Raw genomic sequence first — 72,089 nt, 5'->3', positions numbered from 1 at the left:
GATTCTTTTTTTTGTTTTATCCTTAAAAGGGAGTTTTGTTTTCCGGTTTTTTTTTTTTTTTACCTTAAATAAAACAATTCCAGAAATATATTTCATTTCGGAATGTTTCATATCCCATTTCGATGTATGTAATGCATTATTATCCTTTTTTTTTTTTTTGGTTTTTGTTTCAATGCTCGATGTAACTGAATTATTTCAGAGCAATCATATCATCAATCGCGGGTCACTTTTTATGAAGACGGAATATTATACAGGACGATTCCGTTATTCCCCCTTGCCGCATTTTTTACTGACGAACCGTTGATTTCTAGATGCATGCTTCCAATTAGAAAAGGTATCCGAATAATGTGTAAAACTCACATACGTCATTGATGTTGCAAAAGGGGGGTTGTGTAGGTATTAAAATATAAAAATTAACTTTTTGTACTGCAACCTCGTCCTTAAAAACCCGATTAGAAAATAGTTGCTGTCTGAGGCAGTGTTAAACGTTTCTAAGTAGAATATTTGTTTAGATATTTGGATTCAAATACAGGGTGGCAAAAAGTCCGTAGAAACTTTAAAAAATTCATAAAAACCGGAAAAGTAACCGGAATAACAAACGGTTTGCAGGGTTAGCATCGCTAGGTCACGGGAATTTTTTTTTAAGACGGGGGGGGGGGGAAGAGACCCTCAAAAACCGCCGATAGGTGGCGCTGACGTGCACAAGTTGAAGAAAAGACACGGAAATAACGGAACAGAATGACTCCAAATCGTTTATTACAGCAGTATGTGTTCCACATACACCACCACAGGGGATAACACATTGCAGGCGAGTCACAAATCCAACAATGGCAGCAGGTCCACATGCTCGGTTTACAACGGTGAAGTGGTTGTGGATTAGGACCGCAAGTTCTTATAACCCGTCTCATTTGTATAATTCCACCGAAGTCGCTCGTACCAGCGCCACCTATCGACTGTTTTTCAACTTTTTTCCTGTCTTAAAAAAATTTCCGTGACCTAGTGATGCTAACCCTGCAAACAGTTTCTTATTTCGGTTATTTTTCCGGTTTTTATTCATTTTTTTGCCCACCCTGTATTAGGGGCCGTTCAAGTATTACGTCATCATCGATGGGGGGGGGGATTTCCGATTTGCTGACTTTTGATGACAAGGGGGGAGGTTTTTATAATGCTTATGTCATCAACCACCCTTTATGAAAATATGAGTTAGGATTCAGAGGGGTAGAGCTGATGACGAAATTTTGCTGACAAGGGGGGGGGGGTCAAAAATGGCTAAAATTTTGCATACGTAATACTTGAACGGTCCCTCACAGAAAAGTTGGGAAACAGTATAAATGAGGTAAAGAAGTGTTTTTCGTTAGTTCATGCTGTTCTCCTCCAATTTTTCTACGATTTCAAATATCTCAGCGAATATAACAATCAAAAAGGCTAATTTTTTTCCCTTGGTCTCAGGGGAAACTGGGCAACGGCTTTCTAACTAGGTTTTTGAGGACAGCGTGTCCGTACAAGCAGCTGACACATTTTCATTTTATTTTAATAACTATACGACCCCTTTCAATATGAATGACTTACGTGAGGTTTTACACGTTATTACAGTAGAACTGGGTTAGTTCGAATCTTAGATAATTGGAGCTTTTACGAACTCCCCTTGAGTTTTCTACTTAATTTAATGTTAAAATTTTATGTGTGGTTCGAAGTTGGAGGAAAAATTTTCCGATTTTCGTATTAGCAAATTTAGTTTGGAATAGTTCTACAAGAAGTCTCTGACTTTGCTTTTCTCTCAAGAGAGAGAGAGAGAGAGAGAGAAGTTATTAAACTACAAACTACAAATTTTCAAAAATTAACAAATGCTTGACATTTCTGTTTTTCCGCTACTTTTTTTTTTGATAATTTAAGGCCCATTTTTACATAAAACTATGTGTTAAATTAAGTAGCTGGATTGCATCGAGTATGAGTGCAACTCGATACCGATTATGCTTTTGAACTCGACACCGATTACGCTTTTCAACCTATGGATCAAGGTCCATCATTCAGCATCTGAATATTTTTTGTCGTCATTATACAAATACAACGCGATAACAGGCAAATTGCCCAATGAGGTGGCTGACTTAAGAACATCATGGATCCCCGAGCCATTTTTTGGAGGCCCTACCTACTACTGCTACACCACACATGCACCCCGCCCACACCCCCCCCCCGCGGAACCCCCAACGAATCGGTACATGCGGGAATGTGCGTGTACGTGTAGTGAAACCTGACGTGAAGTTTATTGTTTCTCTGTAATGCTTGTTATGTGTAGTGCTGCCATCTGCCACCAGTTTTTCAAACTATGAGTGAAGTGTTATGATTGAATGATTTATCGTTGTAGGACTGTTGCTCTCCGTGGCGAGACTTTTTAACGGGGATATCGGCTAGCATTTGCGCCTTGAAGTTGGGAACCACAGAAAACCAACTTCAGCCGACCACCACTGTGGGGTTCGAACCCGGATCCTCGCATCGCGAGTCCGTCACTCTAACCACTCGACCACCACAGCGGCAAAAGTATAACTATCTGGAGGTGGGTGGGTTTGAACCCATGTACACTGAACTCTGCCCATCTCTAACTCCGCATCTTACCAACCCACCACTACAGTAATGAGTACGGAAAGTGACGGAAAGTTCAGATTTTAATACGTTAATAAAAGTACATTTACTTGATAGCATGAGATTGATAAGCAAAAAAAAAAATGGGAAAACACCTTTATAAAGGATGATTACGAACCGTTTCCGTAAACCAGGCTTTGAACATGGTCAAGAAATTCTGCAGTGATGCCGATTCCAAGAGCAGTGGAATAATGTAGCAGCTTGGATCAATTATTATACTTAATAAATTATTAAAATTTGGGAAACAGTTTCGCTATTCATGATAAAATTTTAATAATTGTTATCCAATGTCAACTTTTATGATTAAGTTGCAATTTGCAGTCTTTTGACAGATCCAAGATACATAGTTGGATAATTCGGTATTTTTTTTTCAGTGACTTTGGATTTTGAATTAACCAAGTTTGACTGTAAATACTTATTTGGATACTTTTCCTAATTGGAAGTGACTCCACGATCAACAGTTTGCCTGTAAAATGCTACAAGGGGAATTACCTTGTATAGTATACTCAATTTCTTTAGTGTTTTCCCCCATTTCATTTTTCTCCTTATAGTGAGTTTTTCGCAATTGATTTTGTTCTCGAAGAATTAAATGTTACCTTTACGGGTAATATTGATATATCTTTGTGTATGTTTAAATTCATTTTGCTTAATTTAATAAGCCCCCGCTTAAGCTTCCTGGATTGGTTTTCAGTGTGTTGTTTTTTTCCCCAAAAACGAGGTTCTCAACAATCCGACTCCGAGACTCCACAATAACGCTTATAAAAATAATTTCATTCTGATCATTTTGATTGTATAAGCGGTTAGTTTTTAATACCGGCAAAATCAAAACTAAAATTTTAAAAACAAATATTTCCGAAAGAAAAATGTTCCATTAAGTAAAAATATGATTTATTGATAGAATTGTTATTAAATATAACTACAATTATCACCCCCCGGGGGCGATATTGCCTAATTTGGTAAAACATTGATCAAAACTGATAAAGTTATACTGGTGTTGATAGGTACAGTCGGCCCCGCTTAAACGAATATCAACGGTTTAGCACATAATAATCGATTACGCGGGGAACAATTCATTTGTCGTTTCACACCGTTAGTATGGTTAGCCAGTCAAACATTTTTCTATGTCCTAAATAGTGCAACCATCGTTTTGAATCAGATAACTTTTCACAGTTTTCAAAATCTTTGGCAATTTTCTTTTTTTAAAATCTTTTCGCGCGTCGATTAATGTATTTTTTGGCTTTTTTTTAGCATGAAACTATTGTGATACAGCTTCGTCGACACCACTGTTATCCGCTAAAAAGAGTTTTAATGATTAATATCTTTTCTCATCAAACTGTTGAGTTGTTTTGTGAAAAGAGAGAGTGATTTATTTTTCATAGTGAAGAAAAATTCTAAAAATTTAGCCGGATTAATTGAAGAACATTTTCAATTGTCAACGAAGTTTGAAGAAGTAAAATTGAAATTCGATGTGCATTGGCGCGAACGCTGGTCGACACGTGTGGAACTTAAGATTTTCTATTCCGTCTCCTTTCTCTCACCAATCTTCTGCAACTTCATCAAAAATTTCGCTAATGCTCGAGATTTAGAAATTCCACACTCTTCAGCTATTGAAGTTTGAGTTTTTTTTTGCTTTTTATTGCATCCAAAACTTGCAATTTTTTGAGCAAACAGAAATCCATTCTTTTGGAAGTCAATTTTCTAATTTGAAGACATTGCGTGAAGTCATGGCATCTGTGTAGATTTTTCTCGAGTTTACTTTTATTTGAATATTTAGCGCCCTCTATAAATTCAACAGAGATCAAGTTCGAATTTTTATAACTTTTATTTCAAAACATGTTTTCTATAATTTTGAAATGTTTTCTGTGATAAAATTATCATGTACATAATGGTTAACATATATTTAAAGTTGTCGCGTGATTTGAAATACAGTGAAACCTCACACCAGGAAAAATATCGTTATAGAGGGGTTACCGTTATATTGAGAAGAAGCATTATCATCAGGCGCTGATAAAAAATCATGCTGTTGTTGAGATCTCTCCTGAATTTACATTTTTATTGTCACCCCCCCCCCCGATAAAATTCATTTTAAGTATTTATTCGTTGCAAAGAATTTCAATTGATTAGGTGATTAATAAAATTCAATTAGTTGTTTCACCCTGTTAAAGAGTTTTCGCAACACACTTTTATGTAATACTCAGTAAGTAGCTTTACAGTAACTTCGTCATTTTCGGAGAGCAGATAGTGCGAAATAACAATATTATTAATTAAACACCTTCGAAAGACAAAGAACTGGTGAGGAATTTGAAAAAATGCGTGTGTGCGTGCATTGTTTTATAAAATTTGTTGAAAAATGCATTGTTTTATAAAACTTGAAAAATGCAACCAATAATCGTATCATAACCAATACGTTTATTGGTTACACATTCGATGTAACAGATACGCTTATTGGTTGAATTTTTCAAGTTTTATAAAAAACATTTATAAAACTTTCATAGCGTAATATAAGGCCTAAGAACAAGTAAAGCTTTCCGGCAAAAGCTGTCTATAGCAGTGGTTCTTAAAGCCCCGTTGCCCGGCTAACTAATTTTTGTAAATGGGAGGCCCGGTCATGCCCTCGACTAACGGAAAGTAAATGGGGAAAAAATAAAACAGCAAATCGCTCACGGCTCAGTTTGACTCGTGTCATGTACCGGGCCGTGGGCCAGTGCTTGGGAAACACTGGTCCCTCCCCTTCGCTCCAGACATCATTTTTAACGGTTTTAAATAGATTTTAATGATTCTTTTTTAAGGGTTAGACCTGAGGTGCACATATGTGTCCCTAACTCAAATGGTCCTAGTAAAGATATCTTAACTCCAATTAATTAATTGATTCTTCTGTCTTTCGCATTTTGACTTACAATAAACACAAATCAATCAAAAAAAAAAATCCTTTTAATAGTCATTTTTGGTTCAGGTGTGAAGATGCTATATAACAAGAAATACGATAAATAAAATTCGAAATTATTAATTTTTACACATATTAAATTTATTTATGGGAATTTTTTTCTAATTTCAATTCGAAAATAAAAAATTGGAAACGAAGTCCAGACAAACAAGACCAAATACAGTAATCAACACGGTTAAATTTCCTTTGAAGTTTCAAATTGTTTTTTTTAGAAAAAATTAATTAAAGGCCGGTATTACACTATAAAAGTTTTGTAAAAGCTCTTTGATAAAACTCGAAAAATTCAACCAATAAGATCACCAGCTAGGAAAGCAGAACAACTAAACTAGGAAAGCAGAACAACTAAACTAGGAAAGCAGAACAACTAAACTAGGAAAGCCAAACAACTAAACTAGGAAAGCAGAACAACTAAACTAGGAAAGCAAAACAACTAAACTAGGAAAGCAGAGCAACTAAACTAGGAAAGCAAAACAACTAAACTAGGAAAGCAGAACAACTAAACTAGGAAAGCAAAACAACTAAACTAGGAAAGCAGAACAACTAAACTAGGAAAGCCAAACAACTAAACTAGGAAAGCAGAGCAACTAAACTAGGAAAGCCAAACAACTAAACTAGGAAAGCAGAGCAACTAAACTAGGAAAGCAGAACAACTAAACTAGGAAAGCAGAACAACTAAACTAGGAAAGCAGAGCAACTAAACTAGGAAAGCAAAACAACTAAATTAGGGAAGCAAATTACCCTATTACATAGTCCTATTTGCATTTACCCTGTAGATAGGAAATGCGCATGGTAAAGTGAAAAAAGCATTCTGTGACTTGCGTAACTATAAATTTTATATAATTTTTTTTCAAAGTAAAAAAATATATATATTTGATAAAAAATCATGAAAAATTCTGTTCAGTGAGCATTCAAACTCAAATTTTCAGTGCTGTATACTCCTATCAGAAAAAATATTTTTTCAGTTCAATTTCTCTGAAAAATAAACGCTTATAATTTTTAGCCTTTGACATATATAAATTGATTCTTCTTCCTCTATCAAAATGCATTTCATAAATAAAACAAATACTGCCATACGCGTGTATAAATATTCCAATGGAATATCCTTCTTTAAAAAGGCGTTTCAAATTTCTTGGAAGCAAACAGAAAGAAATTTTGCAAAGAAAATAAGAAAGCTGAAATATCTTGTTTGAATTGAAAGCTATAAACATCCATCTCAATTTCGAAACTAAAGCTAATGTTTTCAGATCTGCTTCTCGAGATATTTCAAATTGTGGATTGAATTCGAGATGGCATCTGAAGCATCTTTCTGTCTGTGTGTCTGGTGTATTACCTTCGAAAATATCTTGTGTAGGATTACCGTAATAAAGCTTGCCCAATACAGTGTGTCCTGTAAGTGCTAATGCGGCCTTTATCTCATCAACCGTCAGTCGTAGAGGTGTGATTACAGGTAAAAAAATTCTCAAACGTTGTTCAAAAAATTGCCTTGTACTTATTTTGAGAGTGAAAATACAGTGTGTCATAAAATTAAAAAAATCTAAATTTTTATACGGTCTACTAGTCTTCTAACTTCCGATTCAAAAAGTAGTTGTCCTATATCTCCTGAGGCCACCAGAAAATATTCCATGTTTCTAAGTGCAATATTCGGTAATATACTAGAAGTCAAAAATCGGAGAAAAGTCATGAAAGTTTGATCATTTTTGTCGCACCACGGTCATTTTCTGCACAGGAGGGCTAATTAGACCGGGACCTACAATTTATTGCCGATTCCGAACGGCATGCTTGTTTTTTATACTCATCGAGAGGTTAGCTCGCCAACCCCTCGATGGGGGACTCCCTGCGGTAGCAATTTTTTGCTGCGGTCAAGTCGCCGTTTTTTTGTTGTACCCCTGTGTCAGGAAGAAAAGTTATGAAAGAACAGCAAAAACCCAACGTTTAACGCTCCATTCCCTCATTTCATGCTATTCTTCCCCAACTTTTATACAATTTCTTTTATTCAAATATGTTAGTGGATATTGCACTTGGAAACTTGAAATACTTTTGTTGGCCTCAGGAGAGACAGGAACAACAACTTTAGGAAGTTAGAGGGCAGGAGGATCGCATAAAAATTTACGATTTCTATACAGTTACACACTGAATTTTCATTCTCAAAACCGGCACAGGGTAATTTTCGAGCGCCTTTTGAGCTTTTTTTAAAATTGGAATCATACCTCTACGACGGACGGTTGATGAGATAAAGGACGCATCAGCACCTAACAGGACACCCTGTATATTAAGCGTCTATTTATATAAAACAGGAAACACATAATTTGGTGCCAGAGTTTTTACAACTGATTTTATGTGAATTTCAGGTGATGAAAGCAAATATGGTATTGGTTTTTGCCCATCATCTCTTGTTTGTAAGATATTACAGTGTCGTTATCTCTTTTAATAAAATCAGGAATGGCTTTTCTGTTCTATTTTTAGGGTGCAACAATATGCAACAAAACAAATCAGGATGATTAACACAACTTCTCTCTTCGACTGGACGTAATTCTTTCTTTTCATCCATTCAAATATTGTGTCATCGGGCTCAAGTTGGAACCTTGATTAATTCCTGCGGTTATGCGACTTTTCTCTGATATTGAGTCCTCCCGGCTTTTCCGTGGAGTTGTATCGGACATGTTTCTCTTCCATTACTCAGAATCGTGAATTCTCTGAATGCGACTGCATAATAGTTGGTGATTTAAATCTTCCGTCTATAAATTGGATCAGTGGCGTACCTCAACACAGCTCCTCGAAAGACATTGAACTTGAATTTTTATCGTTTTTTTTAATTACCATGATTTTCAGCAACTTATATCTCCGCCGAATTATGAAGAGCGTTACTTGGATCTATGCCTTGCGAAGCTTCTCTTCTACGGTGCCCAAGTGAGGATCCATTAATTCGAGAAGAATTCCACTATTCCAGTTTCGAGATCAACATTTTTTGTGTAAAAAGTGATGTCACTAAAAAGTACGTCATTCTCATTTTTTGTTAGTTCTGGTTTTCGTTTATTAGAGGTTGACAAGAGTTTAGCCCTTCCGGTGTACCCAATAATTAAGTTCCCAGCTATTATATTAGCCGCATGGTCCCCCATGGGGGGGGGGGGCTGACAGGGCTCTAGCCCTGGGGCTCGGGACGATTATCATCATTTTTTTGCTTTTTCACGCTATAAATTAGCTACAGAAGGGACCCGTTAAAAGTCTGACCGAGGGCCCCGCAAAAGATCCCAGCCTAGGGGTCCTGCTACAGGATGTGGGGGGCCATGATTAGCCGCAAGCCGAATAGAAAGAGCGGCAGTACCCACTATCGCAGATCAAGCTCCAAATAAAAAAGATATAGTTCCAATATCCTTATGATTAGTGGGTGTTTCAAGTTTTTTTCTTCTCGGGGGGGGGGGGTACGTTTTTTCCTTGAGGTGGGACTCCCCCCCCCCCTCTTCCACCTTTTGCGTACGCTCTGCATTCGGGCTCACAATGACGTAGACGATGTTCTTACTTGTTTCTTACGTTCGATCTTCAATGCATTTGACTCTGCTGTCAATCGGAAAAGTGATTCCAAAAAAATCTTTTCCTCATTGGTTCGACACTAATGCAATCAAAGCAATACCAAGAAAAACTCAATCAGAAATAAACTTCTATCTAGTAATTGACAATTTCATCTTAAAACACTTTTCATGACCAACGTAGACTCATTAAATCCCTGATCCGATGTGCCCGGGAATCGTACTATCTCCGCATTGAAGATGGTATTCATACGGACCCTTCTACATTTTGGAACCATAACTTTCCTTAATATTCGTAAATGACCTTCCTCTGTGCATAATCTAATGCATAAGTTTCTAATGTATGCTGATGCCGTGAAAATTTATCGCGAGGTTGGGAGTTTAGAATATTGCATAGCTCTACAAAGATACCTAGAGTCTCTCCATGATTGGTGTGGGGACAAATTTCTTCCAGCTCAATGTTCGTAAAATGCCACGTCGTCAACTATACAAGAAAATTGCCATCGACCGAATTTGACTACACCATTGATGCAGTCTCAATCAGTCATGTTTCCGTAACCAAAGACCTTGGTGTTCTCTTCGAATCCAAGCTTGCATTCACCAATCATGATATCACCAATAAATGCTTAAAACTGCTAGGATTTGTTGTGAGGAGCAGCGACAATTTTTCAAATCAATTGCAACAATTGCGACACTTTTCAAAACTTATGTGCTCTCGATACTGGAGTCCACATAACAATCTAGACTCACTGATGCTAGAAAGAGTCCAGATCAGATTTCTACGTAACATGTTTTTACAGGCAATTCCACGTCTACTTTAATGACGTAAGTATAACTGAGCTGCGACGTTTTTTCCATTTCCAATCATTTGAATGCCGGAGAAGAAGTTACCTTCGCTTTTTTGTATAAAATTGTAAATAATATTATTGATGACTGCGATCTTCTTCAACTTTTCTGTGCCAATTGGAAATAGGCCTGTTCGGCGGACTTTTCACCTCCCTAAACCCCGAACAAATATTTTGCGACGGTCCCCTATTTTTGAGATGTGCAATATATATATACAATCAGTGCGATGTGAAACCCGATATGTTCAATTCAACTGTAAGATAATTTTTTAAAAGTTATATGTGAGTTTTGAATGTTCATGTTATTATGCTTTTCCGTGTGTATTTCGCAGTATCGTGTTTTTAATCATTGTTTCACTCATTTTTGTATTCCCCTTCTGTATTTCTCTTCTTTTGTCCATCTCTATAATTAGGCACTGCTTGCCTGTTGAGATGTGAATAAATAAATAAATTTATCTTGACCTGAAAGGTCTAAAAAGATAAATATGAACTCAAGAATTTGATTATGATTGAGGGGGGTATTCCCCAATTAATCATTTTGAAAAACATTGAATACTGCCGACGCAACTCTTATTAAAACAACTTTAATTCATATATAAATATAGTGTGTTTTAATTTAATTGTTCAAATACGGTGTTCGTAAGCAGTGTAATAGTTTGTAAATATTGAATAAATAGTGTGTGTGTGTGTGAATGTAGTTTGCAAAAAGGAAATTATTTTCATAAAGAAAGTTTTTTTTTTGGTACTGGAAAAAAAAGTTCAAGCTCTTGTTGATAGAGGGCAATGCGTAAAAGCAAATCACGAAATATGCAAATCAGGCTGTCTTTATCCTGAAAACGGCAGAAAAAGTTTAATATACATAAAAGTATAATGTATGGGGGTCATGGGCGAAGATACGGGGGGGGGGGCATAGACTCAAAGGTGGAGTAGACTGATCTAATGTATATATGAGTTGACATCATCATCATCATCGTGCTCCCCAGACCTCCACGTCTATCTCCGCCTATGATAGGAGTCAATGTCTGGGGCTGTTTGCCACACGGGTAAGTTGTCACATGCATTACAGTCGAGTTCGGTTTTATTACATACCCCCCAGGTCAGATATCTTCAACCCGTTGCTCGCGAGCACCATGGTGCTCCCTGAAGCACGCAGGGTGCTCAGTGCTCGTGTCCGATTTCGTGCTCGCGAGCACTTATTATCAACGTTCCAGTTAAAACACCTTGTACAAATTGCATTCAAGGATTGAAATCATCCTATTTTCATGCATTTGTTTATGATGTGTACAGTTACGTAGCATGTATGCAAAATATGCATTATTCAGACGGTCGTGGACAAAATAAGTTTATACAGCACATAATTGAAATGTGATATAGCATAAATGTTGTTTTTGATTGATATCTGTAAAGTTTTGAGGAATTTATTTAGGTTTTAATATAAGATCTGTAACAACATGCAGACATTTTTGGAAATGATGATTTTTTTGTTTTTTTGAGTTTACGCAAACAGTTTTCCTTTGAAGTTGACGGTAGGCCCTATGTCACAGCTCTTCAAGCTTTTTTTAGTCGAGAGCACTACCTGTACCCCTCATCAAAATAAGAGAACCCTTGCGGTAAGTTTGACATACGAATGCACGAAAAATCAGGAGGATTTTGATCTTTGAATGCAATTTGCACAAGGTGTTTAATCAGGACGTAGATGAAGTGCTCGAAATTAGACGTGCTCACAGAGCACTAGGGGTGCTTCAGGGCGCACTGTGGTGCTCGCGAGCTACGGGTTGAAGATGCATGCCCTATGGTGAACCTAAGTATGAATATACAGTACAAGATTTATTTGAACCCACATGGACACTTCCGGAACTAGAGGGAAGGGGGGCAACTGCCCCGAGCGGCATAATTTAGGGGGGGGGGTGGCAATTTTTTAGGTGGGAACAAAGAAAATCGTTATAACATTATCGATGTTTTTTAGTCGTGACGGCAAAAAATCCTAGTTAAGGCTCTGCATTTGGAAATTAACAATACCAATCAAAACAATTGAACAATATTACAAGCCTGCTTGAGGGCCACCTGTGCCATCGTTCCGGTGGTCACTTCTGGTCCGCGGACCATAGGTTGAGAAACGCTGATTTGAAGTATTGTCTTATGAGAGAAATATCGGTTTTGAGTATTTTATTGGTATCCGTTTACCGGGTCGACTGTATCTCCAAAAACGTTATCAAAGTATTTCAGACATTTTACTGGATTTTTTTATGTTACTCTGAGCTTTGATTAAAATTGCACAAATTTCGTAAAGACCACGTAAAAAAAGAGCCTTAAAATTAAATTTCTTTTTGATGCCTAAATATTTCATTACAGCGCATTTTAAAAAGTACTCATAAATTTTCGATTTTTCATCGCTTTACAAGACATAACATCTCATTCCATTGAAGAAATCTTGGTCCAAGCTAATCTTTATTCTCAAAACACGCGGAACATATTCACAATTTGCATAAAAATACAGTCTATGCAGGTGTTAAATAATTTTTAGTTAAACTGAATGAAATATTATAACCTGAAAAATGAAAAATGGAGTTATTGTATTTCATAGAAAAATGTTGAAACCGAAAACAGGTATATTGCGTTTATATTTCCTCTCTTTTAGCGTTTTTTCCTAGTTGATTGATCGCAACGCATCGCCGGTTGAGGCGGAGCTTCGTCAGCGCTGTCAATCATCGCCGCGGACCAATAGCAACTTGTTAAGAGGGAGGGGCATGAGTACGAGGGCTGTGTTCCCATCTTAATATAGAAAGCGCTTACTACAACGTCCTCGCTCATTCAGTAGAATTCAGCTCGGAGCGTGTGTCAACCGGTTCAACGTTGTAGGAAAATATCTCCGTGTTTTTATTGAACATCACCAAACATTCGGGAGGTGCGTGAGCACATGCTCGGACGTAAAAAAAATTGAGCTCAGTCGGATGTGTAAAGGATAACGATAATCTCTTTGAAAAATACATGTGCTGAAAATTCGGACTTGAATGCTTAAAAAAGACATTCGTTTTTTCAGCTTCTTCCTGCGAAATTCAAGAATTTCGGACTCTGATAAATTTTTCAGATAGGAATTTGAGTAAGAAGAAAATGGATGTGATTTGGACTAAACGGAACGCGTAGATGTGGCAGAAAAAAGACATTGGGAAACAGTAAATACACTAGTCTAATAATACTTTGACAGCTGTTGTTTTGTCTCAAGATGTTATGTGATAGGATATCGAGAGTCGACATAGGCTCACCGAGTAGCGTGGTCGACGACGACGAAGAGCACGTGGACGTCATGGACCACGGTGATACGGACGACGGTGGGATCCATTCCGAGGCGTCCGGACAGTCGCCGTCACCGCTGTCCACGTCATCGAATTCACCGTGTAACAACAGGTTGCTGCTACCAAACAAACCAAAACTGTCTTTCAGCATCAGCCGACTACTCGGAGATGACCATCACAACCAGCATCAGCAATATCGCCAGTCATCGTCTCCTCACGATTACCGCGACTCGGAATCGCCACCCGCGAAAGACACCGCCGCCACCAACGTCGAGAACAGCACGGTCACCGATGACTGCCAGGAGAGTTCGTACAGCTCGGCGTCATCGCCACAGATGTCATCCTCACCGGTGAACTCTGGTACTTTCCCGTCTAGGAGCACCACTAACGGTACGCTGATCAACAGCAGCAGCGGTGCTTGTTGTGCTACTGGACTCGGTACCCACACGTACATTCATTCTGATCTCAAATCTGGTACCATTCCCGTGATGGCTCATTATGATCCTCTACAGAGTGGTGCCAACGGTACCGTGATCAGGGTACCAGCTCACAGGCCGGCACCGCCTTTACCGTACCATCATCCGGCATCAAGTTTCTCTTGGGTTGGAGCTCAAACCGTAGTCAAAGACCGATTAGCAGGTATGTCATCCCATTTACTGAAAATTAACCATTTTATTCACAACTAAATTTTTCATCATAACAGTGAAAATTTACCTTTATTTACTCCGTAATGTATGCAATGGCAACCCCCCCCCCCCAAGAGTCCAAAGTTTCGAAACTCCATATAGATTTTTTCTCCACGCGTCAGCATCACAGGAATTCTCAAGCTCTTTTCGCTCGCGGCACACTGTTTGGGAATCAATGCATTGAAATTATATAATTACATATTACTGCGTTAAACACCATCAGAAACTATTTTGATAAGATTTTTCTGTATTTCCTATCAATGATTAGTCACTGATTTATATATATATATATATATTTAGAATGTTTTCTTGCAATTCTTTTTTATTGAAAAGATTTCATTCTTTGTTCTCCATACCTTGAAATTCATTTCAAAATTTGTTTTCTGAAAAACAGGGATGCTCTACAACTAATGAACTTCCCTGAAAAATTCAACTTCTAATTTTAGTAAATACAGTGTCATGGAAAAAATAGTACTGTTAAGATTATCATAGGCGTACGCAGAATTTTCTCATAAGGTTTTTTTCTTCTCAAGAGGGGGGGTTTACGTTTTCTCCTGCAAAATAATACTATAATCTCGGCCTGCGGAGGGGGGGGGGGGTTAGAACCTGAAACCCGCCCTTAACGTACGCCAATGGGAGTCTATACTCCCATTGGAGAATACCGAAGAAATATCCCAATCTGAGTATTTTTGGGGAAAAAAATATATTACAAGAATGATAAAACAAAATTCATGATACGTGTTTTTGAGCTCTAATAGCTATAATTTGAGCTCTAATTTTGAGCTCATGATAACTCTTTTAAAAGAAGAAAACAAATTTTGTGTGTGTGTGATGGTTCTCCACGGACGAATGTGGCTTTTCTTCCTGAAATTATGTTCGCTTGATATTCAGTTATCTATAAGCCTTCTCCGTATAAAGAGTCGGTTATTATCGACATCTATTGTCGAGACAAGATAATTAGGATAATTATTTATATATGCACTTCCTTCTCAAGAGGACGTAACTATTCACAATAACAAATAACGCAAATCTTTAAAAAAATATTGTTTTTCTAAAATTCCTGACATAAGCATTTTGTTGGAACCTCCTATAAGTGCATGATTTATATATTACTTCCCTTATTATATATTGCTGCTCAAATATTCGTGAAAAATGTCAGATGCCTTTAATTAAAATACAAATGCAAACGCAAAGACCACTATAGGCAAAATGTCCAACGAGGTGGCTGAAAAAAATTCCCATAAAAATATTGATGTCAAATGTAGCCAAAAGCATATATTTTGAAAGAAAGAACTAATAATTAATATTATATAATACACTGCCCATAAAAAATAATATTATGAGGTTCTTATCTAAATATGAATAGCTTCTCGATTTAACCAACTATGTTTATCGCATTTTTTTCCAAACGTGTCAATTTTGTTAGAATTCACGTACCCCGGGGGTAAGCTGTTCCATTTATTAACAAACTTATCAGAGGAAAAACACCCTGTGACACTACAACCTAAAATTCTCCCTTACCAAACAGTACTAGTGTCCATAGGCGTACACAGGATTTTCTCAAGGGAGGGGTTTTCCATAATTTCCTTCCGGAAGGGGAAGGGTGTTTCCAGGCTTTTTTACTATAAAATAACACTAAAATCTCAGCTCAAGGGAGGGATATGAACCCCAAAACCCCCTCTCTTGCTTATGCCAATGCTGGAGTCCTCTTGCCTTCTAAGCAGTTGATTGACGATGTATTAATAATTCATGGTCAATCCTTTCCACCCCCATTGAAAATGTTAAACACTTCGATAACATACCCCCCCCCCCTTCCACCCGACACCTGCTTTCTTCCAATGCAAATATATTCAAATTAAAATGTTTATTAAAACTTACATGACTCTCAAATACATTAATAAAACTTTGAGAATTCTAGTTGGTTTTCCAAGTTTTATGGACTTCTTAATATGTTTGATTATAATCTTCTGGACACCCAACGTATTGTGAATATAAGACTTAATGACATTTCTGGAATGTTTGATACAATTTTCTGAACTACTCAAATACTAAATATGATTTTTTGAATTCAATATACAGTCAAACCTCGTTAATGAGTCACTCTTGGGAGAGCAAAAATATGACTTTGTAAACGGAGTGACTCGTTAAACGGAGTAAGCCATAGCTGTGCAAATTCCTACCTGAGGACAATTGGGACTTCCAAAAAGTGGCACGGTAAGCGGAGTGACGTGTTAACCGGGTGACGCACTAACGAGGTTTGACTGTATTTGATATAATATTCTGAACTCCAACTTGTTTGATATAATTTTTCAAGTAGTTTTGATAGTATTATTTCTAAGTAAGTAGCCTACATGATATCATTTTCTGAACTCCAAATACTCAATATAATTTTCTGAACTCCAACTACTCAATATAATTTTCTGAACTCCAAATACTCAATATAATTTTCTGAACTCCAAATACTCAATATAATTTTCTGAACTCCAAATACTCAATATAATTTTCTGAACTCCAACTACTCAATATAATTTTCTGAACTCCAAATACTCAATATAATTTTCCGAACTCCAAATACTCAATATAATTTTCTGAACTGCAAATGTGGGAAATATTTTCCCCCGAACTCTTTAAATAAAGAACTGGATATAATTTTTTAAGCTCCAAGTATTCGATACAGTTTTTCGAATTCCAAATATTGGATATAATTTTTTTAAACTCCTTAAATGTTTTGATAAAATTTCCTGAACATATATTTTCTAATTCGATACCTTTCGCAGTTATAACCAATTTAATTAGTTAATTGCAGTCTAATAGTTTTCGATAAGACGCGTAGAAATATAAGTAGTGAAAATCAGAGGAATAATCCGTGAAAAATGCTCATCGCTGAAGTATGTAACATGCTATTGTTTCGAAGAAGGAACTCCACCCATTTAATCGATTCTCTTGGTATGTGGGGGTTGGGCTAATCATGGATAGGAAAAAAAAAAAACGATTTTCTTTCTATTCTATCAAACTTATAACAATCCATATCTCCTCCTATTCCTTTAACACTTCCAAACCAGCGTGTTTTATCATTTGCGACAAGAACAATGGATTACCGATAATGATTTCGCATCAATGTATCTTTATTGATTCTTTTTCATCGTTGGCTGTATTTCGCCGATTTTCTGGCACCATAGTGATGTGTTTCACCACTTCTATTTTTAATACCGCCATTTATTACCATCACAATTTTTTTTTTTTGTCATGTGGTCTATCATTGAGAATGCTGATGGATTGATCTGGTAGAGCGAGTTTTTTTTTTTGTACTCTATGAGACAGGATTACCACGTTTTATCATGTTCCCAAATGTAGAAGTCTCCTCTTGGGCAAAATGTTCGAATTAACGCACGGATCTGGCGATAAAAACATGTAAATTTGGATTCGCTTGAGAGCCAAGATTTATTTTATTTATCATTAATAATAGAACTGGTTTTTACTATACATGGAATGCATTATATGATGTATTGCTATTTGAAAAAAAAAGGGGGTAAAAACACTCATAAAAGAGGAAATAAATGGGAAAAAAATCCGATAAAAATCTAAGAATGTATTTAAAGCATATAGACTGGCTATGAGAGAATAGAAAAAAAATATCAGGTATTATCGAGCTGAAAAATCCTTATTTTTAGACAAAATCAAAATATTTGATATAATTTTTTTTGTTATTATAAAAACTAACCTATATGGTTGAACTCGAAATATTTATGTAATGAACTTCGTAAAACTTCTTAAAAAAATCTATGTGTAAGTTTTTAGAATTACTTCAGATGAAATATGTTTTGGAGCCCTGTCGAAAATCCCACGGATGTCTGTTTGGGGGAACATCATTGAGATATTTCGTTAAATTTTATGTAATATTTTCTATAGATGGCGCGTTGAAATTTTCTATAGATGGCGCGTTGAAATTTTCTATGCGTGTGAAATTCGTTTTGGAGCCTCATTGAAATTGTAATGAACGGTTTTTAGCTTTATCGAAATTGTAATGAACGATTTTCAGTCTCGTCGAAATTGTAATGAACGATTTTCAGTCTCGTCGAAATTGTAATGAACGATTTTCAGTCTCGTCGAAATTATAATGGAAAAATTCTCAAAGTCTGAACGAATTTATACGTCTCATTAAAAGATAAGATTTTCAGTCTTATTGAAATGATAATGAATGATTTTGTCTCGTCGAAATTATAATCACGATTTTCAAAGTCTCGTCGAAATTATGATGAGTAATTTTCAACGTTTCATCAAAATTACAAAGGATGATCTTTAAAGTCTCACATAAACCACAAAGTATGTTCGAAATTTCAATGAAGGATTTCAGAAGTTTCATTAAAGAATGGTTTTCAACATCTCATCCAAATTATAGCGAATGATTTTCAAAGTCTCGTCCAATTTTCATGAACTACTTTCACTTTCTTATCGAAATTATGATGAAACAATTTTAAATTTCTCATCGAAACTGTAATGAGTGATTTTTTTTCTCATCAAAAACGACTTTTATAGTCTAATCGAAATTATAAATGAATAATTTGCTGAGTCTCTACGGAATAATAATAATAAAATATGTGTGGATCATATACCTACCCCATCTCTATAAAGTATTTCTACTTAAATTCAAGGCTCTAACACAGTTTCTCAAACTTTTCATTCCATCGCCCCCTTCTTTATTTTATCTTCTCGTCGACCCCAAACTCAAGCCACCCCATAGGATCCTATACTAAACCCCGAGCGATATTGGTGTGTTCAGTGTTCTCCAAAGTGGGCGATATTGCCCACTTTGCAGAACACTGCTCTAGCATATAAAGCCTGATATATATTTTCTATCCTTTGTCCCCAAAACATTCGTGAGCATTCTCAGAATAATTTCACATATTTACAATCTTTTTTCTTTTTTGGTATAGCTATCATAAACTGAATACGCTATCAAGAGGCTTCATAATATTTTCATGTCAGTTATTTGGCTAATAAATAATTTTTTTTTATTTAGTAATGCCTCTCGTTGAACCTTGGTACCGTTATCATCCTTCGACACTAAAGATAAGTAAATGTCGTATAATGTTTAATGGTACCACGTAATGATATTGCTCAAGGTTGTTGCAATGATTTTTGCTGCATCATTAGGTTGCATTGACAAACAGCTGATACCCAAAGTCTATTAAGATAGATGACTGTATAAGCAGTCGTAAAAACTGGTCGTTACTTATACGATTAACATCAAGAGCTTTGAATCGTATCAGCGCTAAGCATCGGTTTATCCATTAAATTTATCTATTAAACTTGCTTACAAATTTCGTGATGCCATCAATCGTAGAGATAATCAAAAACCAAATCACACAAATACAATTATGGTGAATGTGTAATGAAAAGAGCTTATGAAAAATATTTGTATACTTTGAGGTGAATCAAAAACGGATAGTTAATTAGAAAATATTCTTAAAATTAAAATTATGAAAATTTTAAAAAATATATTTAAAATTAAAAAGTACTAAAATTTAAAAATACATATCAAAATTAGTAAAGAAGAAATTTAAATTTATAAAAATTAGGAAAAAACGAATTTAAATTTATTCAAATTAGAAAAAAAAACAATTGAAATTTATTAAAATCAGTAAAGAAGAACTTTAATTTTATTAAAATTATGAAAGATGAATTTAAACTTAAAATTTGAATTTTTTTAAATTTATTAAAATTAGTGAAGAAGAAATTTAAGTTTTCACAAAATCGATTTTAATTTATAAGACAATAAAGTAATGTGAAGTGACAATAAAGTGTAAAGTGTAGCTCTGTAAAGTTTTGCTATATTTGCGTTCAATGATAGATAGTTTGCAGAGTGAGAAAAGAAAACTCACCTCTGAATTCAGAAAATTGATCGAATCTTATTAAATTGTTTTAACGTTTGATCAAATTCAGAAAATTTGACCGGACATTAAAGGGGTGCAGGAAATTATATCAAGTAGGCATGAGGTCTTGATAGTCTATGACAGGGGTTGTCTCAAACTGTGTGCCGCGACACCCTGGTGAGCCGCCAATTTTTGTCAGGGACGCCTCAGAGTTTCAGCCTAATTACGATGGTTTTTCGAAGAGATTCTTTGTTAACTTGCTCCGAAAAATGGTGGTGCACGGATAAGGGGGCGCCGCGGGTTAAAAAGGTTTGAGAGCCCTGGTCTATGAGTTCAAATAGCCCATATCAGGTGAATACGAGGTTTTATTAAGATACTTCGACCACTGAATTCACAAAAATTGACCTCACACTACTGTGCGTGTTGTAAAAAAAAAAAGGAAATTCATGTCTCCGTAGTGTATTGGTTAATGCTCAAGTCGAATTGCTAGAGGATTGGGGGGTCTGATTCCGCTGCATATTGCCAACTTTTTTTTCTTCCAAAAGTTGGCATTATGCTGGGGATAATTATTATTCTCGGGATGGGGATAATTACTGGGGGGGGGGGGGGGGGGGAGGATTATTCTCTGTAATTAATATTCACAGCGAGTTTTTCATTCACCGAGTAGAATACGGGACACCAGCATGTTGTAAAAGTTTGTGGTCCGTCGAATTGTTTCAGACATTGTACTGGTCCTCAGATTCAGGAAAGTTGAAAAACACTGCTGGGAACCAGCCCGTATACAGACGTTTATTGGCATGGTATCCCGGATAAGCTATCGTATAACCGATTTCTACTGTATTGTGAAACTTATGGCTCATTTGAATATTTTAAGCATTGGACATATTAGGATCCCCGTACCATGAAATTCGGATAATTACTATGAAATTCGGTTAATACGAAACATTTTTGATGTGCTTGGACTTTTTCTTAACGAAGTAAAAATAAAATAAATGGAAAAAAAAAAATATATTTTTTAGCAATACCTATATTACGGTAAATCATTTACTGTAAATGTGATAAATGCGGTTATTATTCATAAAAACCGGTTATTATGCATAATTGCAGAGCATTTCGGCATGTTTGATAAATTTCCGTCCATTAAATCACTTTTACCGGTGATTATGCACAGCACACAAGCGTCGCGGCGTTGGTGAACATGCTAAATCGTACTATATGATATACTATACATGGTAATTCATACATGTATTGTATCACTATATCGGGGTAGGATCGTAAAATTTGTTATCATCGCATATCGGGTCTGAATATATTCATCACACATACTATACTCAGAATTTTTTTTCACATATTTATCAGATTTCACCAATTACACTCTAGGGTATTATGCATAATCACGGGTAAAGGTGATAATTTTTTTACCATTTATCAAATTTACCAACGACTGGTATTACGATAATTTTATGTGAGTGATAAATTTATCAAACTTACCAAGGCGATTAAACTTACTTAACTTACAATAAATTTATCAAACTTACCAAGGCATTCGGTAAGTGTGCATAATAACCGGTTATTATGTATAATAACCGGTTATTATGTATAATAACCCATTTATCACACCGTAACACCTATATTAGAGAAATCCATCTTGCATTTCAAATGTTTTCCTGCAATTTTTGTGATTCGGGTCGAAAACATTATTTTGAACATTACAAAAAAATTTCGCATGGTGTCTCTTGAAATTTATGCTTCCGTGACAGCGCATAGTTATAAAATTCATCTGCATTTCATGTTTCCATCGACTTTCGTAGCTATTATCTGCCATACCGGTAAAGTCATGTTATGTAAGTAACAGATGGTTAGCCTTTGAAAGATCGCAGCGCGATCAATTTCATTATTTGTGAGGCGTGGCACAGGTTACTGTGTAACAGAGCTTGAAATTCGAGCGGGCTACAGGTGCGAGAGCGTCACACGCTACCGATCGAGCCTCCAATTATGCACGAGTGACTTGGGTGATTTTTTTTCCTAGAGCCTATTTAGCCGTATATCCGATGACAATATTGTAAAATATTGTAACTACCCCAAATTGATATTCCTCATTGTAAAGCCAGTGTGGCGAAATTAAATTTAAAATCAATCATGTCACTGAATGAAAATCGAAACGCACCAAAAGAAATGAATATATATGGGCTACGGTAAATGTGATAAATCAGTTATCATACATAATAACCAATAATTATGCATACTTATCAATCGTCTTTGTAAATTTGATAAATCTACCACTTTAACCGGCGAATATGCATAATACAAAAGTTTCATTGATGAATTTGATAAACACGAAAGAAATTATCAATTTTACCGGCGATTACGCATAATAACCAAGTATCGTTGGTAAATTTGATGAACACTTGGAATTTATTATAAATTAGTCTAATGAATATAGTCGCACCCCAATAAAAAGATAAATTTTACCATATTCCCCGATATAATGATACGATATATGCATGAATTAATCGTTTCGGTAAGTTTGATAAATGTATCACTTTTAACCGGCGATCATGTACCCCAGCGTCTTAGGTAAACATGATAAATGGTAATATATTCAACATAGTACGATTTAGCATGCTCTTTACTATGCAAATCACCATTTCGTACTGTTAAATATGTTTAATCAGTCCCGATTTCCACGACAACATTTATTATTTAAATGACCGTACATGTGAGCGAAAGCCGGAATCGGATACAATAAGCTTTGATATCATGAATTTTTCGGAACATCCTTGAAATAACTCCCATGATTTACTACTGTTTGACGGATTCTGAAATCGAACCTCGATATAATGAATTCATATTTACAGATTTCACGATTATATCCTTATATATAACGAATTCCCAATTTCACAAATTCTTTGATTTACAAAATTCTTTCAAGTTCTCATTTAACAATTTTTTTTTAGCTTATACAATCAGACCTCAATATAAAAAACTCCAATTTATCGAATTTTACTGTCTTAAGGCGATAGACGAATTCTACCATTGGACCTCGATATAAAGATACTGTATTTAACAAAAACGATATGATCGTGCCCGGATGTAACGAACTCTCATTAAAAAAACTTCGAAGTCGTACTCCGATATTACGAACTGCTATTTAACAAATTCTTTAATTTGACTAATTTTCACAGGAATGAAAAAAAATCGTTAAATCATAAAATTCATTAAATAGGGCTTTGTTATATCGGGATCACACAATATTTATCACAAATACTACCGAGACTCATTTACGAATTTTTCCACATTTTTACCAAATTCACCAATTAAATTCTAGGATATTATGCATAATCACTAGTAAAAGCGCTAATATGTTTTAGCATTTGTCAAATTCACCCACGATACTTGGGTTTTGTTCATAATCACCGGTAAAAGTGATAAATTATCAAACTTACCGAGCATTTCTATATTTTTGCAGTGCCTTTTTCACTCCCACCCGGTATGCCACCCGTGCCTCCCAGACGTATCGGGCATCCCTACCAGAACCGAACCCCACCAAAGAGGAAGAAACCCCGGACATCCTTCACGAGGATGCAGATATGTGAACTGGAGAAGAGGTTCCACAAACAGAAATACCTGGCTTCTACCGAGAGGGCCACGTTGGCCAAACAGCTCAAAATGACCGACGCTCAAGTCAAGACCTGGTTTCAAAACAGGCGGACGAAATGGAGGTGAGTTGACTAGTAGAAGCCTCAAGAATTTCTTAAAATTATGAATTATTTTGCAGAGGGTATGAGAAAGGACAAGAAAAAGTCATTATTATCATTTTTTTTCCTCCAAGTCCTTACATCAGGAGTCTTCAGCTAATGATGGGCCACACGTGATGCTGAAGGTGTATCGACAGTTCCACACGGTGCATTTTCGTATATGGGGAATTTTGAGGACGATTCCGCAGAGTCCGTTTCAGCATTTGCGAAAACAAAGGGCCCTTCTTGTCTTTCTTTTTCTGTTTTTGCAGTGGCCCGCCAACTGAGCGCTGACCCAGAAGGGAGCGATTGTCCCTCCCAACAGCTGCAGATAACATGGCGAAAAATTAGCCTGTCCCGTAAAATACGGGAGGATCCAACGAACTACACAATGAATCGCCCCTCCCTGCACATTAGACTGGATCCGTGCCGGCAAACAACGAAAAGGTTTACGTCGTTCTAGAATTTGAATGTTTTTAACTGAAAAAAAAAATACACCTTAATGAAAAATATATTCCGGAATTGGTGAAAGAGAAGTTTTAAGAATTAAAGAAGCACAAAATTACTTTCAGAAATAGTTTTAGAATTAGTGTAAAAAGGTATTTTGCAACTCACGAAAATTTGTAATTAAAATATTTTAGGAATCAATAGGAAAAATATTTTTAGAATCAACGAAGAAACCATACTCAGAATCAACGGATAATATTTTCAGAAAGAAATATTTTCAGAATTATTGAAAGAAATATTTTCAGAATTATTGAAAGAAATATTTTCAGAATTATTGAAAGAAATATTTACAGAATTATTTAAAAAAAAAAGTTTTCAAATTAATTAAACAAAATTATGGTTGGTGTTATTCAAAGTGTCACTATATTTTTGTGGCCATACAAAAATCCCGGTTTTAAAGAAAATGTTCCGAGTAAGGGAGTAGAAACACACCGTTTGTTTACAACGTTTATTACCGTTCAACGGCCCATTAAACACCATTTCATACAAAAATTTTGATTTATAACTTAACCCCATAACTAATATATGTATTGGACACAAAATGATATCTATATATAATTTATGTTAAAAAGTTGTTCTTAAAGACAGATGACGTTAAAAAAGCAAAACTAATTCATATCAGTACGCACAATTATAACGAAACCGAAACTATGCTAAAAGGAAACAAAATTTTAAAAAAATGTATTAATTGATGTTTAACTATTTAATTCATTTATTATTGAGCTCAATTATAATAAATATTATTAGAAACACAATTTATAGTAGAAAATTAAAAAAAAATGTAGACAAACATATCGCATAAAATACGCATCAATCAAAAAATTAGTGTTTTAAATCAACGGTAGAGGGCGGAGAGCATAAATAGATTTTTTATTAATTACCAAATTTCTTTAGGTATCCTACTACCTTTCTAGGCACTCTTCTATAAAATCGTGGTGGAGTGAACTTTAATAGCGTTTTTTGACAGAAAGTTTCTTGAAACGGTGGAAACAATAATGTCTTTTGGGGTAGGCTACCTATGTCATTTTCTATGGAAAAGTCATTTTTATGTCAAAATTTAAGAAAAATTCACGCGATATTCGAAACATGATAGCAAAAAATCTTTTCAACTGTACATTGAACTATTGATGATGCAGGTTAAGAACCAAAATTTAAAGAATTGTATGGCATGCTTATAAGATTACACGTAAATTCGTTGACGTACGTGCGAAGTTTTTGAAATTTCGTTTTATAAATCTATATATATAAAATTGATTTTCTGTGTGTGTGTCTGTGTGTGTGTGTGTGTGTATGTGTATGTTCTCTATACAAATCTACAATTTTAGATCGATCGTCGCCAAATTTTGCATATATACCAAATGGGACCCGACTTGAACGATAGGCTACTTTAGAATTTCGTCAGAACAGGGCAAATGCCCCAAATGGTCTGAGTTTCAGACGTGTTTATGTCTTAACAATGGTTTGTCACTTCTTTAATGCTGCCAGTTATGTATAATAGTTTATGCCTTTATAATGGTTTGCCACATTTTCAATACTCTCAGTAATGAGGCTTTTTGAATAGACGTTATAATCATCACCATCATCGCTTTGATGGTCAGGAAAAGGGTGATCCTCATAGAAATCAGTATTAAAATTGCCGATTTAACTGCATAAATACGGAAATTTAGTGGGGGGGGGGGGTTTCCTGCCACATCAATAATTTTAAAAATTAAATTGAATTCTCGATTTTTGAAATATTGAATTCGCTTGGAGATACGAAGCCCAGAAAATTAAGTATGAAGTAATTAGCCGGACCTAATTTTGAGTTGAATATCCAATGCAATAACATTGATTTCAACTTTTTATTTATATCTTCTCAAGCATGAAAATTAAGTTCTCCGTATTGTCTTTTGATATTTATTTGCATAAATTCATATCGTTTAGGATGTTTTTAAAATTAGTTATGGGCCCCGTAAAGTGCATCGAAAAAATTCCACAGCTTTAATTAAGCATTTTTGGAAGCTGAAACAGGCAGAGATGGATGACTTGAAGTTCAGGGGGAGGGAATCGAAATACCTAACACCCATAAAAAAAGGGGGGGGGGACTATTCATTCCTACGTTTCTTTAAATTTAAATTTGTTTATTTCATGAGTCGCGCAGGACGTCGCTATATTGGTTAACTTAGACACGGTTTGTATGTCCCTCAAAGAAAGAGGGGCATGTCACGTGATCCAAAAAAGCCTCATTGAAGAAAACCCGGGCAGCGCCGTATTATAGCTAGTCGTATATAAAATACTTGTATATAGAAGGTTAAATGTGATAAATTTCAGATGTTTGTTCATGGCTTAAACAATGTATGACAAAATATCATGTTAAAATTATTTGAAAATCGATACAATTAATAGATTTTTAGAAATCATGTTTCAAACTCAAGTCAAATATGAAGAATAGCATTCTTCGCATAAAGTTTTTATTCACGGATTACTTGTAGCTACACACGCAACACTAGAGTGGGCGTTACTTCGGTTCTAGACATCATATAAATAAAATAAGACCTGTTTTGGAATCACAAGAAATGGGTCTCATAAAAAATTGAAAAAAAAAATCGATATTTTCTTCCAAAATGATGTCTTAAAAGTAGTCAGATACCTTAACGAAACTGCCATAATTCTTGCATAACATTACAAGTTACTTAAATAACATGTATGAGAAGTTTCAATTCTCCCCCCCCCCCCATTACCTACAATGACGAAAATCAGACTGAGGTAATCGACCTGTTGCCGGAACACGTTGAAAATTTAAACCCTCACGCCAATAGACCAAGTCCCATCAATTTTGAGGCTTTCACGATAGCCGTTCCAAACTCTGCGGCTGTCCCTAAAATATTCATCAAAGATTGAAGATACCAACCCATCTCGGGTTATTTCTATTACAGAAATTCAAAATTTGAAATTTCAGCAGATAAATATCAAATTCAAAAAATCTATGGAAAGTAAAAAAAAAAAAAAAAAAAATGCTTCAGAGAAAATTTATGTCTTACTTCATATTTAAATTTTTTCAATAAATTTTTTCTCCCATACACCTACAAAAAACACAATACGAAGCTGTATTTTCCCGGAACTATATTGCTTTATACGGACGAATCATTCCAAAAAAACAGTGCTTTTTATATTATTCTTGCAACATACCGGGTACGTACGCTCTTTCACTTTGTCTCGTTGGAATGTACTTTACCAGAGTGTAATGGTACCCGAGAGATTCAAGTTGAAACCGCTATTCTTTTTATACGAAATGGGCAAAGCATACACACACACACACACACACACACACAACGCACATTCTTTCAGATATAAAAGTATCCTATGGACTGGCGGTGCTCATTTTTTGCCATCGTTTAAAGAACACTATAGGTCTGACAGCAAGTTTATATTCTGAACACATCTACGTGGAAACAGGAAAAAAAAAATTAAAAAGAAAGTACAGTACCCTACGACGAGTAGAATATTTTATTCGTTCATCGTGGCCAGAAAGAATTCTTAAAGTGCTCTTTTGGGAAATAAATAAATAAAACTATTTCCACGGGCTCCTCTCCCTCAACGAAACAAAATAAGAAAAATACTTGCAAGATACTGATTTTATAAATTACGCTCTTCAAATAAAATACCTTTTTTTTTTTTTTAAATGGGGTTTTTATCTAACGAAAATCCCCGCCCCAGAAAATTTGGAGCTGTTGTGTTGAGAACATGAGATGTCTATACCTTTTTCCACTTTGGTGAAAGTGAGTTATGAAATCTTTTAACCCGGACGCTCTTTCACGATTCGTCAAATTATCTTTTTCGACTTAAAAATAGAATTTTTATTTTCAAGATAGCTATCATTTAATATTACATGAAATGCCTGAAATCTTTCGTTACGGAAACGATGTTTTTCCTGGGTTTTTATAAAGAAAATGCGCTTTATTTGCTTTGATATTAAGGAGAGGGCCGGAATCTTGACTTAGGTTGTTCCTGGCGCCATGATTGGTTGTTAGACTACTTATGTTATAAATATTTATCCAAGCGTTTATAGTTTAAAGATTATGTTCGACTGATTTAACGAAAAAACTGGCCATGATCAATATCAGAGAATATAATGTTTGAAAATCATTTTTAGCCAAGTAATCGTTATTTAATTAAAGAAGTGATTCTAAAATTTTACGCGCCGATTGTCTCCTTGTCCGGTGATTATACAGCTGCATCTCCCTCACAGGAACTATTATTGCATAGGGTAAACTCTATATTACTTTCCACTAAAGAGCAATATCCTCGTGTTGACTCGGCGTCCTTGATAAAGCTCGGCGACTTTCCTTTAAGACGTAGTGGGTATTTCGAGAATCACTGAGTTCAAACATTCTGGGAAAATCAATTTTCACATAAAAGCATTGCTTAAATTTGCATGAAATGAATATTGTTGAAGAGACTTTCACCTAAATTGTAATTAAATAATAAATTTTCTTTACAAGCTATGTTTATGTAATTTTCAGCTGAAAAAAAGCAAAAGGTATTTAAGATATAAGCATTCTGTGGAGGAATAGTTTTTCACCAGGATTTCTTGAAGAGTAATTTTTGCACAACCATTTTTGAAATTTATTGAAGTGGAAGCCATTTTTAGCTGGAGTATTATTAGAAAAGTTATTTCCATCCAATAAATTGTTGGCGAGTCATCGGAAGAGAAATGTTGTTGAAAAGTCATTGATGAAAAATATTGTATAAAACTTGATGCGGAGATATTGTTGAATGGTCATTGGCCAGAAACATTGTTGAAGAATCATTAGAACATTAATACTGTTGAAGAATTATTGGAGCATAAATATTGTTGAAGAAACATTGGAGCATAAATATGGAAGAAGAATCGTTGGAGAATGAATATTGTTGAAGAATCGTTGGAGAATGCATATTTTTGAAGAATCGTTAGAGCATAAATACTGTTGAAGAATCATTATAGCATGAATATTTTTAAAGAATCATTGAAGCATAAATATTGTTGAAGAAACATTGGAGCATGAATATTGAAGAATCGTTAGAGCATGAATATTGTTGAAGAATCATTGGTGCATAAACATTGTTGAAGAATCATTGTAGCATAAACATTGTTGAAGAATCATTGTAGCATAAATATTATTGAAGGGCCATTGCAGTAGCATTGTCGAAATCTTATTGATCTGAAATCTATTGTCTTAGAAGCACTGTTGGAAATTGATTGATGTGAATGCCATTTTCAGCTGGAATATTATTATAAAAGGGATTTTTATTTAAGTATTGTTGAAGAGTCATGGGAGAAGAAACACTGTTGAAGAGTCATTGGTAAAGAAATACTGCTGAAGAATTGAAGCAAAGATATTATTGAAGAATTAATTCACAGATATTGTTGAGGTATCATTGGGGAATAAATATTGTTGAAAATTGATTGACGTGGATATATTGTTGAGGAGTCGCTACATCTAATCTACGAGTCCACGATAATATTCGATAAAAATAGTATTTTACACGTTTTTTTTTTGTCATCAAATTATTAAACTATATCCAATTTTCACGAAAAAGTCGAAATTCTGCCAGAAAAACAATGACTCAATCCCTTAACAAGTTGAGTTATAGCCAATATTAGAAAAGTTAAACGCCGGAAAAATATTCACATAATTTCGAAACCAATTTCGTCTAAACGGAAATCCTCCATTCAATGAGGCGTGTGTGTGTGTGCTAATAGCATGCTAATCTTTATGTATGCATTCTATTAAGTCACCTCCGGTAAGCTAAAGGCTTCATATTTAAAAAAGAAATGCTCAATGAAATTATCTTCAACGCGGGGTCATCAAGTCATTCGGCCTTGCTAGCGGGAGAGAAGTGATAATAAAAGAAATTAATAAAAATAGAATAATGCTTTTTAGAGAAATGAGATGAGATATGAAACTGGGCGTGTCACCTGCTGATGCAAATACACCATGATTGGGAGGGGGGGGGGCGCTCAATTCCCCCGAGGGGCACCATTCGGGTTTATGCGCTGGGCGTTTAATCGCCGCTCACTCGATTAACGAACTCTTTAATCAGTATATTAAAAATCTATGTTTCGTCACTGCTCTCCAACTCGTTTCGAACTCATGAATTTCTTCATTAAAAAATGATGAAAAAAAATAATGAATATTCTCCTGCTCATTATCTATCTCGTGATTATCTAATTTTTTTCCCCTCCGAATGTAAATTATCTCGTAAGAAATTTGAATGTTTTTTGGGAATAAATGTAGTTTTAGCTGGATTTATGAATAGTAAAGAGTTTTGGAAATGTGTGATTTAATTGAGAAAAGAATTGAGAATGATGGAAAAACATGCTTCTTCAAACACAGGGGCTCTAAATTTTTTTCTATGCCGTGACCCAAAATCAACAACATGATCAACTTTGCGACCCATCGACTATTTTGAACTAAAATTTCTTGTTAAATACAGCAGGCTATAATTTCTCATTAACAGAATTTTCGTTAAAACGAACCGTGAAAATGATTTTGGTAAAAATGGAGCTAGTAAAAACGGGTCCACGGTGTCTTAAACGGGTCCACGGTGGGCCAACAGAGTCTGAGCCCTGGGCCCCCGAATCAAACAGGGGGAGGGGGGGGGGTTGGAGCATCAGTTATTGGAAGACTTTAATAATTCTGAAAATTATTTATTTCATGAATTCTGAATTTTCATTAATTCTGGAGTAATTTCTCTTTTTAATTTTCAATTCCTTCATTAATTTTAGAATTATTTTTCACCTACTCTGGAATCATTTTCCATTAATTAAGAAATGTTTTCCGTTAATCCTGAATTGTAAGTGAATGAATTCTTACTCCCGATCTCAAGACCCTCTGCAACTCTCTGAGAATAATGTTAATGAGTCTTGCTTATAATTGCTTAGGATTCATATCCGTATCAAAATTTTCAATGCAATGCTATCCTCAAAATCTTTCGTGGCACCCCTGAATGATCTCCTGGTACTCTAGTGAAATAGTTCTCAAATGGCTGTCCGCAAGAGATTGCTAGGGGTCCGCAGAAATTATTTCAAAAATTCTTTGAAAGAAAATTATTCAATAATTCTTTGAAGGAAAATTATTCAATAATTCTTTGAAGGAAAATTATTCAATAATTCTTTGAAGGAAAATTATTCAATAATTCTTTGAAGGAAAATTATTCAATAATTCTTTGAAGGAAAATTATTCAATAATTCTTTGAAGGAAAATTATTCAATAATTCTTTGAAGGAAAATTATTCAATAATGCTTTTGGAGAAAATGACCTCAGCAATGCTTTTGTGAAAAATTATCCAATAATGCATTTGTGAAAAATTATCCAATAATGCATTTGTGAAAAATCACTTCAGTAATGCTTTTGAGGAAAATTTTCCTTCAGCAGTATTTCAGGTGAGAATTATTTCAACAATTCTTTTGGAAAATATATTTTAACAACGCTTTTAGGAATATCAATTCTTCAATAATATTTCAATCCCTTTGAAAGTGAAAAAAGGGCGCGGTAGCCCGGTCGATAAGATGCTCGCCTAAAATACCAAAGGATGTTATATTTTTAATTGTCGCGAGTTCGATACCCAGTTCGTCCTTGTCAGAAAAATTTCCTGACACAGTGGTACAACAAAAAACGGCGACTTGACCGCAGCACAAATTGCTACCGCAGGGAGTCCCCCATCGAGGGGTTAGCGCACCAACCTTTCGATGAGTATGAAAAACAAGCCTGCCGTTCGGAATCGGCAATAAATTGTAGGTCCCGGTCTAATTAGCCCTCGTGTGCAGAAAATGACCGTGGTGCGACAAAAATGATCAAACGAAAGTGTTAATGGAGTTGTCGTAAAGCTGTTTTCTGTGTATCACACAAAAGTGTGTAGTAAACTACTTTCCAGGGTGAAACGAAGGTATTTTATTCATCAACCAATCAATTAGAATTTTTTTCTGGGAGTAAATGCATTTTACGGTGGTACTAACAACGCCAATTCAGTATAAATGCAAACAAAAACATAAATTTGGTGGTGAATGATGATAATGCCACCTCTCGGTACAACGATAACCTCTCTACAATGATATTTTTTCTTGCAAAGTATCGTTATATCGAGGTTCCACTGTAATTCACAATGAAGAAGCTCAATGAAGCTTCGAGATTATGCAGTTGCGTAAAGCTGTCGCTTTATATCGTAAAACAGAAAAACGATTGAGCCATTTGTTTTGTGTTTCCAATTTTGAACTCTACGACCAGTCCATTGCTGTAAGACAGTCCTACTAGGGATGAAACCTCATAAAACAGAAGTCGATGAACATTTTTGTACGAGGAAACCTATCTCAATGCCCCGAGGAAATACCAAGAAACAAGTGGAAAAAAAAAAGGAATAAGAAGTCATCTTCTTTTTCTTATCCATCATGACCCATCATGCTGGTTTTTAGCTTTGCAAATCGTTCGTCCGTCCCTCCGCCTCTTGTCGGTTCCATCCATTATTACACATGCCTTCACTTAAATGATTCATTTCTCGGGAGGAAATACTAGATGCTGCTAACGACAAGCTCCTTCGGGCACTTATGGAACATGCCCACATACCTTCTTCCTCCAGACCAAGATGGTCATGTAATAGAGGAAAAAATGAGAATGTGTAAATTGCGTCATATCCATCCGAACGGCCGAGCGTTTCCATACACATAAAAAAACGTCGGAACCGATTGCTCTTTTCTTTATATCGATTTAATTACTTTTGATGTGCATTTGTTTGAGCCATATACTGTATACATTAAACTGGCTCTACAAGTTTCCAACTGGTCCGTCTATAGTAGCGTCAAACTTGTCAAGCTGGGCTTCCGTATCAATAATCATTGTCAAACTTTGATTTGAAATTCGGGAAGTTATCCGTTGATGAAATTTGGTTGAGATATCTTCTCTGTCGAATACTGTATATGCATTTTTTTTTTGAAAATGTGAATCGAAAGCAGTCGTGTTCCGATCGAGCTAGGTTTTTTCTCACCCTCATTTGCCTAGGCATGTCGTCCTTAATCTTTTCTACCCTTTTCCAGAGCCCTTGAAATGATTTCCATGATCAAGGGGAACCCCTTGGAACCCAATAATCTCTATGTTCTAACGCGCGGTTGCGCAAACTTTTCGGTCCGTGAACGAATTGACTCCGTGATGGCGTGGGCCAGATTCACGACATGAATACCGTCCGAGAGGAAGAAACTGATGTACCTATTGTGTTGTGTGTATTGATACTATTCTTTAGGGAAACAGATGGAACCCCTTGGCGTGTCTAATTTGGCATTTAGAGCTTCGTGATGGCTTGCTCCTTGCTCCAGGAGGTTGTGCACTTCTGCCCTGAGGAAACTTCAAAAACAATATACACGTGCAAGGGAGTCTAAAACAATCATCTCCATTTCTAAGGAATACAGGAAAAAGTATTAATGCTTTGGGTAGCTGTTGAAACAATCATTTCCAAGGAATCCAAGAAATAATGTTCGTTAAAGAAAAATAAATGATACTTTCGTACTATGGATCTTCAAAAACAATATGTATGTTATAGGGGACGGGTTCTGAGAATCATCTGGAAAATATCCATATTTTAGAGCAGCAGTTTCAACCATTTTTTGTTCTAGACATTTTTGAAATAATATCCACATGCATTCCTGAGATTTTCGAAATAATACCCACGTTTTAGAGAACCCGTGAAATATTATGTGCTCCTTATATTCACTATCATTTTTTGCGGAACTTCTATCAATGTTTCGAGGGGAACCCAATGACTACAAGGAGTTTCTGGTCTAAGCCAAGATATAGACATAGTTAGAGACGTAGTCTTCGGCTTTTCTCAACAAGAAGAATCATATTTGATTGTATGAGTTTGACATCGATTTCTGAAAAGAATTAGTTTATAACTAATGGCGATTGGATCGTTCATTAGGTCGCCACGTTCCACACTCATTTCCATATCAGGTTTATTTTCTTCGGTCTTTTTTAACTTGACGTCTTTTCTGTCATTTTTAATGATCAAAACGCTATGAATCCTTGATTTGCGTTGATGATCGTTTTGATTCTTGAGGGTTATTTATGCGGTCATCTAAGCACTGACGGAACTCGTCGATTTGAGAGCATTTGGTACGATGGCGGAAACTTCCTTTGAAGCCCAACTTCTTAAAAATAATGAGCTCAAATCCGTTTGACATCATTCGGAGTAGTTATATATTAATCAGTTCTTCGTAGTTTATACTTATCATTTGATGAGTGATAAGGTGTTTAATTATCACTTTTTTAGAAACTGTTTACTCATTTTCGGAAAAAAAGATTTAGGTATTTTTTTACGGAAATAAATTAATTTGTTAATTAGGATTAATTTTGTGAATTTAAAGGAAAAATTGTTGCTTATCGAGATTATTTTTGTCATAAGTATTAATATACGCGTTTGCAGTGTAACATAGATTATATTTGATTATTTTAAACAAAACATTTTCTTGCTGCATACATGGCTATCTCCGAAAATCATTGTTAGCAAAGTGATGTTTAAGATGTCATTTAAAGTTAATTTAAAGCAATGACTGAAACTTTTGGTACCATTGGTTTCCTTGCCCTTTAATTATACAGCTGCGACACTCCTTCACAGGAACTATAATTGTTTAAATAGGTAAACTGTGATTTCTTTTAACTACTGTGTATGCACAAAGGAATATTCTCGTCTTGACGCGGCGTCCTTTAAGAGCCTGGTGACGTGACGTGAGGGATACTTTGGGAATCTCTGAGCGAAAAAAATTTTGAAGAAGTCATTTTCAGCTTGATTTTCTTCAAAACATTGCTGAAGTATTTTTTCTCTCAAACATTGTTGAAGTTATTTTCTCCAAAGATATTGTTGAAGTTATTTTCTCCAAAGATATTGTTGAAGTTATTTTCTCCAAAGATATTGTTGAAGTTATTTTCTCCAAAGATATTGTTGAAGTTATTTTCTCCAAAGATATTGTTGAAGTTATTTTCTCCAAAGATATTGTTGAAGTTATTTTCTCCAAATATATTGTTGAAGTTATTTTCTCCAAAGATATTGTTGAAGTTATTTTCTCCAAAGATATTGTTGAAGTTATTTTCTCCAAAGATATTGTTGAAGTTATTTTCTCCAAAGATATTGTTGAAGTTATTTTCTCCAAAGATATTGTTGAAGTTATTTTCTCCAAAGATATTGTTGAAGTTATTTTCTCCAAAGATATTGTTGAAGTTATTTTCTCCAAAGATATTGTTGAAGTTATTTTCTCCAAAGATATTGTTGAAGTTATTTTCTCCAAAGATATTGTTGAAGTTATTTTCTCCAAAGATATTGTTGAAGTTATTTTCTCCAAAGATATTGTTGAAGTTATTTTCTCCAAAGATATTGTTGAAGTTATTTTTTCCAAAGATATTGTTGAAGTAATTTGCAGCTGAAGCATATTGAAGTTATTTTCTCCAAAGATATTGTTGAAGTAATTTTGAGCTGAAGCATTATTGAAGAATTTTCAAAACATCGTTGAAATAATGTTTTCCAAAACATCGTTGAAATAATGTTTTCCAAAACATATTGTTGAAGTAATTTTCTCGAAATATATTGTTGAAGTAGTTTTCAGCTGAAGCAGTATTAAAGAACTGAATTCCCCCAAAAGCACTGCAGAAGTAATTTTCAGCTAAAGTATTATTGACGAATTAATTTTCTCTATATAGCATTGTTAAAGTAATTTTCTCCAAATAATAATTATTATTATTATAAATAATTTTATTGTTGAAGTAATTTTCAACTGAAGCGTTGTGCTTTTTTTTTGTTTTGCAAATTAAAAAAAAAATACATTATTAACATGATAAAATAACGTAAAATTTTATATAATTAAATAAAAACTAATTCAATTGAAAAAAAACTGTTCAGTTCATAAAATGAGACAAAATATTTGAGTTCCAAAAATAAGATTGTGTCAATAAAATCTAAATCTTCACCTCATTTTATTAAATGAACAGTTTTGTTATTTTGAATTATTTTTATTCAAAAAACATTGATTTCATGAGACTTTATCAAAGGCGCTGTTAGTAAAGCATTTTTTTTTCTTGATGTGAGCAAATTTGCAAAAAAGTTAAGTATCGGAGATACGTTAAAAGCACTGTATTGGCATAGCGTAGCGTATAACAATCAAAAATATGTGTAGAAAAATTTTGAAATAAATCAGTGGTTAACTTAAAAAAATTTATGATATTTGTACTGGATCATAGTTTTTTGAGGATTTTTGAAAATGCTGAAAGGTATGAGACCCTGTTTACTTTTCTTAGACTTAAGTTGTAAAGAAACTGAATAATTCAACCAAAATCATAAGGAAAATGAAAAAAAAAAAAGGGGGAATAATTCCTAAACGTTATAATCACATACACTGGCGGCGGAAAACGTTAAAGTCGCAATTTCGTAGTTGAAAATTCACATTATGCTAAAACGGCGGGAAGTGAAAACACTCGAAAGGCATTTGTAGTTAACGACAAAGACAAGACCTTGGTCCGAATCTCCAACGTCGACAAGAAGCCAAAGCAAAAAAAAAGAAGAACCAATAGGGTTATTTCGACCACTCTCTTTAAAATCGGGTCCCAGTACTAAATTATAGGTCCACTTTCTACAAGGAGGCAAAATGGTGGGCATGTGAAACAACGGAACAAATTAAAATGCCCCCCAACTTTCTCTTCCTATGCATGTAGTACTTAAGACGACCAAAAAGAAAAAAAGGAGGAGAGAGAGTGAGGAACCCTTCCAATGATGGTGATGATCTGTCCGGCGCCATGGATTTTACGTATGTACTGTACTTACTTTAACCTCGCACACCAAACGCTTCTGTGGTGATTGCCGTGCGTACCCTGCTCCAGGGTTTGGGTGGAGTTATAAGTATAAGATTATGGCAGAGGGTTTCCGGTGTATTCGGTGCCGTCTTGCTGACTCCAACTAATATCACTGTGTACGTTTTTGTTTCCTTCAAATGTGTATGATCTCGGCGATTATCTTAAGTTTTGAAGACACTTTTTTTTATGTTTTTTTACTGTTGATTTCTGTACGGTATTGGTTAAGGTACTTAAAATTACGTTCCAGAGAAATCGATGTCTCCTCATATATCTCCCCCCTCCCCCCCGTTTTTAGAAGAATTTCGTATTGAACCCTCTCTGTCTCTACCATCAGCACTGCCGCCAATAGTCAAGGGCCAAGGCAGTGCAAGGCTTTACCAGACGCGGTGCCCTATGCCATTATAATCGTTCCTTCACTTTAGTCTGTGGATAAGTCCTTCACTCATTTCTATTTTATAATTTGGATTTTTATGAATATTTTCATTGTTGAAAGGGTTTTATTATTACAGAAAATGATTTGTGCTAATTATATTTTTAAATTTCTATTGTTACGAGTGTGTCACTTCCGTCCTCAACCACCCTTGTCGTACCATTAAAACGGTGTTCAACTCATAGTTTAGCACCGTTATTAATGGCTAAGCTTCTTATTATAGATATATTCGAAGAGGAAATTGTAATATATTTTCGTGTGATAAACCACAGGGTGTTATTATTAAAATTGCAATAGTTTAGAAAATATTTTTCATCTGGTTTTACCCTTTTCCTCCACATCATATATCAGCTATGTAACTTTAAAGGTGAAACATATATATTGGAAGTACTGCAGGTATAATTATGCAAGAAGATCTTCCCAACGGATTAAGACCCCACCTCAAGCCCTTAATTAGCTTCCGCCCTTTTCAAAGTCTGCTCGATTAATGGTAAAAAAGACTATCTGAAGCTCAGTGCCGTCTTAACGCATGGGCCGACCCGAGCACTGCCTGGGAGCCTCAAAGGGACCTCACAAAAATGAGATCCGATTGAAATTTTCTAGAATTTACCAGAGAGGGCCTCAGAAAAACCACTTGGCCCAGTCCCCCATGATGCTCTTAGGACGGCCCTGCTGAATCTGCATTGTTGTCTTTTTTGGCGTGAATACCTCTTTGAAATCGGGTGCCCGTCGTAACCAGCTGGAAACCCGATAAGTTGATCGTCGAGGTTCACTTTGAACGCTTATACCTTACAAAAACAGTTATGGTACGACTGTATTTCGCATATGTCTTACCCTCACTTGAGTATGGCTCAGTGATATGGGGCCATATTCCTGCAGTGATGAGCGTATGTATGTGCGTACGAACGTGCGTACAGAAAAAGTTATTTATTCTTGGATACTCGAATATTCTTCAAAATATGAGCATTTCCGATTCCCATCGGAACATTAACACTGATTCAGCTTCTTAAAAAAATTCATGGCTTAGTGTAACACATACAAACACTATCAAAAGTATTGAAAATATTATACTAAATTTGGAAAAAACCCAAAAAAGAAAGAAAGAAAGTTGATGGAAGTAATGGTGCCTGAATTCTTCAGTATTACGAATTCAAGACGTTAGTTATTTTCAGAACATCTGAAACACACGGACGAGCTCAGTACAAGATTGAAAATTCAGAAATGATTCAGTGGAGTAAGATCGGATCATTTTCAACATGGAATCCTGAAGAGAAAAAAAATATTTATAGGTAGGGAGAAAATGTGTAATGTATAGGAGAAAAATACTCGCGTATACTCAACTGGATATCGATCTGATTCTGACACGTAGGAAAAGACGTGGAAAAAGAGTAGCAAAGAGAAGAAGAAGAAGGCTCAGAGAGAGAGTAACCGCATCAGTCTGAGCACAGGGCCGAGAAGTTGGCTGTGCGTTAAATATTTCAAGCAATCCACTCAATGAAATGGCTGCACGTTCCTATTCCGAGCCTGACTTTTGTAGTTAACACAGTTTCTTATTCTCTTAGGAGGAGCACTTCTCACGTTTTAGGAGCACACCCCGCGATCAGCCCCCCCCCCCCCTGTCCCCTTTGCAAGCCACATTCGATGGTTAGTTACGTTTCCGCGAAGTTATGCCTGGAATTCTGTTGTCACATTCCTCGGAAATAAACTATGTCTGATAGTATTTGCGTGCGTATTCTCTCGAACGTCCCCCCCACCCACCACCTCTCTCTCTTAGACTGAATTTTCAACTGAGGATTTTAGTGTTGCGTTAGGTTGAAGATTCTCCAGGGTATTTTTAGTTCGCTGCTGGCCTATTATTTGTCTCTTGCAACTTCATTCGTTCTTGGAATCAGAATTAAATTCTATTTGTGATCTTTAGCCGTTAGCTATAACGAAAATCGATGTCTTGCAATGCTGAGATTATTTTGCGAAATTGCTTCTTTGAAATTGTCGTTATCGCTGATGTGTTTGGTTGTATCAGCGGTGATCAGACGCGGATCTAAAGCGATGTTTTTTTGGGATGGGCGATTCATTGTTCAGGTTCGTTGAATCATCACTGATTTTACGAGAGCCCGATGAATTTTTCCCTTCATTTTTGGTTTGGCTCTTTGGAGGGGTGGTTGCTCCCATCACCTTTCCTGTGGATTCTCGCATGAGCCGTGGCAGGCTTCTTCAGCTGCGAATAAAGCTTAGGCGGGTATTTTCGGCTACGAATGCTGCCGAGGCAGACACCATCAATGGCGAATAAAGACTAGGTGATATATCCAGCTACAACTGAAGCGGAAATCCCATCAAAAACATTTCATGTAGGAACTGAAGCGTCGAGACTCTTTAGCCGTAAAAAGTTGTGATATCTGATGTAGAGCCAAGTCTAATGCTGTTAACTTTGACACTTCGAATCACAAATCACCCCAAGCCTGTACACCTTTGGTTGAAGATCATTTTGGGACTTTGGCAATTACGCAGCACGTGCTACATCTTACTATGCTATGTAAAATTAAGTCAACGCTAAAAGTACAGATATCTCTTACATAAACAGTATTTGAAGGAGTTTGATTAATGGTGTGAATAATAAAACTTAACCACGGCCGACACATTCTCGTGATGCGTAATTGCCAAGTCCCAAAATGTTCTTCAACTAAAGGTGTACAGCAGGCATCTTCAACCCGTTACTCGCGAGCATCTCGGTGCGCCTTGAAGCACCCAGAGCGCTAGATAATCGTGTCCGATTTCGTGCTCACGAGCACTTGATATTCGTTAAAATTAAACCACTTCGTACAAATTGCATTCAAGGATTGAAATCATCCTAATTTCATGTATTCGTATGTTAAACTTACCGTAAGGGGTGCTCTTCTTTTTGGTGATGGGTGCAGGCAGTGCTCGCGGCTAGAAAACGGTTGAAGGCCTCTGGTGTACAGGCTTGGGGGTGATTTGTGATATCATAACTTTTATGATCAGATATCATAACTTTTATGATCAGATATCATAACTTTTATGATCAGATATCATAACTTTTATGATCAGATATCATAACTTTTATGATCAGATATCATAACTTTTATGATCAGATATCATAACTTTTTACGGCTAAAGAATCTCAAGACTTGGCTTCAGTTTTTACATGAAATGTTTTTGATGGATTTCACTTCTTTTCGTAAATACCGTGGTCCTCTTTTTTTTGACATTGTGTACCGTTTGGACACCGTTTTATATTGTGCTAACACTCTTTTAGTCATTCACATGCTTGCACACTATTTGGGTCACTCACGTGCTTACACATTGTTTTGGTCACTCACGTGCTTACACATTGTTTTGGTCACTCACGTGCTTACACATTGTTTTGGTCACTCACGTGCTTACACATTGTTTTGGTCACTCACGTGCTTACACATTGTTTTGGTCACTCACGTGCTTACACATTGTTTTGGTCACTGACATGCTTTCACACTGCGTGCACACTGCTTTGATTACTCACATGCGTGCACACTGTTTTGATTACTCACATGCGTGCACACTGTTTTGATTACTCACATGCGTGCGCACTGTTTTGATTACTCACATGCGTGCACACTGTTTTGTTCACTCAATACTTACACACCCTCTAGGTAACTCTTCTGATTGCTCATTGACATGGTTCCTTGCATTATGGGTCATTCTTTTGATCATTTACACTTTTGCATGTGCTCTATAACTTTTTTTTGGACATTCACATGCTTTCACACTGCCTAGGCCACTCTTTTGATCATTTATACGTTTACACATGCTCTAGATCACTTTTTTTGGTCATTCATATGCTTACACACTCTCTAGATCAGTGTTTCTTAATCGCCGGGTCACGGACCAGTACCGGGCCCCAACACTAGTCATACAGATCCGTAAGTGATTCACAGTTTCATTTTTCTCATTAATTTATTAATTTCTCGTTAGAGTTGTGTGTATAGCCGAACCTTTCACTTACACAAAAGAGATTTGCCGGGCCGCGGGCTGCCAAAGGTTGAAAACCACTCTGGGTCACGCTTCTGGTCATTCACATGCTTGCTCAAGCTCCGAGTCACATTTTTGCTCACTCACGTGCTTGCAAGCTCTCTAGGTCACTTTTTTTGTCGCTCACTGATCTAGTCTCTAGCTGTCTGGGCAGATGCGGTTTTATTGAGGGTTATACAAATTTTGCCGCCCTTCTGAATTTTCTGTCCTGGGCCATAGCCCGCTAAGCCCACCTGTAAATACGCCACTGACGTTTTTCATCGTAGCTCAGTTTTGAATTGGTAATATTTACTAAAGTCGTGGACAAAGATAACATGCATAACTTATTATTATATTAGGATAATTGTGTTACAAAAATGTGTGTATGTTCATCTCATCTTTTCGTCGTGCATAACTAATACTGGACGTATATTTTAACATTATACAGGCCGAATTCAGATCGTGTTTCATTATTTTTACCTTTCTGATCCCCTTTAGAAATGATATCGCCCGAGAAATTTATAAGGAAAAACATTTATTTCCTGTATGTTTTTTGGATTCGTCTTTGTCCATGAAACAAAATTAGAATTAAAAATTAGATCGTTTTTTCCATCGGAAATTGATATATTTTCTTCATATCACCTATGATAATAGTGATATAATAAATGAAATTTTTGTTTTCGAAATTAACACTGAATTTATATATTGACAGAGCACTAAACCAACACCAATGTCGATATATATAGAAACCATTTTTTCCGGTCTTCGGCAAATATTAAACAATTTCAACTATACATGGCAATCTCTTAGGATTTTTGTTTTTGATGATCGGTGAGTGAGTCACTCTGTCAGTGTCAAAATAACGAAACTTTGAGTTCAAATTTCCCAAGAACTACAAATGATTAAAAAAAAAAAATTAAGAGGTTTAATTGAATTTGTAAAATGCTCTAGATATACCAGGTTTCAAATCTATGAGCAGCTCCAATGCGGAGATATGAAGGTCTCAAAAGTGCCTAAGTGGCTTCCAGGAAAGGATGTTACGGCCGTGCTTGTTTTGCTCGACTTGACGAAGGCCTCCAGATGGAGTAAAGGCAGACATCTTCAACAGTAAATGAAGTAGAGGCAGACATCTTCAACAGTAAATGAAGTAGAGGCATGCATCTCCAGCTGCGAATAAAGCCGAGACAGATATTTCCAGCTGCAAATGGAGCAGAGGTACATATCTTCAGCTGTGAATGAAATCGAGCAGGCACGATCATCTGCGAATAAAATCCAGCAGACATCATCAGCTGCGAATGAAATGAAGGCAGATATCCTTAGCTTCGAATGGAGCGTAGGCAGACATCGTCAGCTGCGAACAGAGCTGAGACAAACATATCCAGTGTCGGATTGAGTGAAGATTGACATCAACAGCCGTGAATGAAGCAGAGTCAGATACCTCCAGCTCCGAATACAGCTGAGACAGACGTATCCAGCGTCGGATTGAGTGAACATTGACATCATCAGCTGTGAATGAAACATCTCCGAGACCGTCCATCCCTTTCGGAAAGAGCGCAAACCATCCCGAGATGGTCTCTTTGGGCGGTCATGTCTCTGTCTGTCTGTCTGTGAATGAAGCAGATTCAAACATTTTGAACTGTGAATTAAGCCGAGGCAGACACTATCAGATGCAAATGTAGTGGAGGAAAACACCATTAGTTACGTTAAATCACCCCATATTTCACGGAACAGAATTTTTTTCCTAATTTTTTGGCTCTTTTAAAGGGTGATTGCCCCGATCCCCCTCCCCCCCCCCGGACACGCACATGGCGGTGATGATTATTCGGTTATTACTTGTGTGTGTGTGTGCGTGCGTTATTTTGTTGTATTTGCTCTGGTCAACCCATGGCCCACACAAGGACTGGGCTGAAAGGGTTCCAACTCGAGGGCCCGGAAACAGTTCGCGCAGCGTTTTTGTTTTTCGTACTGTAAATTCACCAAAGTATGGTCCTGTGAAAAAATATGGTCAGAGGTCTGCCAAAGATATTAGACTAAGGGTCCTGCTGCGGGTGTGGTGAGAAGGGGGGAAGGCATGTGTCAGACCTTGATTTTTGAGATTTTCCCGTTTACCTAATATTTTTGGTCATAACTTACTCTACGATGTCCACACGTTGTGGTGTTTTAATTCTTCTTGATGGTTTTTACGTAGAATGTAGTTGGCGCAAACCTCACACTACACTATTGGTTTTGTTCAGTTGTGCCCCATATTTTCTGCTTAGTCGGGATTACACTATAAAAGTTTGATAAAAATATTTTATAAAACTTGGAAAAAAAACAACAACCTATGGGTTATATATGGCCTGTTGGGTTACAAACCTTTTATAGTTTAATTCCGGCCTTATAGTGATTTTTACGTTGACTATGTTTGGTCATACTGATCATGTCACTTGCTACCCTTGATTTTGTTCGGTTATATGCCCTGTCTTATTTTTCCAAAACATGGGCCCCCATATTTAACTGCATGCAACAACTTTCATATTTATGTACTCCCATTTGAAAATCATAGTACCAGATTTCATTCCGTACGCCCCTTTGGATATGAGGCACTGGGTCGTGCCCATGGGTTGAGAGGACAACTCTACTGGATTTTGAAAGTAGTCATATTTTTTTCCCACCATATTTCACTCTCGAAAGCTTTATTTCTTTGTCTATGATATCTTCACAACTCTCTGTGGGCCTCTTCACAACTTGCCGTGGCTTACCCGTTCATGTAATTTTCACCCGTGGCTCCCTTAGAATATCCCAGGACCTCAAGAGGGGGAAGAGTCATATGGTCCCAGGTTGATAACCAACGGGTTTGATTACCATTAACGTAAAAGCCGATGTTTCTGGCATTTCTTGATTTTGCTCGATTATGCCCCGCGTTAATTCAGCTTTTTTACGTTGATATTGACTTCACATGTTCATACGTGGTGTTACCCTGGGTATTACAGATACACAATTTTTCTCTCGTTTGTCTTGATATAACTTCTGGTACATTCACGTTAATCCAGATGTTTTTTTGACGTTCCTAGCGCTATCCTTAATTTTGTTAAGTAATTCGCTATTTATCATTTTGCTTGATTTTTTCATATTATTTGGTTATAATTATGCTCTCGATTTTTTCTGTTATACTCGGAGTTACCATTGTTAAGTTTGATTATAATTCACATTTACCCACATGTTGTTTGGCCATGCACCGCACACATTATCCTTGATTTTTTTTTTCAATTATAATTCAAGCTGCTTCGGATGTTGTTTGGCTTTTTTCCACGTCGACACTGTTTAGTTTCACTCACGTTTAATCACAGTTCATATTGTCGTTGATTTGTTTGTGATCCCCGGCGTTAACCTTGATGCGTTTGATTATGATTCACTCATTCACGTGCACCCAGATGAGATTTTCGACTATACATAGAACTAAAATGGATTTTTTTCGGCCATACTCAGCGTTATTTCTGGTGTTGCTTTCTTTAATTTTCACATTATTACTAGGGCTGGGAATCGATTAAAGTTTTTAAATGATTAATAAAAAAATTCTAATCGATTAATCGACAGATTAATCGAATTTTAATCGAAATTTTTGCCGTGTCTATATAATATTAATTGATGCTATAAAATATTTTTTATTGATTTCTCATGCACCTATTCGCCAGATGCAAACACATGTGGGAATACATAGATTAAGGAATTAATTAACTGTCCCCCTTGAAGCAATTTAAAACACTTAACATATTTCGTCAAATTCTTGAGTTTCTTCCCTTGGATCTTGTCGTGTTTTTTTTTTTTCCAAATCGGTTATTTTAGATCCGTCACTGATTTCGAAACTGCTCTCGATTATACTGTTTCTTATTTTACTACATACAAACTCCCACAAATGGTAAATGTGAGGAGAGGAGCTGATACTACCAAGAAAATAGGAAAAACTACTTGTCGCATAGGGGAGACGATAAATTTTAGTCTTGAACTGAATTTTGAGTCATCAGCTTTAGTGGAATCGAATTGCATTTTCCAAGGCCAAAAAAATGTGATCAATATATTGATTCAAATGTTTTTAAATATGATCCAACTTATATCCAAAATACTATATGTAGGTTACATACTTCAAAACACATCCAATCGGTTTCGTTGAACAAATCAAGTCAAATTTGAAACTTAAGCAGATTTTTAATGGAATTTTAATCGAATTGATCGAGTCGATCAACTCAACTAAAATTATTAAATGCAATTAACAATTGATCGATCAATCGGAGCAGCCCTAATTATTACCGATAGCATTTGTGGTCATACCACAGCACTTAACTCTCGATTTTTATTTTACTTATTTATCATTATTATTAAATTTTCTTGCGTTATACCGGATATGCTCTGGCGGCTTTTTCGGAATTTCTTTTATAAGTTTGACTTCAGAATCAGTTCCGAGGTCAATTTAAAAATTCATATTTTTGTCCTTGACTGAAAAAAAAAAAATCTCGTTAAACCTCTAAGCGGCATTGACGAGATATCACGGCTCCTTGAAGGCCTCTTATTTCAGTATCGACAAGCCTAGCTATTTTGAAAAGTTGATTTCTCAATGGAACACTTTTCCCGTGTACCGCGATCCTTGCACCTTGTGGAAATGTGAAGAAAGCCTACTATATTAAAAAAAAGTTATGACATTTACAGAGGTTTAATGATTTCTGCTGTGCCGTTTAAAGGGTTTAGGATAATATACACCGGTGTATTTAATATATCTTTATATCATGCACAGTTCAAATCAAGTTTCAGTCCAACGCCCATAGCAACAACCATAAAGGGTTTCGGGTAAGAAAATAGTAATAAAGGTTGATAATGTCTTAGATATCATCTCAAAAAAAAAAAAAAAAAAAACACGGAAAAGAAACTTCTCAAATACAGGAGGAGCCATTAAAGAATATAGAATCAACGAAAATCTCAAAGGAATCGAACTATAATCATTATAGAACCAAGTCGCGGAGATCGGTTACGGTTCCGGAAAAGTGGACGGAAAAGAATTGCATCGCGTGCAGTGACAATAAAAACCATCTCGGAAATATTATCCATAACGTGAGCTTTTATTACAACTCTCTTGTAGTAGAGAGAGAAAGAGAGCGAAAAATGGCTTTATGTCTGTGTCGATCATACCCAAAACCCTATATTCAGGTACTCGTCCGAAATGCAGTGTATCTCGAATTCCAACTACCGAATATTGCGTATTCTTCTCTCCTCCCCCCCACATTTCCCATTTTATCTCTCCTGGATCTTTATCCGATTTTTTTTTCTTCTTCTCCCATTCTCGTCCATGGGAATGTATTGTATTGTATGATTTCGTGTTCCGAGGACGAGTGGAATCACGAGAATATAGACATTACATTAAGGGGGGGATATTTTTGGGGAGGTTTGGAACAGTCGCGCTTTATAGCTTTATAATGGCTAGAGAAATGACAACATACTTCCCGTGTAACACCAAATTGAAGCTTTATACTTGCACGTGAGGATAGAAATACTTCTTCTATTTTGTTTTATTACTATTTCAGTTTTCTATATGTCCTTCCCCACCCCCTTTCCCTGCAATTCAACCCATTTTCGGGAGTTTCTGTCGATTTTCCGTTAAAGTACAAATGTTTATACATTTACGAGTAATTCTATTACGTGATTGGACGTCTATACACGAAACGCATATAAAATATCGATATACAATGATCGATGCATAATAACCTTAAATAATAATTATTATTGCTCTTTGTAGATTGAGACACTCCGTCTCGGGCTACTGAATCGTTATCGCTCTCAGGAGAATGTAGCCTTGAGAACCGCACACACTCCCACGTTAACAATCCAATAGTAGCCTCTAACGCAGTTTTCCAAAACTTTTTGTTCCATCGCCCCCTTCTTCAGAATTTTTTTCTCTCTCATCGCCCCCTACTCTAGCGAGCTTATAGGATCCTATGTTAAACCTGTAGCTTTTATCGCCCCACGGACCATTCCATCGCCCACTGGGGGCGATATTGCCTACTTTGGGTAACATTGCTCTAACGCAGTGTTTCTTAACCTTTTTCAGCTCGTGGCCCCCCTGTCCTATCCAGGGCCCCCCCCTACCCTCATTCAAGAGTGAGATACTTTCTATTTTTTTCTTCTTATGAATGGAATTTTAATAAATCAGATCAATCTCTGGAATCCTGGCTAAGCACGGATTCAAAAATGGTGGATTATCATCCCTCCCAGGAGTCAAATTATATGGTAAAAAATGGTCTGTGTAAAATACGGCACGATCCAACGAACATGCACGATAAATCGACCCTCCCAGCACATCCAATGTTGCTTTGGCGGCCCTCCATACTTAGCTGGAAATAACAGCTTACATATGAAAATCATAGTACCAAATCCCATATAGTGCAGTCCCCTCCCATTATAGACATGAAGACACGGATCGTGCCCACATAGACCCAGGGGTTAAGATACCCCTGGTTCTATGGACGGATCTGATGAATTCTGAAAGCAGTAATATTTTTCAACCATGTTTCACTTTTAAACCTTTTCTAATCACAGCTCTCTATAACTCCCTTCACCACCTATCTGGATCACCTTTCTTCTGATTTTCTCCCGTGGCCCCCTAGAATATCCCAGGACCACAAGGGGGCCATATGGCCCCAGGTTGAGAACCACTGCTCTAACGTATAGGGAGCATGTAGGAAGGCCATCAAACGTCCAACGGAGGACCAGAGCACCCCTATCAGGCTCGGGAACCCAACCCCTTCCCTACCCCATCGCATACACCACAGAGCCCACCCGAAAAGTACGAGATGGGCAAGAAGTCTCAGATGTACAACAATCAAGGCGATAGCCGTAGGGGCTGGAGTTACATATCGTACACCATTTCCAGAACAATAGCAAAATATACGTAAAACATCAATATGCAAAATAATATGAGAGCATGGGCAGAAAGTGCCCTGGACGATGCGACATCACGATACTCAAGATAAATAGCATTCTTCAACACAGCTGTTCTCAACCTTTTTTGACTCGGGGAGCCCTTTTTGGCATATAATTTCTATGGCGGAGCCCCATAGACCTATTTTCTACTTATTCAGCAAAAAATTACTGATTTATTTGTATTATTCTAAAGTAATTATAATTATTTTTTTTCAAATTACTGTTTATTTTATTTTCCTCGAGCGGCCGCGGAGGCCCTGGGGAGCGCACAAGGAGCCCCAAGGACTCCGCGGAGCACCGGTTGAGAACCGCTGCTCTAACAGAAATAACAACCAAAAAAAGGAAAGTGCGAATATATTGCCACACACATTTTTAGACTTCGATATATATTTAATCCTTTAAGAAAACTGGTTCAAACTTGAACTATCAACGTCTAGATTTCATAGTTTAATCGTCTGAAATAACCGGTTGAGACTTGAACAATCCAAACGTGAACCGGATAACATCAACACGGAATGAAGCAAACATTACATAAACACACCGTTCACAGGCATTGTTGTCGAAGGTAGGGAATACCCATTTCGATAAACAACCGGGGAAGATGTTTATGGTCTCATTGTAATACACTGTGGAAGAGATCTATCGCCCTATCATTTCTTTGATTCTACCGCAACAGAGAGAGAAATCAATCTTCCCCTACATACACACATAACGACTAATGGACATTTTAAACAAGTACTAAATCGGATATAAATCTTCAATTTATTCGATAAATTGCTTCCGATAACATAAAAGAGGTGGAAGGAGATCAAACCTGGTACATATAAAAAAGCCGGGCACAACCATTATATTCATTTTTCGATGGGATAACCCCTCGCGTGCACGATAAGCTAGGCTCTCAAACAAGTGATCGTTGCAATCCGTTAAAAGCTGTCGGTCATCCATTTATTTGACCATCAATGGATTTTCTTTTAACAGAAAAAGCGTGAAGTGAATGGAAAATTTAGTAGACACTTTTTTTTTTTTACACTGTGAAAAAAAAAAAAAAAAAATCAATACACTGTATTTTACCTGTCGTGATGTTATAGCGGGGCCGGATAACCCGATATCGTGTCAAATCGTCCATTTACGGATACTTTATTATAGTTTCCCATAGCTATGATTACTCAGACACTAAGTAACACGTAAATGCAATTTTAAAAACAATAATTACAACAAAAAAAAAAATATCGTAAGTGTCTGAAACGGATTTATTTGAAAAATAAAACGATATCCGATGAGAGCTTTTAAGCATTAGCCATTCCTTATTGTCGCTGATACCATCATGATGATAGACTAATCACCAATACGTTTACGTACAGGGTGTCCCGTGAGGATTGCAGGAACTCTGCAGCTCTGGGAAGATGAAAACGTCCTATATAAAGAAGCGAACCTCTAGAACTTTTGAGGTTTTCAAGTAAATTTCGTGACAAAAATGCATGACGTCACATCCGGATCGAACGTAACTGGATACTTTGGTTACTAGATACGTTATTCTTTGGATTTATTTTATAATGTCATTTGGAAAGAACTGGTGTACCGAACCCCACGAAGCAGGCTTCTAAGTAATCTGTCTGAGTACCCACAGTATTTTGTGGCCTAGGACCAAGGACCCATTCAAAATTTATTCAGTAATCGACAGCTCCGACATGAAGTCCAAGCTAAGCACCCATGCGTTTAAAACACTCGACACTCCTGTCCAAGTTGCGTTTATTTTTGTGGACAACGCGGTTTTCGATTCGTGTTCAAAATCAGCTATTCTATGAGACATATACACCATAAACAATTCGATCATCTCTTTATTTGAGCAATTTTACATGCATGCACAAAATTTTCTCCTGTTCACTTTTATTGGTATCGAACGTGATGTCACAAACTTATTTTCACGTTTTTGTTGGTATTAGGCCGGTATTACACTATAAAAGTTTGATAAAATCCCTTTATATCTCTTAAAAAATGAATATCATAGGTTACATTCGAGCAAATGCAACCGATAAGCTCATTGGTTGAATTTTTCAAGTTTTATAAAAGGACTTGTAGAAAACTTTTATAGTGTAATACAGGCCTTAGAGGAGCGGTTCTTTGAACGCATTTTACCTACACCAAGCATGTTCTTCATAGATATGCATGGGGTGTTTCTTTACATGTGAAGATGTGCTCAATATGTAGGCATAGCTGATAAAATGTGCTTCCGTAGTCGCCCTCAGGGATGTGCGACAGGTGCGGTCACACCGGGCCCCACGTTTTGGTTCCATTTACAATAATTTATTTCGTACATTCTGAATTTTCATCAATTCTCGAAATCACCATTTCATCTAGAAAGAAATAGTTTCCTGCATAAATTCTGAATTTTCACCATAACTGGAATTGTTTTGGGTTTTTAAATAATTTCTGAATTTTCAGCAGTTCTTAAAATATTTAATTTATTCCGAAAAATGATGAATTCTGTAATCATGAATTTCGATCGATTCTGAAACTATTTCTTTCATCAATTTTGTCTTTAATTTTCATAGGTTCTGGAATTATTTCTTGCATTTATTCTGAATTTTCATTTTCTTAATTTTCGCTTCCCTCTCAAACAGAAGAAAAAATCGGGGCTACGGGCACCGCGTATGGTAAGGGCGACCCTGTTTGTTACCGACGCGTGGGAACACATCCCGCAGAGCTGAGACTTTGTTACATGTACATACATTGTACGTGAAATTGTTTACATCAGGTGTTTTTAACTATTTTTATTCCACAGACTCTCTGTGTCCCAAAAAATAGAAACCTTGGACCCTTTGAATCCCAGGGCCTTGGACATTTTAAAAGGTTCACTAAACCGGACACATTTGATGAGACGTAAGATACTCTGATTCTCATTGCCTTGAAAACAATGGGTAGTACGCGGTTCCTTAGAAACATTTTATCTATTCCGAGCAATGATTCTTCCTCAGAGTTCGTGTCGTCTTTACATGGCGCCTTATATTTTGTAAATGGGTATATAATAATTCTTATTGATATTAAAGTTATATTTATTAATTTTTCCTTTCTTTTTCGTGTCCAGGAGGCAAACAGCCGAAGAAAGGGAAGCAGAACGACAGGCCGCAAACCGACTGATGATGTCTCTCCAAGCCGAAGTCGTCTCGAAGACGATATACGACCAGAACAGGGACTCGTTATGCATAGGCAACGCGTCGTTGCACGCACTGCAGACTCTGCAACCGTGGGCCGCGGAATCAGCAGCGGCTGCCCACGCGGCCGCGGTGGCCGCTGCCGCAGCCGGACACCACAGGCATCAGGACGGTAGGCCGCAGTTCCTCGGTCCGCCACCTCCACCACCGCCCCCACCACATTCCTTAGCATCACCGATGTGTTGATTTAAGTTATGCGCGTGATTAACAGACTATAACACCATTATCATCGACTACGAAACCCCCCCCCCTTTCTTTTCAGGACTTGACGAAATATATAGTCTTGTGATATTTCCGATATAAAAATTTCATTTTTGTGACCACCCGTATTATGTTTAGTTTCCCGTGTACAAAGAAAAAATTTGAATAATGTTATATTAAAATATTGAATAGACAGATAATACAAATTTAGATTTTTTTATTAATTTTTGTTAGAAAGTTCGTGGTGCCTTGACCTATGAGTTTTCCCTATTGCGAGTGATTTCACGCTACATACGGAAAATATTCGCTGAAAACTGCAGAAATTCATGAAGAATTTTTGATTAATCCTTTGATTGCACCAGTGTCATTTTATGTTGCAACGGCATCGGAAGCAAACAGCTGAAGAATCGACAGGCCGCAAACCTATAAGACGTAACTTTACAAGATGCGCTCTGATGTAATGTCTTTTTTCAACCTTTTTCTTGTCGCGAGTACTGCCTGTATCCATCATCCAAAGGAGAGCACCCTTACGGCAAGTTTGACGGACGAATGCATGAATTCAGGATTGATTTCAATCCTTGAATGCAATTTTCACGATGTGTTTAATTTTAAAGTTGACCAAGTGCTCGTAGTATGAAATCGGACACGAGAATCGAGAACTCTGGATGCTTCAGGGAGCACCGTGGTGCTCGCGAACAACGGGTTGAAGATATCTGAGCTAGTGTAACGAGCAGTGTTGCAGCTTGTTAACCCGCATTTCAGAGTAATTAGCTACTTTCTGGATATAAAACGAGGTTTTCCAGCTTGCCGAGTTGCGTTCTGGCTTGTGAACGCTGCGTTCCTAGGTAAAGAGCTGCATTTCCCCAGGGTAAAAAGCTGAGTTATGACATGTAGAAGTTGCATTTCAGCTTTTCCAGCAGCGTTCAGAATTAACAAGCTGGGTTATGGTGTCACGGGACGCTTTCCGGCTTGTTAAACTGCGTTTCAGTGAAATTAACTGCTTTCGAAGTAATCAGCTGAGTTCTGGCTTGTTAAGTTGCTTTCTGCAGTAATGCTCTACGTTCTAGCTTTATAATAGCTGCATCCTGTCTTATAAAAGCAGTGTTCTAGCTTTGCAAGTTGCACCCTTGAATAAAAGAGCTGTCTTCCGGAGTAACAAGCTGATTTCCAGCTATTCAAGTGGTGTTCTGGCCTGTAATGAAATGCGTTTTTGGCTGATAAAAACTGTTTCACAGGGTAAAGAGTTGCGTTCAAGCTTATTAAACTGCATTCTGGCCTATAGTTCTGGCTTGTTAAACTGCGTTCTGGTAGAAGGTGTTTTACAGCGTAGAGAGTTGCGTTCAAGCTTGTTTTTAAACCGCGCCCTGGAGTAACAAACCGAGTTCTGGTGTCACAACGAAACTTTTCTCTGACTGCTCATTTAATATTGAAGGGGGGTAAGGTGCACCACAACATCCGCGTTTGTTCGGCTGACTTATATACAGTGAAACCTCTATATAACGATACGCTGCGGACTAAGAAAAATACCAATGCAGAGGAATTATCGTTATATCGGGAGTAAGCCGTTTTACTTCAGAGTATTCACATTTTCAAACAAGACTTGAAAAATATCGTTATAGATGGATTTATATCGTTATATCGAGTATCGTTGTTCCACTGTATATATATTCAATATTTATATTTCCAAATGAAGCGCTGATCGGGACCAAGAGACCCAAAATCATTGAAAAAACATCCATTTTCAACGTTTACTAATTTTTTATTTTATTTATTTAATACCTCACACTTTATTTTGTCATATTGCCCTTAAAATTATTATTGATGGAAATTAAAAAGCGGGGCCCTGAAAATGTTTGGGCACCGGAACTCATTTCTTATAACGTTCAAGAATGAATCAATCTCGTGAGTCAAGGTACCACAGTATTTAATAATTTAAAATTATTTAGGATCCAAATCGAACCTGCACAATCAATATGCCAAACACGAATAGAAGTAAAAGTAGTGCTTTATGTAATAAATAACGTATATTAATTAGACAATTCATTATTACAAAATCAGACATGATTAGAAGTTGATAATTAACAATATTTGCAATAATTCTGAAAGCAATAATTTTTTTAATGCATAATTTCATTTGAAATGAAAAAAAATTCAGATTTCTATGCGAATTTTACAACAACTAAAAATTATAATATCCATTAAAAATCAGAAGGAGTAATTTATCATAATTATTAAGTTTTTTGACTAATGAAATAAATGAATTTTATCAGATCAAACTAAGATTATATCACACCATGCTCTTGTACTCTACGACGAAATTCGAGACGAAAAGAGACTTTGTAATTATTAATTATAAAATTATGATTTTTTTTCTGGAATTATTATAAATTTTATTTTGTATTATATTTGTAATCACGGAAGAAAAATATTTCACGAATTATGCGATGTCTGTGTACGAGGAGACAAAATCTTTTGCACTGTGTAAATTACATAGAGTGTAATTATAGTTATAATAAATTATAAGAAAGTATTAAAAGAGAGTTTTTTGCAAAAATATGTATTCGTACTGGTTTCCTGTGTTTTCTGTGTGCGTTTCAAATACAGTGACTGACGCATTTGCGCAAAGCTTTGTTTAATTTTTTTTCAAATTTTTGTATGAAATTAACATTTTTGGAAATTAAAAGGGTTGAATGAGTGCCATAGTATTTTTGTTTAAATTTGTTTACAAAGAAATTTTATTATTTATGGCTTTTTTTTTGAAAAATGAACTTTTTGGAAAATTTTCCATGAACGGAAATAAATTAACAAAAAAAATTCTTGAATTTCTTTTGTCACTGATATACACGAGGTTTCACAATATCATAAACACTAATTATTTCAACTAAATTAGGCTGATAAATTTTTATTAATTAAAAAAAATTATTAATTGTGAATTTACATTAATTACAAAGAAAAACATGCTAAATTAATATCGATTTTTTTTTTAAACTTCTCAAATATGTTATTTAAGTAGCCGGTTATCATGTGCAAAAAAATTGTACAATTTGGTCATGAATTTGAGGAGCGGTCAAAATGGTTTAAATCGAATGAATACAGTAAGTCCCGCTTATAACGTTCCTACTTACAAGGTTTTCCCGTCTTAGTACGACTTATTTTCGTGGTCCTAACTCTAACAAATTCTCATTAAGATTTCCCATTTAAAGTGTTTTCTCGCTTACAACGTTTTTGAAAAACGTTATAAGTGGGATCCACTATATTTTCCGCCTTGGACATAATCAAATTGTTTTGTAGGCTGACATGAAAAAATTTTAGTGCTTCGTTTTAGGTATCATCTTAACGAGATTCGACTACATAAAAAATAATTTCCCCTATTATTTTTTTCATTTTACATCATATGGAGAAATTTATTAATTTACCAATTATATACACTGCTCAAAACAATTAGGGGAGCAAGCAAAAAAGTGAAGAAAACCGTGCGAGACAGCCACGTATTGGCATACAATGGATAGTACACGCGTATCAATGCGCAATACAGAAAAAAGACGTACAAAAATTTGGAATTAAGCTTTAATTCTTTGAAAATATGGAAAAAACATGAAAAGATGATTTAGGGCAACAATTTGGTTACATGTAAACGATAAAAAAAAGTACTGTTTAGACATGATGCATGAGTTTTAATAGGGCGCGTGGTCTCCTCGAACAGCTGACTGCTGCACACCTGTTTGCCATGGATGCGATGAGGTTATCGATCAGACTTTGGGGAATACTGTTCCACTCCTCAAGAAGTGCAATCTGCAAGTCTCGGACAGTAACAGGCGGCCTTGGTCGCGCAGCAATGCGTCGTCCATCAGGTCAGGAGAGCACGCTGGCCATTCCATACGCTGTATTGTTTCAGCTTCAAGCATGTTCTCCACCAGACGAGCTCTATACGGTCAGGCATTATCATCCTGGAAAACAAAGGAATCTCCAATGGCTCCAGCGTAAGGGATGACATGAGGTCGCAGTATCTCGTCTGCATACCTTCGGGCCGTCAAAGTGCCATTCCGAATGATATGCAGGTTCTTTACGTCCGCCTATGCTGATTCCACCCCATACCATCCAACCAGCTCGTCTGTATTGTGACCTTTCACGAACGAATGCGGGGTTATTTCGAGTGTCCCTGTCCCTCCATACCAGAACACGTCGGGTGTCACACTCCAGACTGAATCGGGACTCGTCTGTAAACAGCACTTGGCTCCAATCATGTTGCTCCCAATCTCGATGTTCAGCAGCCCATCTTCTTCGGGCCGCACGGTGGCGTGGGGTCAACGGAATGCAGACCATTGGCCTACGTGCATAGAGCCCTCCCTCATGAAGCCGATTACGTACTGTTTGGCTGGACACCCTTCGTCCTGTTGCCAAGAGCAACCGTCTTTGCAGCTGCGTAGCATTCTCTGTTCTGTTTCGACGGGCTGTTAACCGTATATACCGGTCATCAGTTGCTGTAGTGGCGCGCGGCCGACCTTGCCCCGGTCGACGTCTAACATTTCCTGTTTCTTGGAATCGATTCCACAGCCTTGCAACAACACTTCTGGCGACTCCAACAGCGTCCGCGACACTACGTTGTGTTTGCCCTGATTCCAGTCTGCCTATAACACGCCATGCCATGGATTCCGGTAAATCACGTTGTTGAGACATCCTCAAGTCACCTTGTCTGAAAAAAAAATACTGCGCAATCGAATTTCACAGTTACGGCAGTAAAACAGACGTTTCTGCAACATCCCGATTTCTGCCCTTATCTCCTTTTTCTGGTTTTTGACGTCATGAACTTTGATTTGCATATGAAGTTTTCTTCTTCCGTTTCCTGCAAGGCTTTAAATTATGGATGATTCATTTTATGTTACTTATCGGTATACATCTTTGCGTAATTTTGTTAAAACCATGTGCTCCCCTAATTGTTTTGAGCAGTGTATATATATATGTTACAAACTCTTGAGGATGCAGCCTTGCAAGGCATGGCGAAGATAATAATAACCCCAGACCTTGAAATACAATTTTTCAACTGCATCTAGTGGCGGGATAATAAAGTAGAAGTATGCTTGTACAGATGGCAGCAGCTACACAACGAATTATTCCGTCATGTGATAAATACCGAAAATCTGCATGACGGCATTTGCCGTCGTAGGCACCACTGTTACGTATAGTCGCGATGGCAAATTCTGTCGTAGCCAGATGACTGGTTAAGTGGTTTGGTATTGTGCCGGAGGGCCACTTCAGTCATCTGGAACTGTTCCGTATGTGGCTTAGGTGATCTGAAATTTCTTCGCGGGCCACCTGAGTGATCTGAAAGTGTGCCGCGGTTAATCACTTAATGGATCTGGAAATTTTCCGTTGGCCATTTGAGTGATTTGGTAATTGATCGGGGGGGGGGGGGGTTCCAGTCAAATAAAATATTTCTACGTCGAAATATCGCTCTGAAAAAAACACCGCCGACGAAAAATGTACAAAATGACACGAAATAAAACGCAAAGTGAAAAATTGAAAAAAAAAGTAAATTAGAAAAGAGAAATTTGGCATTTACACAGTGATTTATCATCAACAATGGATGGGTGATGCGATTTCACTTTAATTTTGTCATGGCGGCCCGCTGCTTACACGCGTGGGCGGCTGATCCGCCACCCCACGCAGCGAACGCATCCCGACCCCACAACTCTATGGATCACCAGAGGCTACCCCGCGGGGATTTCGGGACGCTAACTATCGGCTTTGAGTATAAGTGAACCGAACTTGGCTACGTGCCATCATTAAGTGATTTTCTTATTGGTACAAGAAAAAACTGTGTTCAAATCTTTATCAATAGGGACGCTGCGCAAAAGTTAACGAAGAGTGATTGGACCCCGAACCTTTCTTCAATCTCTTTTGTGTCCACAACCTTCGTATACCACCACCGTAACCACCAATAGTGCTTTATCCATAAATCTCAACATCACAATCAAAAACCGTTTGCAAGCGCGAGCAAAAAGCAATTCAGAAATGAGCTGATAATCGCACATTCTGTATGTTATAGGACTATGATTTACATATTTCTAGTAATTTGTTCCATGCAGCGCTCTCTATCGACAAAATGTTGAACTAATTGTTCGTACTTGGGAGGAAGGAAAAAAAAAAAAAAACCACCACCTCTCCGTGGAAAAATAACTTTTTTCGCAAATCGCATTCAAAGATATATAAATTTCTTCAGTTACACAGAAAATCCAGTTTCTTCAACCCATAATCCGCTGTTTATTATACGCAGGGAGATGCGGTAAATTTCAGTTTTCTGCATTTTCGGCTACACCCTATCCATCATAACTTAAGCTCGAGTTAGGGGGTGCCCCCCTCCCCTCCCCTACCGCCACTTGTACCGTAAACGAGGTGCAAAATTCACGTCCGAATTCGTGCTCGTCTGTATCGATGACACAGCCCCAGCCATTTTATTATATGAATTAATTGTTTTTGCGTTACCTGACGCGTAAAGGCGATCAGACCCCCCCTCCCCCCATCGCCCAACCCCGCCCCAGTTCGTAAAACGTGCAGCTAATTACTGTCCAAGTACGAACACCATCTGGTTTTCACAATCACATCATCGGTGGATCATGAAAGTCACTCACAACAGACTCATGATGGGAAAAGTGACATTAGTAGGTATTTTTCAACATACAGCGCTGTCACATAAAAAGAGAGAGAAAGGTAAACGTTACGGGGTTACGGGCTGTCAAATGAAAAGAATCGCGAATGTGCTATAAAATTCAGGGATGATTGAGGGATTCAGGGAAAATTGAGGTAAAATATGGGAAGATATTGGAAAGAAGAGAAAAATTCAGCTGTGAGATTGCGGCATCTCCATAAAATAATATAAAAATTGAGGCCCCGTTACAAAAAAAAAATAGTAAATTACAGTGAAAACTTGCTACAACGATGAATCCCGCTATAGCGATATTCGATACAATGACAAATCCCTCTACAGCGATATTTCCTTCAAATCTTGTTTGTAATTGCCTATCGTCTACTGTTAAACTCCTCTCGATACAACGATTTATTTTGTTACGTTAAATCCTTCTATAACGATATTTTTAATAGATTTTTTTTTAAACACCGGGAAAACGTTACATTTTTATATTTTGCTCAAATTTGTTTTGAATTTGGTTTTAACATCGTCACTGGCTTTCGTTCTTGTGAAAGTGCCTAATAACATCGTTAATTTTCACCTCAGGATCACCCAAATCGCTGAGAAAATTATTGCTATAGATAGATAGAACCGATCACTACCCCGGACTGATGCAAAGCACCTTACTTCCGTTACCTCAAAAGAGGCAGAGTTGTGTCGGAAAAGTTAGCAGAGATTTATAGTGGTGGCTCTCCTTTCCCCTTGCTCGCAAGTACCGAATCACTCGCGTCGTTCTCCCCATGAAGACAGCCATCAACTCGATGAAATGTGCAAGCCATTTGACTAAAATGTATAGCTGAACCCAACGACTAGGGAGACGAATTGCACGTGCGCCCAGTGGCGGAGACCGCAGCCTGTCATTTCGAAAGAAGTGTGGAAAAGACTTGTGGGCAAGAAAGAAGAAGAACAAGAAGAAGTTGGCATGTTGAAGTGGGAGAGATGTGAGAATGGTCTAAATACACAATGTATACAATATATATATACAGTCGAATCCCGTTTTAACGAATACCATTATAGCGAAAATCTCGTTTTAACGAACACTTTTCTAATCCACCATATAAGTTCAATAGAAACAATACAAAAATCTGGAATTTCTTTAAAAACGAAATTTTGTTATAACGAAGTGATTTCCCCGGTCTCTTTGAGTTCGTTATAACGGGATTTGACTGTATATATACAGCGCCTCGACTGTGACGGGAAACGAAGAAGCAAAGTCTCCGTCCACAGTGCTAAGTAGTTTTGTTTCCCTCTTCTTTTACGGAATACGCAATATACACACACACACACACAGAGCCTCCACTGCGACGGGAATAATCAAACAGAGCCTCCGTCGGCAGTGTCAGACATTCGCCGCTGCGGTGGTCGAGTGGTTATAGCGACGGACTCGCGATGCGAGGACCCGGGTTCGAACCCCACAGTGGTGGTCGGCTGAAGTTGGTTTTCTGTGGTTCCCGACTTCAAGGCACGAATGCGAGCCGAACTCCCCGTTAAAAAGTCTCGCCACAGAGAGTAACAGGCCTACAACGTTACAAATATTCAATCATTACACTTCACTCACAATTTGAGGTATAGATGGCGGCACTAAAATATCATACACAAGCTGCACACTCAGACTGTTAGGTGCACTCACTTTGTTCCAGACTCAGCCACGAAACTGGGCTGGAAGAGATCTCGGCAACGGGATAAGTCCGGTGGCAGAGACCCTGGCGTTCATTCATTCAGTGCTAGACATTCACATTTGAATTACTCACATACATTATTTTACATTATAAAAATTTCCCGTTTTTATACTATTGGGAATGTACATAAACATTACTATGAAGGTAATACATATTAGAAACAAATATCACCATAAGCTCATAGACATATTTAAGGCTACAAAATTATTATCGTACTATAAAAGTGCGACGAGAATAATCAAACACACCCTCCGTTCACAGTGCTGGGCGGCAGCGATCACATTTGAATTACTCACATATATTTACAAATATATCTATGTAATATACGCTATTTACATAATATAAATTTCCCTTTTTATATAATTGGTGATACACATAAACATTACTATGTACAATACATATTGGGAACAAATGCCATTATGAGCTCATACAAATATTTAAGGTTACAAAAATATTATCATACTATGAAAGTGTATATACAAAAACATTCATAAATTATAGTGTGAATTACTTAAATATTACGGTTTAGGAGCCTAAGTGCGCCCCTCTATATTGAATCTGCATTTGTTTCAGATTCTACTTCCGAATCACTAGTGGAATGTTCACTGCTTCCAGTTATTATCTAAATCGTTTTTATTATTATTCATCAGATAGCTCAAGACTTGTAGTTTTCTCGTTACAGATCTCTCTTTGTAAAATAATTTTCCGCTTCCACAAGATCTCCCGTCCGTTCGACGTCGCTTCTAAACGCGGGTGCAAAACGCGTTAATGTTAAATTAGTCTATCTTTTATGATTTTTCAAAATCCATCCAAATTTTTGGGACATCCTATATTTTTTTCAGTACAACAAATTCCAATTTTCTATTTGATTTGGGATATTTTCAAAAATTTCAATTTCTATATTTTTTCCAATAATAATTTACTGAGAAGAGGGGTGATTCAATTCAGCAAATTATACATTTTACATATTACTGACCCCTTTCGCTTTAAAACGAACCTTAGAATTGCGATTCATTTTGCACAATTTCAGTGAAAGACCCGACATACTGTACTGTAATTCTGAGCTGCCTAACGGCCCTCAGAAAGATACGAATGTCTTGTTTCTAGACGAAGAACGCCAGAAGTATTAAGAATTTTAGATCTTTTTAGATTTTCAACACTTAAAAATTTATTAACCTCTAACTGATATTAGCAGAAGTCACTGAACCCAGGGCCGCCCTTACGAGACGTGAGGTCCGATGCAAAAATAATAGCGAGCCCAGGTGCGCCTAACAATTCCTTGCACCGAAATGCTTTGAACCGCGCTCCCTTTACATCAATTATATACACTGAAGAGCCAAAAAAACTGGCACACCTGCCTAATATCGTGTAGGGCCCCGCGAGCACGCAGAAGTGCCACGACGTGGCATGGACTCGACTAATGTCTGAAGTAGTGCTGGAGGTAACTGACACCATGAATCCTGCAGGGCCGTGAATCCCCAGGTCCATAAATCCCTAGGAGTAAGAGGGGGTGAAGATTTCTTCTGGACAGCACGTTGCAAGGCATCCCAGATATGTTCAATAATGTTCATGTCTGGGGATTTAGGTGGCCAGCGGAAGTGTCTAAAGTCAGAAGAGTGTTCCTGGAGCCACTTTGTAGCAATTCTGGACGTGTGGGGTGTTGCATTGTCCTGCTGAAATTGCCCAAATCCGCCGGAATGCACAATGGACATGAATGGGTGCAGGTGATCAGACAGGATGCTTACGTACCTGTCACCTGCCAGAGTCGTATCTAGACGTATCAGGGGTCCCATATCGCGCCAACTGCACACGCCCCATACCATCACCGAGCCTCCACCAACTTGAACAGTCCCCTGTTGACATGTAGGGTCCATGGATTCATGAGGTTGTCTCCATACCCGTACACGTCCATCAGCTCGAAGCAATTGGAAGCGAGACTCCTCAGACCAGGGGGTGAACTATCTCTGCGGTCCTTAGCCGAAAAAAAGTAGTTAAGCCCCGATTTGTCCTTAGATGGCCAGTAGTTCGACTTTTCGATACTATCTCTAAGCTAAGGACTTTTTTTAGTAGTTACTTAGGACCGCTGCTAAGGACTGCCTAGCACCAGTCCTAAAGCAGCAAGAAAAGTAGTTCACGGCGGCCATCTTGGAAAAGAGGAAATTTTGCCTCTGGCCGCGAGCTCTCGCTGTGATATTTAGCGATGAAATATGCTGTTTTTTTTCGAATTGAAAAATTTTTTACGATAATAATGACAGAGAAAACTTGGATTATATCTTCGGTGTCATCAAAGTTGAAGTGATTCATCGTTATATCCTCAAAAACCTGCTGTAGTATACATACGTGTATGTTGACATCGGCGATCGAAGCCACGACGAAGTGCTAGCATGTTCATTACTGAGGTAAGAATTATTTTATTGCTATCGAACTATATAAGAAGAGTGTTAGAGATATTATTAATATTTTTTTGCTCGGTAAATGCGTTATTTAAAAATATAAATGGACATAATGTCACGCAATCAATAGGGCAGTGGATCCCACTTGGTAATGCTGGAAAAATATCAAATAGCCCATGTATATTTTGGGTTGTATTGAAAATATTTACATGGCGAATGAAAGATGAATCTTCTATTACGATAATATCAGATTGAAATTTTACATTCTATGTTTTTTGCTACATTAATTTTTTTTAATGAAAAATTATGTCTAAATGAATTGAGCACATGCGTAAATAAATAATAACAAATACAATTCATTGATAATAAATTATAGCACATAAATGGCAAAAATTTTAATTAATTTTTTTGTGATGAGTAATGGTGAAATTGAAATAAAGCATGGTAAAAATTGGCAGTAATGTTAAATATTAAATTTTGTAAAACTCATGCACTAAATTTAGTGTAAAGGATTAAAATATAGATTTGATATTTTGAACTGTTCAAATGAACAATATTGTAATACTTAGTGAAAGTTAAATTTTCAGAAAAAAATCATATGCTACTACTTTAAAAATTGCACTCTGTAACTCGCTCTGAGATTAATATTTAATAAGGAATCATTATATTGTTTTGTTGATATAAAAAATGAAGTTCGTACAATAGGACTAAAAAACAAAGTTTTAATTTCACGCACAGTTTTTAGTGTTGAGGTATATATATATTATAATGAAAGGAAGCAGATTAGTGTTTGAAACATATTACTACTTCAGTATTTGGGTTATGGCCTTGCTGTGTGTGTTCAAATTGAATTTTTTGCCAAAAATTGTTTTTGATTTTGTGTGTATGGGTAACGACAGAAAAAAAATTTCCATGTCGAATACTTAAGAACTTTAAAATATAACATTTTGAGATGTTGTGGAACTGAAACTTTTAACATTTAAACTTTTAACAAGCATTTATTTTTTAATGATGTTGTTAGTAAACAGCTGATATATATATATACTGTATATACATTTGTGAGACTTTTCTAACTCTTGAAAAATTTTGTTTCCCAGGAAATTGGCTGTAGGTAGCTACGAAGTTATGTGAAGGTTTTCAAAGTTATCAAACAATTATACCAGAGCAAACAAAGGTAATTTTAATTCTTTGTATTTGACTTTGAGCAACAGTTTCCATTATTATTTTCATGTAAAATAAAATATTTCCATGCATGATTTAATGACATAAATTTTAACATTGTGTCGTTTCATTTTCACTGATTTCATTTGTATCAACAACCCTAGTGGAACAAATACAGTCGAACCCCCGATTTAATGCCACCATCCCACCCAAATAATTTTGGCGTTATATCAGATCGCAGACATAATAGCGTTTCGGAGAGGCTGTATTACATAAATTCACACGTTTATTAAGAAATGTATTTCAGTGTCTCATTTATGTTGCATGATGAATAAAATAACCTATTTTATGCACATTCAATTTTAAGTTGAGAAAATTCATAAAAATTGTAAACTGTAAAATCACTTGAATATTTCTCAATATAAAACTTAACAGAAACATACTTCCCTCTGAAATTATTGTAATTTCAGCGACACATTTTATATGTGCAAAAACAAAATAAGCAAGGGGGAAAGGTGGCATTGTTTTTAGTCCATACCATATTGGTTTCTCTCGAGAAATATCTTGCTATGAGTAATTATCTTTATAATAATTTTTTCAGATACTATTGAAAGAACAACTGTTTTTGACATAATTGAATTGAGCAAATTAAGATAGATTTCTTAATGGCTACCTGTACCACTCAAAATTTGACCAGTGCAAGTAAAAACATGTATACTGTTGAAAAACCTGTCTTGGCTATATAAATGAGAGGGAGGGCATTAAAAAAAACCTTTAGAAGCTTTGCTAACTGAAAAGCAATATTAATTCTTTGAAAAACGTGTTATATTTACTGATGAGCAAATTTTGTGAATGGAAATATTAAAACAATATGTTTGACGACAAATAATATTATACTTTTTAACTAGTAAGACCATACAACACTGCAAAATTTCTATGTTAATTTAAATAGGGTCCACAAGAGGTTGCTAAGGATGTGTTTTAGAGCGAAGCTGAAAGTAGATTGAAAATATTAAGTAAGCTGCGTGCCAATAGGTTTTTTCACTTCATCTGTCTGACCAAAATTTTAGGGTAGAACCATGGCTCGAAAAATTGAAAAACATTTTAGGTGCCGGCCAAATTTCTTGGCAGCCAAGCATATTTTTAGGAGAAATAATCCAAAGTAAAAACAAATTATATTCAACTTTTTTAGCACTTGGTGATGATCTTCACATATCGGAAGATGCAGACATAAACTCCAAATATTTTGTGATCTGCATAGAAAATTTTAGGTGTCAGTATGATTTTCTTTTTTGCAATGTTGGCTCCTAAGATTTGAGAAGCCCTCGGTAAAAAGATCTAGACATGAACAAGTGCATCTGTGTGCAATGCCAGGCCTCCCTTGTAAAACACAGTTGATGCATTTTGGATCCTACTGTGATAAAATGGTGGCGAGTCAACAAAGTGCTATTGTGCACGAATTATCTCTACTTATGCAAATAAAGACTGTTATAATTTGAAATCAAATATACAGTACATTTAAAGATTGATAAGCATAATAAAGTTGTTTTTTTCTTCCTCTTTCTAATTTCAGGTAAATCAACATTTGAAGATGCAAATGAAAATTAATGAATCTCAAAAAATTATATTCTTGAAGGATGCGATTTCTAAGAAAAGTACAACAAATAAATTGTGATTATGATAACTTTCTATGAATATATGTTTGAAATAAAATGTTTTTGTATGACAAATCATGTGTGCAAGTTGTTATTCAATTCATGTTTCTATTAATCAACTTCAATCAATCATTCATCTTCTAATCAACTGAAATGAAATATACGATCAAATGAAAGTTATCAGGTGAAGTTATTTGTTGGAAGCTAAATATGAAACAGATAAATTGATGAAAGATCTTTAATATAGAAGTATATATCTTTTAAATATTGAAGTATTCACTTGCATTAACAGGTAAGTGCTCATTCATAGAGAATCATGTTCTGATAATATTTTTTAATACTGAGGAGAAACCCATAGTTTAAAATACAGAACTACAATACGCAGCAAGGCAGTTAATTCTTTTAATTATAAATTATCAATAATTTATTATTTTAATTGCTCCAGAAAGAATTTGCAATTCGTTGTTTCAATGAATTTAAAAGGAATAAAAATGGATAATAAAAAATCATTTAACAAATTGGTTTTTAAAAAAAAGTAGCACTCAATATTAAAAACAGTATTCAGCTGGGGCCTCAAGTACGGCTCCCGAGGTGAATAGGGGGCCCAAAAATCTATAATTATTTTGCATAATAACCCTTTCAAGAAGAGCCCCCCCCCCCCCCCCAAAAGAAAAAAGGGAAAGTCTGCCCCGAAAAGGCACATTACGGCCATAGGCTCAACTAGTGCCGGTAACCTTAATTTAAAATCTTACATTTGGTTGTAAGAATTTTTTTTTCAAATTTTGATTTCATCAGTATGCGACCCGCTTATATGCAGCTGGGGTCCCATATACTCGCTTCTTCAAGCATCCAAAAGTGGGGTCCATGAGCTCGGACAAGAAAAATACTTTGACTATTATTATATACTGAATCTTATTCTAAAAAAAAAGTCCCAAGATGAAAAATGCAACGTCCTCATACGGTTACAAAATAATTAAACTAGCCAGCGATATTAGAGAAAAAAAAATTGCAAAACACGGGTGACAAAAAAATGTATGGCGAGTCCTTCGGAAAAAAAAAGTTTGTTTACAACATGTTTGTTTGTAAACATGAAATCGCTGCCACAACCCACTGCGGAAAAACGATTGCTAAATAATTAGTAGTAGTTGTAGGCTTCAAACGGCATCCCGATTGGTTAGAGATCTGTTACTCTCGAAACCAAAAATTTTCTCCCCCTCTAACTACTGTTTCACGTCACGTGACCTTAAGGACTGGTAGTACATAGTACCTCTTAACTACTAGTAGTTGAAGCGGTCCTTAGCTTCAGTCCTCCGACCGGTAGTTCATTAGGACTAGTAGTTACTAAGGACTGCAGAGATAGTTCACCCCCAGGCAACGTGTTTCCAGTCCTCAATAGTCCAATGTCGGTGTTATCGGGCCAGGCGAGGCGTAAAGCTTTGTGTCGTGCAGTCATCAAGGGTACACGAGTGGGCCTTCGGCTCCGAAAGCCCATATCGATGATGTTTCGTTGAATGGTTCGCATGCTGACACTTGTTGGTGGACCAGCATTGAAATCTGCAGCAATTTGCGGAAAGGTTGCACGTCTGTCACGTTTAATGATTCTCGTCAGTCGTCCCGTTCTTGCATGACCTTTTTCCGGCCGCAGCGATGTCGTAGATTTAATTTTTTACCGGATTCCCTATATTCATGGTACACTCGTGAAATGGTCGTACGTGAAAATCCAAATTTCATCGCTACCTCGGAGATGCTATGTCCCATCTCTCGTGCGCCGACTATAACACCACGTTCAAACTCACTTAAATCTCGATAACCTGCCATTGTAGCAGCAGTAACCGATCTAACAACTTTGCCAGACACTTGTTGTGTTATATAGGCGTTGCCGACCGCAGCGCCGTACTCTGATTGGTTCCATATCTCTTTATTTGCATACGCATGTGCCTGTACCAGTTTTTTTTGGCTCTTCAGTTTATATTCTGCGGGGGAGAGGAATCGGCATCTACAGAGTGGGTAAGAAGTCTGTAGAAAATTTAAAAATTTATAAAAACCGGAAAAAAATAACCGAAATAAAAACGGTTTGCAGGGTTAGTATCGCTAGAGAGGTCAAGGGAAATTTTTTTTTGACGGGGAAAAAAAACTCAAAAAGCAACCACCGATACGTGGCGCTGACGTGCACAAGGCAAAGAAAAGATAAGCAAATATCTAACAGAATGACTCCAAATCGTTTATTACAGCAGTATGTGTTCCTGGCCACCACCACAGGGGATAACACATTGCATGCGAGTCACAAATCCAGCAACGGCAGGTCCACATGCACGGTTTACAACGGTGAACTGATTGAGGATTAGGAGAGCAAGTTCTTATAACCGTCTCATTTGCATATTTCCCACCAGAATCACTCGTACTAGCGCCACATATCGGCTGTTTTTGAGTGTTTCTTTTTGGTGTCTTAAAAATGTTTCCGTGACCTAGCGATGCTAACCCTGCAAACCGTTTTTTATTTCGGTTATTTTCCCCGTTTTTATTCATTTTTAAAATTTCTACGGACTTTTTGCCCACCCTGTATTTTTTCAGAACACGTGGGAGAGAGAGGAGAGAGAATTCTGAGAAATATCCATGCAAAAAATTTCAAACAATTAACTAAATGTAAATTAACACAAAAATTTATGGAAATTCATCGTTAAAGGTAATTTTTAACTCAGGAGAGAAACATTTCACGGAATCAATGAAAATTTTATGCATTTGGTGAATTAAAAATAATTGAAATAAATAATTCATGAGTAGGTGAAAAACCAGAATTAACGGAAGAAATAATTACAAAATATATTGATTAAAATGCAGTGTCAACGCTAGAAAAAAATTCCAGAATTGATGAAAATTTGGAATTCAGGGGGGGGGGGGGAATTTCCGGAATTGATAAAAATTCTAAAGTTTACGGGGGGGTGAAAATTTCAGAATGGATGAAAATCCAGAATTAACGGAAGTGATGATTTTAGAATTGGTAAAACCCTACAATAATTAACTTCGAGCGCGGGGCTCGGTGCGTAGGGCCGTCTTAAGAGCGTCATGGGCTCCCGGGCCAAGTGATTTTTCTGATGCCCTACCTGGTAAATTTTCGAAAAAATGCAACTACTTCTCGTTTTTCTAAGGCTCTACTGCTCTTGAGGCCCCCCTGGCGTGCCCTGCTGGGCCTTAAGACGACGCTGTCGGTACGATCGCACCTGCTACATACGCACTTAAGGGCGGCTCTGACTAAACCGCCGTTGAAAAATAGTCAAAAATGTCATATATTTATTTTTACGAATTAGGCTCTTTTCTGACTTTTACCCTATTGAAGAGGACTTCAACCTTTTTTCAAGTCGCGAGCACTGCGTGTATTCATCATCAAAAGAGCACCCTCGCGGCAAGTTTGACATACCAAAGCATGAGATCAGGATGATTTCAATCCTTTAATGCAGTTTGTACAAGGTGGTTTATTTGGGACGTTGATCAAGTGCTCGCGCGCAGGAAATCGGACGCGAGCATAGAGCACTCTGGTGATTCAGGGGAGCACCATGGTGCTCGCGAGTAACGGGGTGAAGATGCCTACCCTATTGTATAACCAATATTATATTTTTTTGTTTTCATATCTTCACCAATTCCTTCCCACATCGCGCCTGATGCCTATTCGCCAGGAATAAACGACAAAAAAATGTTTCGTTATATCCAACCTCATTTCATTTCCACTGACGTTATAGACAATGTCGGTTAACATTATTCTCTACGAGAATTCATCAGAACCGCCAATTATTGATGCCATAATAATCAAGGTGTCGTTACAACCGAGTTCAACTGCGGAAATTTTCCCGTTAACTTCAGATTGAATCAGCTTTTCACTGGAAGAGTTCTTCTCTGAGAACTTAACTTCTTGAGAAAGGATCGGCTCGAAAAGAGAAAAGAAACTTATCTCGAGATCAGTTTTTAGCTGCTGTAAGATGTTGTTTATCAACTGAGACGTTTTTCCTCTTGGAGCACTGTTATGTTATCGGCACACTAAAATGATGCGAAGACTGATATTTGACACGCCAGAAAACGGGAGGCTTCCTTTTTTCTCTGATATTTTGCTTCAGAAGAAACAAGAAGCTCGCTGCGAAAATCGTGGGTGGTCCACCAATCATAAATCCAGGTGTTTATATGCTGATCTAAATGCGTCGACTGTTCTGCTAAGTGCGGAAATATAAATATGCAGTTGTTAACGTTAAACGGGTCCTTTTTTCGTTTTTTTTTTACTGCGAATTTCGTGATTTTTTTTAAATGTTTTTGTTTCTCTCTCTCTCTCAAACATGCTTTTCCCTACACCACGATGAGAGTGCTCATTGTTCCAACTATATACATTGCGTACATGCAGTGGAAGTCCGCTATAACGAGATTCTCACTGTAACGAGTGATTGTCAAATAGCCGATTCAAGGATATGTTACTGCCAAAGAATGAAGTTGGGGGCCACTTCGCAAACTGGCCGGCTCGGTTGATCTAGCCAATCCGAAATTCGAGCTTTTGCCGGGATTTGGCCTCCCCTATACGTCGACCGCTACACATCTTTATACATGGATCACTAAGATCTCGATATTCAAATTCCTTTTATCGTTAGGGTTTTCATAACTAACCATAATAATTACGGTCAGCTGTTATTATGGTTATTATGGCTAACTATAAATGACCATAATTATCACACACAAAAAAAAAAATACCCCATTGTGGCGAAGACCCCGAATCATTAGAATCGATATACAGCGCGTCCATAACAAAAAAAAAAAACAACCCTTATTTTAAAGTAGCCTACAGGCGAAACCAGTCATCAGAAACTTGTGAAATTTTGTGGTCGACTTCATGGGTGGGGTATGGGAATTTGCTTTAGGGCGAAAAAAAGAAATTAGGTGCATATGTCGCCACCAGAGGGCATTTTATTAAGAAATGACACATTTAGGCAAAGGTTTACAATTTGAGCAATTGTTAAACACTTTTACAATTGTTACTGCAACGAAACATGTTCCACATGATGGCCATCATTTTCAGATACCATATGAAATCGCAAGATGGCATGTTCCACAACTTATCGAATCTTTCTGACCTGATCTTTCGTCATCTCGTAAACTTATCGTCATTGTACGCAGCCAACACATTGAGAAATAAGATCTCCGCGAATGCTTCTAGGTTTTGTAACAGCTGCTGCGTGATATCACATAAATTTACATGTTTACTACGGGTATTCAAAGTGAAATGCCCTCTGGTGACGACATTTGCGCAACTAGTTCCCCCCCGAAACAAAGTACCATCCCCCCCCCCTCCACTTCACGAAATCCTCCACAAGATTTCGCACTTTTCTGATGACTGGTTTCGCCTGTAGGCTACTTTAAAATAGGGTATTTTAATTATGAACGCCCTGTATATGGGCCAGCCAAAGCCCGGCGATTTTTGGATATTGGCCAGGTCAACTGGGCTGGGCAGTTCGCGAAGTGGCCAACCACACGAACTTCGGCAGTAACATATACACAAAAACAGTCTGCCTCGGTTAAATGGATAAAATTTTCTGGAATCAAAATTTTACCCCATAGAGACAATGTTAAAGTGCTTCGATTGATCAAATAAGTTCAGCAGCTTCTCGCCGTTTTAATCGAATAATTCACACGACAGCTGTTTGTTCACATCACCCACAATCAGAGCCGCATACAAGGTTTTGCCACCTGTGAGCTATACGAACTTTGCCGTCCTTCTCCCATTCTAGTCTAATTTTCTTGACTACTCTTTCCTCGAATTTGCCACCCTGTGCTATAACCTGCTTGCTTCCCCGCCCCACCCCCCACCACTCCGGCAAGTAAAACTGTGTCTCTAAAGTCGCTCGTTTAGTCATTCAGATGCTTCCACACTGTTTTTGGTCACTCGCATCCTTGCGCACTCTCTGGGGTCAATCACTGACCTGGTCCCCTCTCACTGCAGGTCATTAGTCTGGTCATGCACACTCTGTAGGTCACTCGTTTGGTCATTCACATATTCGCTCACGCTTTTGCTCACTCACGTACTTACAAACTTACTAAATCACTCTTTTAGTCACTCCCTAACAACACCACTCACTCTAAGACGTTAAGGAAAAAAATAGAAAACATATAAAAAGAATTTCACATTTTAATTGTCAGTCAAAGAGATAAGACATGTAAAATATAAGTAAAACAACTAGAGCTCCGAGTTTGAAAAAATATTACTGATATTTTATTGTCCTTTTCATATCCGTGACCAATTTTGAATTTTTTTGGTATTAAGACCAATTGTATTGTTTCACTAATTTGTGACCAATTCTGTATTATTTCAGATATTTGTGTTTTTTTCGCATGTTTGTGAGCAATTTTGTATTTTTCATAATGTGACCAATTTTTTTCCATGTATTTATAATCAATTTTGTATATTTTTCTCATATTGTCGTCAATTTACATCTGCATGTAACCAATTTTTTTTTTTACATACATGTTTCTTGCTAGTTGTTCGAACATTTGTTTTTCGCTATTGCTGCCAATTTTTTATTTTTTACTCTATTGTGACAAATTTTGAATTTTTACCATTTTGTCGCAAATTTTGAATTTTTACCATTTTGTCGCAAATTTTGAATTTTTACCATTTTGTCGCAAATTTTGAATTTTTATCATTTTGTCGCAAATTTTGTTTTTTAACCCTATTGTGACCAATGCATTTTATGTCGTTTTTTTATATCACCATTTTTGCTTCCTTCACGTAATTGTTCATGTGTCTGATGTCTATTTTTAAAGTCTTTTCTGAACTCTTGAAACATCTCTATTTACTAGG

General features: G+C 36.7%; 1 protein-coding gene and 1 long non-coding RNA gene across 2 annotated transcripts; both read left to right on the top strand.

Moving 5' to 3' along the window:
• The first annotated feature begins 12,744 nt into the window (after window positions 1–12,744).
• Window positions 12,745–54,391, top strand: LOC149083925 (uncharacterized). The gene is made up of 3 exons (XM_089234303.1): window positions 12,745–13,885; window positions 23,275–23,527; window positions 51,360–54,391. Exons 1-3 carry the CDS (start codon window positions 13,177–13,179, stop codon window positions 51,670–51,672), a joined length of 1,275 nt encoding a protein of 424 aa, XP_089090429.1. The 5' UTR covers window positions 12,745–13,176; the 3' UTR covers window positions 51,673–54,391.
• Window positions 54,392–62,314: 7,923 nt separating this feature from the next.
• On the top strand, window positions 62,315–65,650 carry LOC149083924 (uncharacterized). Its single transcript, XR_016192928.1, has 3 exons — window positions 62,315–62,450; window positions 63,542–63,618; window positions 65,179–65,650. It is a non-coding gene; the product is annotated as an uncharacterized LOC149083924 (long non-coding RNA).
• The last annotated feature ends 6,439 nt before the right edge of the window (window positions 65,651–72,089 follow it).

Source organism: Pholcus phalangioides, unplaced genomic scaffold (assembly GCF_987345545.1).
Source record: "Pholcus phalangioides strain wild (caught in Gottingen) unplaced genomic scaffold, Ppha-v1.0 ptg000008l_1, whole genome shotgun sequence".
Lineage (NCBI taxonomy): Eukaryota > Metazoa > Arthropoda > Arachnida > Araneae > Pholcidae > Pholcus > Pholcus phalangioides.
Note: the sequence above shows the minus strand (reverse complement) of the source record. Positions and strands in the feature narration are given on the sequence as shown.

What these genes read in the sequence shown, in the direction of transcription:
- LOC149083925 (XM_089234303.1), top strand. Translation starts at nt 13,177, where the DNA reads ATGTTATGTGATAGGATATCGAGAGTCGACATAGGCTCACCGAGTAGC. An exon ending in AGTCAAAGACCGATTAGCAG is followed by an intron (nt 13,886 to 23,274) that starts GTATGTCATCCC and finishes ATATTTTTGCAG; the next exon opens with TGCCTTTTTCACTCCCACCC. An exon ending in AACAGGCGGACGAAATGGAG is followed by an intron (nt 23,528 to 51,359) that starts GTGAGTTGACTA and finishes TTTCGTGTCCAG; the next exon opens with GAGGCAAACAGCCGAAGAAA.